At 38.3% G+C, this 72,089-nt stretch overlaps 2 protein-coding genes across 21 annotated transcripts; one reads left to right on the top strand and one right to left on the bottom strand.

Annotated features, from left to right (window-relative positions):
* Positions 1 to 36,149: 36,149 nt before the first annotated feature.
* On the bottom strand, positions 36,150 to 47,817 carry LOC107786332 (uncharacterized). Of its 20 annotated transcripts, none has more exons than XR_012707918.1 (13): positions 47,615 to 47,817; positions 46,217 to 46,489; positions 46,024 to 46,107; positions 45,885 to 45,947; positions 40,912 to 45,804; positions 40,725 to 40,782; positions 40,523 to 40,605; positions 40,249 to 40,399; positions 40,051 to 40,162; positions 39,444 to 39,526; positions 39,150 to 39,300; positions 38,795 to 38,914; positions 36,150 to 36,565 (listed from the first exon to the last, which is right to left on the bottom strand). XR_012707918.1 is itself a non-coding variant. In XM_075250043.1 (7 exons), the coding sequence occupies exons 5-6, from the start codon at positions 43,753 to 43,755 to the stop codon at positions 40,739 to 40,741; spliced, it is 924 nt and encodes a 307-aa protein (XP_075106144.1). In that variant the 5' UTR covers positions 43,756 to 45,804; positions 45,885 to 45,947; positions 46,024 to 46,107; positions 46,217 to 46,489; positions 47,615 to 47,813; the 3' UTR covers positions 40,522 to 40,603; positions 40,725 to 40,738. The 20 variants fall into 20 exon arrangements, 1 of the variants encoding a protein (XP_075106144.1); XR_012707919.1 differs by having other exon boundaries at positions 42,774 to 45,804; XR_012707921.1 differs by having other exon boundaries at positions 42,876 to 45,804.
* A 289-nt stretch (positions 47,818 to 48,106) lies between these two features.
* On the top strand, positions 48,107 to 59,317 carry LOC107786333 (aberrant root formation protein 4). The gene is made up of 14 exons (XM_016607799.2): positions 48,107 to 48,363; positions 48,460 to 48,636; positions 48,750 to 48,899; positions 49,566 to 49,638; positions 51,342 to 51,517; positions 51,586 to 51,645; positions 51,745 to 51,892; positions 52,165 to 52,224; positions 52,317 to 52,588; positions 52,664 to 52,735; positions 54,911 to 54,988; positions 55,089 to 55,292; positions 56,808 to 56,859; positions 58,921 to 59,317. The coding sequence occupies exons 1-14, from the start codon at positions 48,247 to 48,249 to the stop codon at positions 59,136 to 59,138; spliced, it is 1,857 nt and encodes a 618-aa protein (XP_016463285.2). The 5' UTR covers positions 48,107 to 48,246; the 3' UTR covers positions 59,139 to 59,317.
* The last annotated feature ends 12,772 nt before the right edge of the window (positions 59,318 to 72,089 follow it).

Genomic DNA, 72,089 nt, shown 5'->3' with positions numbered 1-72,089 from the left:
CAATCATTACTGTAACTTGCATCCTCATCGAGCACAATGCCATCAACTTGAAAATCTCTAAATCTGCCATAGCTATCCCAATTCCCATTTAATTGTAGCATGATTGGGATTTTGGACATGATTGCGTGTCGTTGTTGAGGTATTGTTCAATATTTTGTTGTTTTTTTTGATTTATTGGATTAAGAAAAAAAGACGAAGAACAGAGTATCGGCAGAATTGAATTCTACAATTTGACTTGAATTTGTTGAATATTTTGTCGCTTTTTTGATCAGTGGATTGAGAAAAAAAGTCGACGAACTGAGCTTTTGCATAACTGATTTCTACAATTTGATTCGAATTTGTTGACGATTTTGTCTTTTTTTGATTTGTGGTTTAAGAAAAAATATCGAAGAATAGAGTTTTTGAAGAAAAGAGTCTATGTAATTTGATTTTAAATTGAAGATAAAGGATTTCCGTTTCAAATTTGATCTGAAGGTCTAAATCAATTAGAATATTCTATTCCTGATTTGTAGCGCGCCTAATTAGGAAGATTCAGCTACTAATAATTAGTATTTAATAAATGGCATAATAATTGTAGAAAAAGTGTGAACATGGCAGGTAAATTAGAAACTATGCACATATTTGGTAATAAAATTTCATATATGGTATATGAAGGAAAAAATCTCATGAAGAATTAAGAGAAAATGGCATGGTATAACAACCTGTGAAGAGAATTGGTATACAAAAATCCTATTTTTGGATATTGGCACCCTACAACCCAACATTAATTTTTCATATTTAATTTGTATTTAGCAATATTTTTATGCAAAATCAAAAGAAACGTATAGCACTCTCCCATCTCTCCCTCTTTAATGCTCTTGTTCTCTTTCTTCCCCTATTGTCACTCCACATTTTCCAATTCTCCCAAATCTCTCTCTTCTTCTCTGATAATTAGTTTGTTGGGTTTCCTCTTAATCTTTTTTTGGGTAATTTTCTACATCTAGAATCTTTTGTAGAATTTCCCATAGCATATCAGCATTCTTTTCAACTTAAAAGATGGGTAAAAATTTAACCTTTAAGAAATTAAAATCTAAAGCTACAGTGGTCAAATATTCATCTTTTCATATAGATGATGATTCTGATTTCGAAGTTTCGATGTTAAGGGGATCGAATTTACCACATGCAATAGATGTTCGACATGACAATTAGGTTTCTTTTCCTTCAATAGTATCGAAAAATCTTTCTAGTTTTTCTAAATTATTTTTTTAGTTTCTTTATATCTGTATTTAAATATATATAGTAATAATTATATTATTTGTATATCATAATGTATAACATAATAATAATGTGTATATCAAAAAGTATACCAAAATTTTATTTTCTTTCTTTGTATAATATATGTCAGATTGAAAACTCAAGTTTTTAGATGACTTCATATGTTTATCCTCCATTGCATCCCATGTATGTCTTCATATAAATCAGTGATATCTCATGTATATCATGTTTATAAGCATATCCATGAAAATTTGTCATATACACTGTCACACCTCCTTTTTCCGCACCCGAGAGGGCGCAAGGGAGTTTTTCCAATTAAAGGACAATCGGAACGGGATTAGTTTATTTATTTTAGAGTCGCCACTTGGGAGATTTAGGGTGTCCCAAGTCACCAATTTTAATCCCGAATCGAGGAAAATAATGACTCTATATTACAGTCTGCGTACCAGAAATCCGGATAAGGAATTCTGTTAACCCGGGAGAAGGTGTTAGGCATTCCCGAGTTCCGTGGTTCTAGCACGGTCGCTCAACTGTTATATTCGGCTTATTTATCTGATTTTTAATACAATTATGAACCTATGTGCCAATTTTATCTTTTATCCGCTTTTATCGTTCACCGTTATTTTATAGGACTTGCAACGTCGTGAAAACATATCTCGAACCACGCTACATCAATGCACCCGTGGTTATTGATATATCTCGACTCGGCTGGGATTTGGATTTGGGTCACATAAATGTGCACCCGAGTTTAAGAAGGTAAGGTTTTATTAAAGCGTATCCTAAAGAGACTAACGTGTTGTTATTTAGGGAGGGTTGTGAGATTTGCTAAGCAACCCATCCCGGAAACTAAATGCTCCAACAATATACATTTAACAAGGGCCCCGCATTTGCACGTTGTGTTTATTTTTATCGAGGCTCATCTCGTTCTTATTTTAAAAGGTTATCCTATAGCAACTACGTTTCTTATCGCGTTTGTCCTTATCAATTGAAAACAGTATATAGTCCTAATTAATTAAATGCTTGCAAGCTATTTGTAATGACATTCAGAAAAGCTAAAAAAAAAATTTCAGAAATGGGGCTGTATATGCAATCAGCCGAACAAACAATTCTGGGCCCAAATCCAGCCCATGCGCGATGGACCAGACCTGGGCCTTCGCCTGTTCTACGCGGGCCTACTTAGTTTGCTTCGATTTGGGCTCGACCTTCATGAGGTCGAGGCCCTGAACTGATTCTTTATTTTGTGAAATGAGTTTATCAGTTTATGGGACAATATGGCAGAAGGAGAAAGAACTTTAACTAAAATGGATAGCTTTCCTATTTGGCCTACATTAGAGAATATACTATACCATCAGACTAAGTTTGAAATACAACTTATTACACTGGGCGTATTCTCACTTAGCAGTATACATACAAAGCTAGCATTCGTTAACCTACATTGATATACTTAGTATGTAGGCTGTTTCTATTGTCCAAACAAAAATGACAATCATTATACAATACATGATGTCTAATGTAACAATTTATGCATAAAAGTCACTCTTCAGGTCTTTTCTTTTGTATTCATGCTCAACTTTCCAATTACATTTGACAGAGTATTAGTCATGTACCTGGTATAGAGAACGAAAAGAAGAAAAGAATGATCAGTTGGGCAGTATGCCACAAACACAGCAGCAGCAGATGCACAGCAACAGCACAGCAACAAACCAAACCAAATGTTTTCCACAAACCTCAGACGACCAACAATATTTCCCAGAACAAAGAGGACCAACAAATAGTCGAGTACCAAACCAATGAACCCAGAAAAGAAGGATGAAACAAACAGCAACAACAGAGTATTCAATGCAGCAACACTACCAATTGAATAACCAGAAACAGCTCAACCAATGCAAACCAAGAACTTGGCCAAGACAGCTTGACCAATATGCACTCTTATACAACTTTTCAGGCAGTGTTTGGTTGCAGTGTTTATTGGAAGCTAACTTGTGTTTTTTCAGTTTTCTTTGAACTCACTAGACCTCTCTTTGGACTAAAAATTTTACAGCCCTTTTTTTCTCTCTGAAAGCTAAAAGTCCAGCCTCAGACCCATAAACTTCAGCCCCTGTTTTAGTTGTCCAATGGCCTATTTATAGGCCAAATGCACCATTACAGCTGAGCTGCCCTGCCTGCCAATTGGCAGAATGCCCATACCCTTTAAGCCCATCCTAAGCATGCTTGGTGTCAGCTACCTTTATTCCCCACGCCTGGTTTTTGTTTAATCCAGAATTATGGGCTCATTTGTTTATTCATTTTGAGCCCCCATACCCTTGTGTCTTGTTCCCCATTGGTATTAGTTTAATCCTAAGTTAGTACCCTACTTGTCAGCTCACTTAAACTAATTACTTCTGTTCTTTTTAGCACCCCAGATTACCCCTGTCAACCTTGATTATTACTGCCCCTGCCTATTGCAGCATTAGGGCATTTTTTGCACTGATGAAAGCTCGAGCTCAGGACTGCCTAGACTGAACCCTTTTAGTCATTTTTATAATGCCAACAGACCATTTCAAACATTACTAGGTCATCCAGCCAGTGTCCGAGTTTAATTAGTTATGTGACAATCCTAACTCCTTCGATTCATTAGTTATAGAAAACTAATCGACGACATTTATCGAGTCGACTATACTAATTATAGCAGGTAATAATCGATCGCTCACATAAACAATACGTTTAGGGACCTAAAGGGCATCAGACAATTCTATGTTCAATAACTGGGGACCTATATAAGTTTATTCATTTGACGACCAATCTAATCGAACAGGTTCATCACAGAGTACATTCAGAATACAAATAGAAGACAAACGACCAAATAAAAGGTCTTTAACAGAGATGAAAGAAATCTTGATGAAAAATAACAAAATAACAAACAAACACAAAGAGATATGCTGACAACTTATTTGGAAATAAAACAAAAGAACGGAAAACTTACCAAAACGTTTAAACCAAACAGACCCAAATCAAACTCGACTTCGAACTTTTGAGGCCGAACAAACTTTAGTCAGGGTGTTCTCACATGAGAACACCTTGACTAAGGTCTATTAGACCTCAAACCTATGTCAAAACTGGCCGGGTTCCCCAGGTGCATGTGTTTCCAGTTCTGGATTTCCAGATCTGGATTTTTAGGAGTTGTGGGTAGATTCGGACCAAACCAAGTTTGGTTTGGTCACTAGGAAGGTCAGGGGGTGTCTGGTATGAAGATGGGGTGGTTTGGTGTAGATCGAGTTTTGTCTCGAATCTTCAAATCCAGATTCGAGACGATAGGAGATGATTCGAGGTTCGTGGTTAGTGGATTCGTGTTCAGGGGAGTGAGGGGGTCTTAGGGTGTTCAGGGGGTGGTCACCGGCGTTCGTGCCGCCGGCTTTAATGGCGAAGGAGACTAGGGCGGCTGCTAGGGTTTGGGGGTTTCAGGGTTCAGGGAAGGAGACGAGTGAGGGGTGGGGTTCGGATAGGGGGCGTGGGGTGTAAGGGAAGGTTTATATATGGTGAGGTTGATCGGATCTGAGCCGTTAGATCAGATGATCTCAACGGCTTAGATCTGATGTTGAGAAATGGGACGGGGTCGTTTGGTAATTAAACGAGGTCGTTTGGTTTAAGTGGGGGATTGGATCGGATTGGTTATTGGGTCGGGTTTGAACACGGGTTGCTGAAAATGATCCTGGACCGTTGGATTGGATTGATTGGAACGGCTGAGATGGATTGGCCTGAAACGGTGTCGTTTCAGGAGGTGTCTGGGCAACCGGATTTGGACTGGGCCTGCGTGCTGGTTGGGCCAGTTATTTTGTTTAATTTTTGGCCCAAACCGATTTCCTTCTCTTTTGTTTTTCTAATTTCATTTTTTTCTTTTAAAACAAAAATAAAAATAATAAATAACAAAATAACGAAATTAAAACTAAACAACAATGCAACATTTTAACACAATTATCACAAAAATTATTTAAGTAAGTTAACTAAAAGCCTAGAACGAGCGATGCACACATATATATATATATATATTTTGAATTTTCTTTTACTGACCGAATTATGGTTTAATCATCCTAACATGCATATTTTGTATTTTTGTTTGTTAATGATTAAATGCAAAAATGGACAGACTCACAAACGATTAACAAAACATGTCACGGAAAGACCGAAAAATTGTACAGCGAAGCCCTTTGCCGCTATTTTTATTTTCTTTTGGAGCAATTGTCCGTGAAGCAAAAATCACGTGCTTACAGCTGCCCCTCTTTGCACGAAGACACGAAGGGTTTTCGCGCAAAGATAAAGCGAGCGATTTTTGCCCGTCCGAATACTCCGTGGGAAGCATTTTTTGAAAAAGATTTGACCGAACCTTTGCTTCAGGGGTTTCCTACATATCCTGGGCTGAACAGGAATCAGGTCAATGTAGTTCGGGAAATTTTGGTAGCTGGGACTACCGTGCGACTGTATTACTTGCTGCTGTTGTGCGCTGTTGCATGCTGCTGTAGGATGCTACTGCTCAACCGATCTCCCTGTTACATTGCTCTAAAAGGAAAAACAAGAAGTTAAGCTAGAGTATGAGATCTCATCCATCTTCGACTTGTTCTTGTTGCCTTGCTTTCTTGTCGGCTAACGTTTTCCTCTGACGCCTTTATTTTGTGAACTTGGAGATGATGCTGGTCCTTCACCTTTTCTGACTGTCAGTTCTCATCACTTTGCTTGATTTGCTGGGGATACGGCTTTCTTCTTTAAATCTTCCAATGGTTTCTTCAGTGGTATGGCTTTTCATCAGAATTGTTATACTAGGCATGCTACAACGTTCCCAAACTGTTCCTTTTTCCTTTTGAATGGCGCGCTTGCCTCTGCAGTTGTCTGCTTCTTGGTGCTGGGGATTTCATTGTTTCCCGTTTGGGGATCTCTGTTGTACCCTTCCGTCTTCAGGTGGGGCGACTGATTCCAAAATCTAGAGCTGAATGTATTCCCGCATTATACTGGTGGGCGACCTAGAACTTAAGAGTATTCCCGCGTTATACTGGTGGGCGACCTAGAACTTAAAAGTATTCCCGCATTATACTGGTGGGCGACCTAGAACTTAAAAGTATTCCCGCATTATACTGGTGGGCGACCTAGAACTTAAAAGTATTCCCGCATTATACTGGTGGGCGACCTAGAACTTAAAGGTATTCCCGCATTATACTGGTGGGCGACCTAGAACTTAAATGTATTCCCGCATTATACTGGTGGGCGACCTAGAACTTAAATGTATTCCCGCATTATACTGGTGGGCGACCTAGAACTTAAATGTATTCCCACATTATACTGGTGGGCGACCTAGAACTTAAAAGTATTCCCGCATTATACTGGTGGGCGACCTAGAACTTAAAAGTATTCCCGCATTATACTGGTGGGCGACCTAGAACTTAAATGTATTCCCGCATTATACTGGTGGGCGACCTAGAACTTAAAAGTATTCCCGCATTATACTGGTGGGCGACCTAGAACTTAAATGTATTCCCGCATTATACTGGTGGGCGACCTAGAACTTAAAAGTATTCCCGCATTATACTGGTGGGCGACCTAGAACTTAAAAGTATTCCCGCATTATACTGGTGGGCGACCTAGAACTTAAATGTATTCCCGCATTATACTGGTGGGCGACCTAGAACTTAAAAGTATTCCCGCATTATACTGGTGGGCGACCTAGAACTTAAAAGTATTCCCGCATTATACTGGTGGGCGACCTAGAACTTAAAAGTATTCCCGCATTATACTGGTGGGCGACCTAGAACTTAAATGTATTCCCGCATTATACTGGTGGGCGACCTAGAACTTAAAAGTATTCCCGCATTATACTGGTGGGCGACCTAGAACTTAAATGTATTCCCGCATTATACTGGTGGGCGACCTAGAACTTAAAAGTATTCCCGCATTATACTGGTGGGCGACCTAGAACTTAAAAGTATTCCCGCATTATACTGGTGGGCGACCTAGAACTTAAAAGTATTCCCGCATTATACTGGTGGGCGACCTAGAACTTAAATGTATTCCCGCATTATACTGGTGGGCGACCTAGAACTTAAATGTATTCCCGCATTATACTGGTGGGCGACCTAGAACTTAAATGTATTCCCGCATTATACTGGTGGGCGACCTAGAACTTAAAAGTATTCCCGCATTATACTGGTGGGCGACCTAGAACTTAAAAGTATTCCCGCATTATACTGGTGGGCGACCTAGAACTTAAAAGTATTCCCGCATTATACTGGTGGGCGACCTAGAACTTAAATGTATTCCCGCATTATACTGGTGGGCGACCTAGAACTTAAAAGTATTCCCGCATTATACTGGTGGGCGACCTAGAACTTAAAAGTATTCCCGCATTATACTGGTGGGCGACCTAGAACTTAAAAGTATTCCCGCATTATACTGGTGGGCGACCTAGAACTTAAATGTATTCCCGCATTATACTGGTGGGCGACCTAGAACTTAAAAGTATTCCCGCATTATACTGGTGGGCGACCTAGAACTTAAATGTATTAAAATTGCTTCCTCGTTCTTCCGAGAAAATTTTCGACAACCGGCAGAAAATTTTCTGCCCCGGTCTTGGTGACTCCCTTGGCGTTGCTGTTCTCGTCAATCCTTTGCTTTCCTGCAGCAGACAGAAGGATTTAATTAGTTTTTATCGTGGTGGTAGAGGGTGCCTTTCTGGCGGATGGTCTTCCTTTCTTCCCCTTTTCTTGCTCTTTGTCCCCATAATTGGTTGGCGGGCAAAGTTGCCTGTTGGGGGTCTCTCGCCTGCTGGGGATCGGTTTTCAATTTATCCCCTTTTCTTCTTTCTCTTTAAACACATGATGTGGGGGTCTGCTTCTAACTCCCGAAACCACTCCCTTTTGGAGCTTACTTCTTCCAAAATTTCCGGGCACAATCCCTGCATTGCCTGGGACCGGCCTTTACGACTGTTTGTATCATCCGGCATTTGGATGAATTCTCCTTTGGTTTCTGGTAGTAAGCTTTGAAAAATCCTTTCAAGACACATTTTAGGAAAAGAAATAAAGATATGGAAAAAAGAAAAACTTTCTGAACCAATATTTTTGTGGGAGGAGACAATCCAAAGAACTTATCTGGAGGACACAATTGGTCCCCGTGATCATGACGTGCACCATAGATTCCCGACCCAGTCTATTTGTATCAATCAATTTGTCCGACGGTCTGACTTGCTGGGGATGATAAATGGATGTTCATCTTGTTGCAAATGTGGTAGCTTCGCTGATCTGTCTCGTCGCCTCATAGTGCCCTTCGAGGGGTTTTCACTAATGAGACTCTCTCTTTTCTCTCATCTCCCGGCGCCTTATGGTGCCTGTGAAGGTTTTCACCAATAAGACTCTCTCATTTTATATCCCTCATCTTACATCGCCTCTCGGTGCCTGCGAAGGTTTTCACCGATGAGACTCTCTCATTTTATTTCTTTCGAGGAATCGGGGTGTTGTAGATACGACCCTCTTTTCTGGAGATTCCTTTGACTATCAATTCGTTCCCAATCTTACGATCCTCTTCTTTGCTGGGGCTTGGTGTATTATTCTCGGCCTTATTTTCCGGATTTGGCATCTCTCGAACATTGATCGGGAGGTCTTTTGGATGTTGACGTTGGTTTTGGTGTGGGATTGAAGAAAGGCTACAAAAATGAAAACAATTTGAAGGGTGATGTGCTACAACTTTTGGAATCTAACCTTTGTTGGAACTTAAAACATAACCTCTGCCCCAGTTTTCTTGCTTGGGGAATTTTATTTTTTATGCTTATGTTGAGTTACGTGCGTTACGCACATTGTGCTATATTGTGCACACTATGTACATTATGCATCCTATATTTGCTATGATGCATACTATGACCGAGCCGTGAGGCGCCTACGTATCCTCTTTGAGGAATCAGGTCAAACGTAGTTCCCACGGTTTTATATTCCTTGATTTTTCTTTTCTTTCTTTTCATTTTCTTTTCCTTTTCTTTTTCTTTTTCTTTTCTTTTCCTTTCTTTTCTTTTTTTTTTTTTATATATATCTTTCCCATTAGTGATTCCAAAAGAGGGGTATCGAAAGAATTTGCTCAAGGCTCAAAGGGGAAAGCGAAGGTTAAAAGTGTTTGGATAGGAGAAAGAATTGCCTCCGTCATCTCATTATTCAGCAAATGCCAAATACAAACAAATAAACCAAAATTGCCATAATTTAAAGAAATTACGCATAATATCTCTTGACTGCATCTGAATTGATAGCCATGTCGACACATCCACCTTCGACATCTGTCAAACACAAGGCACCATTGGCCAAGACTCTGGTCACAATATAAGGCCCTTGCCAATTTGGGGCGAATTTGCCTTTCGCCTCGACCTGATGTGGGAGGATCTTCTTCAATACCTGCTGCCCTACTTCAAACTTCCTGGGGCGCACCTTTTTATTATACGTTCTTGCCATTCTCTTCTGGTACAGCTGACCATGGCACACTGCTGCCAATCTTTTCTCATCTATCAGGCTCAACTGTTCCAATCGAGCTTTGACCCATTCATCATCATCAATCCCGGCTTCAGCGACAATTCGGAGGGACGGAATTTCGACCTCCGCTGGTATCACGGCCTCAGTCCCATACACCAACAAATAAGGAGTTGTGCCTATGGAAGTCCGGACGGTAGTGCGGTAGCCCAACAAAGCAAAGGGCAATTTCTCGTGCCACTGTCTGGACCCTTCCACCATTTTTCGCAGTATCTTCTTGATATTCTTATTGGCTGCTTCGACTGCTCCATTTGCCTTAGGACGATATGGGGTGGAATTGCGGTGTGTAATCTTGAATTGTTGGCATACCTCTCTCATCAAGCTGCTATTAAGATTCGCACCGTTATCCGTGATGATCACTTTTGGGATCCCAAATCTGCAGATGATATGGGAGTGAATAAAGTCCACCACTGCCTTCTTGGTTACCGACTTGAAGGTTTTAGCCTCAACCCATTTGGTGAAGTAATCAATGGTCACTAGAATGAACCTGTGACCGTTGGATGCTGCTGGCTCGATGGGCCCGATGACATCCATGCCCCAGGCCACAAACGGCCAAGGTGCTGACATCGTATGTAACTCTGTTGGCGGAGAATGAATCAAATCTCCATGTATCTGGCACTGATGGCATTTCCTCACAAAAGTGATACAGTCGCGTTCCATGGTGAGCCAATAACACCCTGTTCGAAGGATCTTTCTTGCCAATACATATCCGCTCATGTGTGGTCCGCAAACTCCCGCATGTACCTCTTCCATAACCGTCATTGCTTGACTGGCATCTACGCATCTCAACAATCCCAAATCCGGGGTTCTTTTGTACAACACTCCTCCACTGAGGAAGAAACCATTCGACAAACGCCGAAGGGCTCTTTTTGGTCTCCCGAGGCATGTTCTGGATATATCCCCATTCTGAGGTATTCCTTGATATCATGAAACCAGGGTTCGCCATCTGCTTCTTCTTCTATGGTATTGCAGTAGGCGTGCTGATCACGGACTTGGATATGCAGAGGATCAACATACATTTTGTCAGGGTGGTGCAGCATTGATGCTAAGGTGGCTAAGGCATCTGCAACCTCATTGTGAACTCTCGGGATGTGTTTGAACTTCACCGATCGAAATTGCTTGCTCAGATCATGCAAGCATTGTCGGTATGGTATGAGCTTTAGATCTCGTGTTTCCCATTCCCCCTGAATTTGATGTACCAAGAGGTCCGAGTCTCCCAAGACCAAGACGTCTTGGACATCCATGTCAGCAGCCAAGCGCAGACCCAGAATGCAAGCCTCATATTCGGCCATATTGTTAGTGCAGTAGAAGCGCAGTTGGGCCGTAACAGGATAATGCCGTCCTGTTTCAGAAATGAGTACTGCCCCTATTCCAACCCCTTTTGCGTTTGCAGCTCCATCGAAGAAAAGCTTCCAACCTGATTCCTCGGGTAATTCCAACTCATTCGTATGCATCACCTCTTCATCAGGAAAATACGTTCTTAAGGGCTCGTATTTTTCATCAACGGGATTTTCTGCCAAATGGTCTGCCAGTGCCTGGGCTTTCATGGCCGTCCTTGTCACGTAGATGATATCAAATTCTGTGAGCAGAATTTGCCATTTTGCCAACCTCCCCGTGGGCATAGGTTTCTGAAAGATATACTTCAATGGGTCCAAGCGGGATATGAGATAAGTAGTATATGAAGACAGGTAGTGCTTCAACTTCTGAGCTACCCAAGTCAGGGCGCAACATGTTTTCTCGAGTTGAGTGTACTTGACCTCATGCACTGTGAATTTCTTGCTAAGATAGTAGATGGCCTGCTCCTTCCTCCCTGTGTCATCATGTTGCCCCAGTACACAACCAAATGAATTTTCCAAGACCGTCAGGTAAAGGATTAGGGGTTTCCCGGGCTTAGGCGGGACCAATACGGGTGGATTAGACAGATACCCTTTGATTTGGTCGAAAGCCTCCTGGCACTCTGCCGTCCAACCTACTGCAGCATCCTTTCTCAGTAGCCGAAATATGGGCTCACAAGTTGCTGTGAGTTGAGCGATGAACCTGCTGATATAATTGAGTCTACCCAGCAAGCTCATTACCTCTGTTTTGTTCCTTGGCGGTGGCAAATCTCGGATGGATTCAATTTTGGATGGGTCCAACTCAATCCCCCGTCGACTGACGATGAATCCTAGCAACTTCCCTGATGGAACCCCGAATGCGCATTTGGCCGGGTTAAGCTTGATATCATACCTCCGGAGTCTTTGGAAAAATCTCCTTAGGTCTGCTACATGGTCCTCCTGACGCCAAGATTTGATGATCACATCATCGACGTACACCTCAATTTCCTTGTGTATCATGTCATGAAACACCGCAGTCATTGCTCGCATGTACGTTGCCCCGGCGTTCTTTAACCCGAACGGCATTACCCGATAGCAGTAGGTTCCCCATGGCGTAATAAACGCTGTCTTCTCAGCATCCTCTTCGTCCATTAGGATCTGATGATAACCCGCATAGCAATCCACAAAGGATCCGATCTCGCGCCCAGCGCAATTATCGATCAGGATATGAATGTTGGGTAACGGGAAATTGTCCTTGGGACTTGCTTTGTTGAGATTGCGGTAGTCGACGCACACCCTGATTTTTCCATCCTTCTTTGGGACTGGTACCACATTGGCCAGCCACTCGGGATACCGAGTGACCCGAATGACCTTAGATTGTAATTGCTTAATCACCTCTTCTTTGATCTTTACACTCATTTCTGTTTTAAATTTCCTTAGTTTTTGCTTGACCGGAGGGTATGCCGGGTCAGTGGGCAATTTGTGAACCACTAAATCGGTGCTCAATCCAGGCATATCATCATATGACCATGCAAAAACATCTTTGAATTCCCTGAGAGTTTCGATCAATTCTGCTTTGACATTCGGCTCAATGTGGATGCTAATTTTGGTCTCTTGGATGTTATCAGCGTTTCCTAGGTTCACAGCCTCAGTGTCATTTAGGTTAGGCTTGGGTTTCTCTTCAAATTGGCATAGTTCTCGATTTATTTCTTCGAAGGCTTCCCTTTCGTCACATTCGGATTCATTATCACAAACGACCTCTTGCATCATTGAGTCAGATTCAGATTGATTTATTAGACTAGGTCGAAGATCCGTTGTGCATGCCATGTCATTAGGACCAGTAAAAAGAGAACTGTTCAGAAAGAAAACAAAACCAGAAATTAAAATGGGACAAAAGAAAAGAACTTTATTAAATTTGCAGGATAAAAAGGGTTCACACTTTTACAAAACGAAAGTAAAATTGGGATTACACCCTTGGATAATCCGATCAAACAAACAAACAAACAAAACATTAATCAAAGCCTACTACCAAGACTCCCCTCGGACAGGGAGAGGAGTAATCGTCCAATTGTTGGTCTTGGCCTCAGGCCCCACAAATTGTATCTCTGCCCTGCTGGAACCCTCTCCAGCTTCCACCATACTGACATCTGCGAATAGTCTCTCAAAACTCTGATTCAGGTCTTCATTTACACCGATCAAAGGTCCTCGAATCTTTGGGATCGCTGACCCCTTGGCACTTGCTTTAACAAAAGACCTTGAGAGGCGTGGCACTGGTTTAGGCAGAAACCAGACCTTCTTCTTCATTCTTCGCGCCTCCTTCCTGTCTGCTGCGGTTGGTTTGAACCCCAACCCGAAGGTTTCCAGATTCTTAGGAAGGGAAACAGGTTGGACTATCCCTTGAAGTTCAACTCCCAGGCCTTTTCCCGGCACAAATCCGTTACCCAGCATCTCCGATACCATCATGACTGTTGCGGCAGCTACCCTAGGGTGCGGGATGATTTCTCCTTCAGAGATTTTGTTGGCCGACCCTGTATCGAGAATCTGGTAGACCCAAGGACCCTTGTCATCACTGGTCTCTATGAAAGGCACAATGATTCCGCCCATGGTGTATGTTGTATCCTCACCGTGCAACACGACCTCTTGTCTTTCCCACTCGAACTTCACTGTCTGATGTAGGGTGGAAGGCACCGCTTTAGCTGCGTGAATCCAGGGTCGTCCTAACAGCAAGTTGTAAGATACCGTGGCGTCCAATACCTGGAATTCCATGGTAAACAGGACCGGGCCAATGGTTAGTTCAAGTACAACATCCCCCACAGTGGCTGTTCCGTTTCCGTCAAACCCTCGGACACAGATGCTATTCTCCCGGATTCTTCCACGGTCAATCTTTAACTGGTCCAGGGTGGACAATGGACAAATATTGGCGCTTGAGCCGTTATCCACCAATACTCGGGTTACCACCGAGTCTTCACATTTGACAGCTAGGTATAGAGCTTTGTTATGCTCCGTACCTTCCACCGGCAGGTCATCATCTGAGAATGTCACTCTGTTCACCTCGAAAATCTTGCTAGCAATGGTTTCCAGGTGGTTTACAGAAATCTCACTGGGTACATGAGCCTCGTTCAATATCTTTAACAGGGCCCGACGATGTTCCTCGGAATGGAGGAGTAATGACAATAGTGAGATCTGGGCAGGTGTTTTTCTCAGCTGCTCAACCACAGAATAGTCTTGTACTTTCATCTTCCTCAGGAAGTCTTCAGCCTCTTCTTCTGACACTGGCTTCTTGGTTGCCACTGGGTTGGTTTTTCTTAACTCCGCCGGAGCAAAACATCGACCTGATCGAGTCAAACCTTGCGCTTCACAACTGACTTCTTCCACCTGTTTTCCTTGGTACGTTACCACTGCTTTTTCATATTTCCAGGGCACAGCCCTGCTGTCAAGCACAGGCAGTTGGACCACCGGCTTTATGGTCACCCGTTCTCTACATACCCCTTTCAACATGACTGCCGGTGTGGGCAGGATCCCTGGTATTACCAATTTGCTTGGCTCGGGTTTGCTTGTTATGACGGACGAGTTCTTCCCCCATATTACTACCGGCTTGACACCTTCTCCCTGCGACTGTACATTTGTTCCTCCCCTGGTTAAGACTTCTTTTGGGGCAGCTTGGATCATCATCACTGTTTGTGAGGGTTTTCTTAATTCACCTCCCTCACACACCAACTCAATCATGTGAGCTTCGTGGTGCGCTGGCAGCGGGTTTTGGTTGATGTTAGGAGCCTCCGGTGTCTGGACCTCGATCTTATTGGTGTCAATAAGATCCTGTATGGCATGCCTTAACTTCCAACACTTCTCGGTATCGTGCCCGAGCATCCCTGAACAGTATTCACAACTGATTGAACGGTCCAAATTCTGAGGCGGGGGATTTGGTTCCCGAGTATGGACGGGACTAACCAAACCCAATTGTCGCAGCTTGTGGAACACAGCGGTGTAGGTTTCTCCCAGTTCGGTGAAGGTTCTTTGCTTCCGCAACCTGTCATTTCTGGCATCTGGATTTCCCCGGAAACCTGCCCCTGAAGGATTTCTATATGCCCTTGGTGGAGGGTAAGTGTTTTGTGGTGGTGCATATATGTTCTGGGGAGCCGGTGCGCGCCATTGTGGGCGAACCGGGGGCTGAGTGTATATCTGGGCTTGGTGTACGGAACAATGCGGTTCTCGAGGTGGATAGAAATTTTGTGGTGGGTTGTATGGATAGTTTGACCTGTGAGGCCTGGGTTGGTTGTAGTGTGGCCTGCCAGCCCTGGGCCAACTGCCTGCCTCGATCGTGGCAACCTCTTCTTTCTTTCTTCTTAGCGCACCTCCCGTGCCGCTTTGAATAGCCTGGGTTGTGGCCTTAAGTGCCGAATAGTTTAAGATCTTGTCCGACCTCAAACCTTCTTCTATCATGACCCCTATTTTGACCACCTCGTTGAAAGATTTTCCAACCGTTGTCACCAAGTGACCAAAGTAGGTTGGATCCAATGTCTGCAAAAAGTAGTCTACCATCTCTCCCTCTCTCATGGGAGGATCGACCCTAGCTGCTTGTTCTCTCCAGCGGAACCCGAACTCGCGAAAACTTTCCCCGGGTTTCTTCCCAGTTCTCAATAATGTGAGACGGTCGGGGACTATCTCTAGATTGTACTGGAAATGACCTGCAAAAGCCTGTGCCAGATCATCCCACGTGTACCACCTGCTGAAATCCTGCCTGGTATACCATTCCAGTGCAGATCCGCTCAGACTTTGGCCGAAGTAAGCTATCAAAAGCTCATCCTTGCCTCCTGCCCCTCTCATCTTGCTACAGAATCCCCGCAAATGTGCCATGGGATCACCGTGCCCTTCATATAAATCAAACTTGGGCATCTTGAACCCAGCCGGGAGTTGGACATCTGGGAAAGGGCACAGATCTTTGTATGCCACGCTGACTTGATTGCCCAGCCCGTGCAAGTTTCTGAAGGATTGCTCCAGGCTTTTGAACTTTCTTAACACTTCATCCTGTTCAGGGGCCTTAACAGGCTTCTCAACCTCTGCCGGTACTTCCAAATGGGGATTGTAAACCTGTGGTTCCGGTGCGTGGAATGTAGGCTCAGGGGGATAGTATTGTGTATCGTGAGCCTGAAACAATGGCTCACTGGTCGTTCGCTGCAAAGGGGCTGATGCAGGTCCCACAAAAATGGGAATGTTGGATGTTGGGAGAGGTTGGTGGGGTGGTGGAGCTTGGGAATCATGAGGGCTTCTCTCCTGATGATAGAGGGGGTTTGGGCGGCTTGTGGAAGGGCCAGAGTGAGGGTACTCCGGTACGTGTCCCAGTGTCTCAGGGCTCTTTTGTGTTTTGGCCAGGGCTAGCTGCATTGCATGCATCTCTAGTCCCATCCTTTCAATCTTTTCCATTGCCTCTTTTAGCAACTGGCTCATCGGCCTTTCTTCCTCATTACTATTCTCTGAAGTAGTCATGCTTGTTGCTACCGGTCCTTTGGATCTGGTTTGGTATGAATGTGTTGCCAGAATTCTTTAACAACTAACTGTCTGGTTATCAGACAACAACAAACTTTGTTAGTGTTAGAGCTTAACAGATTTGATCATAACACATAGAGGATGCAATGCACCTAGGCAGTTAACCGTTTCTACATGCTTTGCTTCAAACCACATGCGTCATCCCGGTTTGTTCATTTGTCTCTTTTAGAGTATTCTGCGAAACCCCGCGTCTTATTTTATTTACATTTTCTTTTCTTTATTTATTAAAAGCGGTCGAATCTTATGGGGATTGCCTACGTATCACGTCCCCGCGTGAATCAGACCAGGCGTAGTTCTGCCTTAAAGTAAAAACACACAATTTTTGTGAAATCATTGAATTCATTCTCAAAGTTTTGCTATTACAAATTACATCAAGCAAGGAATAGCAATAGTACAAACTCGACGGTTTCAAACTCGGTTTAACGAAAAAGAAAACAACATATGGAAAAACAACCAAAGCCAAATAAACAGGACTTGACCAAAACTAATTCTCCAATTTAAGGGGCCGTGAGGCATCATCCGGCCTTTTTGCGGCTCTAGGTGTAAGGTCTCTTTGCAAGCTCTTCAATTCGTTCATAATCCGGCGGACGCAACCCATGATGGAAACAAGGAGGGTCTTCCGAGGTGTTCGCTCATATGCCGAGCATTTCATGTAGATGTAATGCCCTATTTCATCAATCCTTCCCCGGATGTTGTCCCTTTCTGTGAACAAATGCCTTATCTGTTGGTTCTTCAATCCCAGTGTTTGCGCATTGTTGGCAAGCTGATCCTGGAACATCTCCATTTGCCTTTCCATTCTGGTCATTGCATCGTAATAATGCCTTCTGTCGTCTTGGGCATTTCGTGTTTGCTTGAGGATCCTTTCTCGAAGAGAGGCATTCGTTTCCCTTAATGTCCCGATGCTCAGTTCATACTCCCTTATGACTTGTTGCAGGTGCTGCCTCCGAGCCATCGCACCCTTTGCCCACTTGGTTCGCAATTTTGCTGTGCTGGCCCTGGCTTTTTCCAAATCTTCCTGGCATTCCGCAACCTGATCTTTTAACCCTGCTATCAATCTTTTATCTGCCTGGCTTCTTAGCTGGCTATTAGCCTCTTTTTTCATTCTCCGGATCTGAGCTTTGAGGATCTCGCTTTCTCTGATTAACTGGTTCTTTTCTCCCTTGTGGGCAGCAGACTGTAATTGGCACTCAAACTTCATATCCTGGATTTGTTGCTTCAGTTTGCCTGCTTTGACAAGATATTCTTGCTCTTTGGCCAACCAGTCCCACTGTTCTTGTGAAGATTTGGCAAATTCTTGCAGGTGAGGTCTTTTGGTCGGTCTTCCAGGTGATGTCTCCCTTTTGTACCAGGCTTGATACCCGGGCGAAACTTCCCCTTTTGCCCGATTCATTACACAAGTATTTGCTTCTAAGTATTGACATTGGCTCCAAATTTGACGAACCCTTGCTTCAGGAAACTGGCCGTCGGGACTGATCTCGATTACCTGGATGCTCAAATCCTCGTCTTTCGGCACTATCTGATACCTCCCAAGTTGCCTTAAAACCCGATGCGGCGCGTATGGTTGAATGCTCTTAAGTCCCATTAAAAGAAAATGGGGCCTGGCTGCTGGCATGTATATGACTTCGTCGATCGGTAACCATCCTAGCGCCCACTGTATTTGACTGGCGTTGAGGGTTTGGAAATATGAGGTCCATGCTACAACTCCTTCTGGTAGGTAGGTTTCATCAACTCTGGTATAGAACTCCTCTATGCAGGTCTTTCCAGCGGATCCATGGCTCAGAAACTGGGCTCGGTGACATAGGTGTTCGATCATCCACATTTGCAACAACAAATTGCAACCCTCGAAAAAGCTTCCTCCGGCTTTGCAAGAAGTGAGTGCCCGGAATATATCAGATACTATCATGGGCGCCAACGTACTATCACTCTGTGTGAGCAACGTACTGACGACCCCTGCTATCTTTATGTCAATATTCCCATCTTTTCTTGGGAATATTAGTAGTCCTAAGAAAGTTATCATGAAAGCAATTCGTCTATGTTCTTCCCACTTCTGGTGATTACCTTTGCTGCACAACTGGTTTTCTGGCTTGTCGAATCCTCCTATGTGACCATATCTTTGATATATGAAACTCGTGCTGCAAAAACCTTTTGCCAAGTCAGGGTTATGAACTGTTCTGACTATCTTTAAGGAGTCCAGGAACCGGTGTACTGCTACAGCTCTTGGAGCAATCAGATATTTGTGCCTCAAAGGAGTCTCAGTGCTGCCGATATACCCTGCTATTTCTTCTAAAGTTGGGGTAAGTTCGAAATCTGAGAAGCGGAAGACATTGTGCGCAGGATCCCAGTGGGGGACTAGTGCCCTTATGATATCTCCTCGTGGCCTGATATCCAACAAACTCGTGAGGCCTTTCAGATACTTCTTGATTTCGTCATGCCCCTCTTTGCCCAAATCATTCCACCAGAGCCGCAATTGGAGGGGAATTTTATTCATGATTGAAAAGGGTTCATTCGGAATCGTGCTCATTCTGCACATTTATTAACAAGATTTTAACAAACGACACTTATCCTGCTAAAAACAAAAATATATGCGATTTTTTGTGAATTTTGAATTTTCATATATATATATATATATAAAACTTTCTAAAGAAGTCAATAACGGAAAATATTTTGGATTTTTTTTTTTTTTTTTTTTTTTCGAAAAACTGGGAGCCTGAAAGGACTTTTCTAGACCTTTAACAAGATAAATACTTTTGCCATAAATAAAGATATATACATTTTGAAATAAAGCAAAACTTTTGAATTTTTCATATATATATATATATATATACATATATTTGTAACAAATAATAAAAGTAAAGACCACACAAGACTTTTTTTATTATATAAAAAAAAATTTTAAAATAAGATTTTTTTTTTATTTTTATGACAAGACAACTCTATATTTCTATTGATATATTTTTTATTATGAAAGGCAGAACAACGACTTTTCAAAATTTGGCAGAGTTTTGACAGTATTTGTTTTTTTTTTCAACAATAAACAATCAATTCCTAACCGTTATTTCCCTTTTTTTTTCACAATATTCCAAATATTCAAACACCGGTCAGCATGCGGGCATGAGACAAATAAATGCACGGAAAACAGTGGGATGCACCAGAATGGTCTTTTCATATCAGGTTGCTAGTCCTAGACGGACCCAACCCCTGTGTTGAGTCCCCTAAGTCATATGCAACGTGATGCAAATAAGCGTTCCTACTAGGGATCCGGCATGAAGTCACGTTATTCTATGTTCAAAACCTGGGTCGGTGTTCTAGACAGTGTACCCGAGCGGACAACTCGAGTTGAGGAAGGAGCTCCTTTCCGGGAACCAAAAGGCCAGCCGGCTTAGAAACTTTCCGAACCTCTTTTATTTAGGGTATGACACTAACAGAATAAGGAGTCTCAACCAGTGAGCACATCCCCGGAGGTGAGAAGAGAAAGGTTTCGGCACAGTTTATATACAGTTCAAATAATATCAAAGCGGTAACAACAACATTTAGCACATTAGTCTCAAAAACATGTAATAATCAGATAATAAATAAAGCCAAATAATAACAATTATTCTAAGCTCGACTTCTTAACCCTGAACTATTGGTTCTGGGTTTTATGATCCCCAGCAGAGTCGCCAGAGCTGTCACACCTCCTTTTTCCGCACCCGAGAGGGCGCAAGGGAGTTTTTCCAATTAAAGGACAATCGGAACGGGATTAGTTTATTTATTTTAGAGTCGCCACTTGGGAGATTTAGGGTGTCCCAAGTCACCAATTTTAATCCCGAATCGAGGAAAATAATGACTCTATATTACAGTCTGCGTACCAGAAATCCGGATAAGGAATTCTGTTAACCCGGGAGAAGGTGTTAGGCATTCCCGAGTTCCGTGGTTCTAGCACGGTCGCTCAACTGTTATATTCGGCTTATTTATCTGATTTTTAATACAATTATGAACCTATGTGCCAATTTTATCTTTTATCCGCTTTTATCGTTCACCGTTATTTTATAGGACTTGCAACGTCGTGAAAACATATCTCGAACCACGCTACATCAATGCACCCGTGGTTATTGATATATCTCGACTCGGCTGGGATTTGGATTTGGGTCACATAAATGTGCACCCGAGTTTAAGAAGGTAAGGTTTTATTAAAGCGTATCCTAAAGAGACTAACGTGTTGTTATTTAGGGAGGGTTGTGAGATTTGCTAAGCAACCCATCCCGGAAACTAAATGCTCCAACAATATACATTTAACAAGGGCCCCGCATTTGCACGTTGTGTTTATTTTTATCGAGGCTCATCTCGTTCTTATTTTAAAAGGTTATCCTATAGCAACTACGTTTCTTATCGCGTTTGTCCTTATCAATTGAAAACAGTATATAGTCCTAATTAATTAAATGCTTGCAAGCTATTTGTAATGACATTCAGAAAAGCTAAAAAAAAAAATTTCAGAAATGGGGCTGTATATGCAATCAGCCGAACAAACAATTCTGGGCCCAAATCCAGCCCATGCGCGATGGACCAGACCTGGGCCTTCGCCTGTTCTACGCGGGCCTACTTAGTTTGCTTCGATTTGGGCTCGACCTTCATGAGGTCGAGGCCCTGAACTGATTCTTTATTTTGTGAAATGAGTTTATCAGTTTATGGGACAATATGGCAGAAGGAGAAAGAACTTTAACTAAAATGGATAGCTTTCCTATTTGGCCTACATTAGAGAATATACTATACCATCAGACTAAGTTTGAAATACAACTTATTACACTGGGCGTATTCTCACTTAGCAGTATACATACAAAGCTAGCATTCGTTAACCTACATTGATATACTTAGTATGTAGGCTGTTTCTATTGTCCAAACAAAAATGACAATCATTATACAATACATGATGTCTAATGTAACAATTTATGCATAAAAGTCACTCTTCAGGTCTTTTCTTTTGTATTCATGCTCAACTTTCCAATTACATTTGACAGAGTATTAGTCATGTACCTGGTATAGAGAACGAAAAGAAGAAAAGAATGATCAGTTGGGCAGTATGCCACAAACACAGCAGCAGCAGATGCACAGCAACAGCACAGCAACAAACCAAACCAAATGTTTTCCACAAACCTCAGACGACCAACAATATTTCCCAGAACAAAGAGGACCAACAAATAGTCGAGTACCAAACCAATGAACCCAGAAAAGAAGGATGAAACAAACAGCAACAACAGAGTATTCAATGCAGCAACACTACCAATTGAATAACCAGAAACAGCTCAACCAATGCAAACCAAGAACTTGGCCAAGACAGCTTGACCAATATGCACTCTTATACAACTTTTCAGGCAGTGTTTGGTTGCAGTGTTTATTGGAAGCTAACTTGTGTTTTTTCAGTTTTCTTTGAACTCACTAGACCTCTCTTTGGACTAAAAATTTTACAGCCCTTTTTTTCTCTCTGAAAGCTAAAAGTCCAGCCTCAGACCCATAAACTTCAGCCCCTGTTTTAGTTGTCCAATGGCCTATTTATAGGCCAAATGCACCATTACAGCTGAGCTGCCCTGCCTGCCAATTGGCAGAATGCCCATACCCTTTAAGCCCATCCTAAGCATGCTTGGTGTCAGCTACCTTTATTCCCCACGCCTGGTTTTTGTTTAATCCAGAATTATGGGCTCATTTGTTTATTCATTTTGAGCCCCCATACCCTTGTGTCTTGTTCCCCATTGGTATTAGTTTAATCCTAAGTTAGTACCCTACTTGTCAGCTCACTTAAACTAATTACTTCTGTTCTTTTTTAGCACCCCAGATTACCCCTGTCAACCTTGATTATTACTGCCCCTGCCTATTGCAGCATTAGGGCATTTCTTGCACTGATGAAAGCTCGAGCTCAGGACTGCCTAGACTGAACCCTTTTAGTCATTTTTATAATGCCAACAGACCATTTCAAACATTACTAGGTCATCCAGCCAGTGTCCGAGTTTAATTAGTTATGTGACAATCCTAACTCCTTCGATTCATTAGTTATAGAAAACTAATCGACGACATTTATCGAGTCGACTATACTAATTATAGCAGGTAATAATCGATCGCTCACATAAACAATACGTTTAGGGACCTAAAGGGCATCAGACAATTCTATGTTCAATAACTGGGGACCTATATAAGTTTATTCATTTGACGACCAATCTAATCGAACAGGTTCATCACAGAGTACATTCAGAATACAAATAGAAGACAAACGACCAAATAAAAGGTCTTTAACAGAGATGAAAGAAATCTGGATGAAAAATAACAAAATAACAAACAAACACAAAGAGATATGCTGACAACTTATTTGGAAATAAAACAAAAGAACGGAAAACTTACCAAAACGTTTAAACCAAACAGACCCAAATCAAACTCGACTTCGAACTTTTGAGGCCGAACAAACTTTAGTCAGGGTGTTCTCACATGAGAACACCTTGACTAAGGTCTATTAGACCTCAAACCTATGTCAAAACTGGCCGGGTTCCCCAGGTGCATGTGTTTCCAGTTCTGGATTTCCAGATCTGGATTTTTAGGAGTTGTGGGTAGATTCGGACCAAACCAAGTTTGGTTTGGTCACTAGGAAGGTCAGGGGGTGTCTGGTATGAAGATGGGGTGGTTTGGTGTAGATCGAGTTTTGTCTCGAATCTTCAAATCCAGATTCGAGACGATAGGAGATGATTCGAGGTTCGTGGTTAGTGGATTCGTGTTCAGGGGAGTGAGGGGGTCTTAGGGTGTTCAGGGGGTGGTCACCGGCGTTCGTGCCGCCGGCTTTAATGGCGAAGGAGACTAGGGCGGCTGCTAGGGTTTGGGGGTTTCAGGGTTCAGGGAAGGAGACGAGTGAGGGGTGGGGTTCGGATAGGGGGCGTGGAGTGTAAGGGAAGGTTTATATATGGTGAGGTTGATCGGATCTGAGCCGTTAGATCAGATGATCTCAACGGCTTAGATCTGATGTTGAGAAATGGGACGGGGTCGTTTGGTAATTAAACGAGGTCGTTTGGTTTAAGTGGGGGATTGGATCGGATTGGTTATTGGGTCGGGTTTGAACACGGGTTGCTGAAAATGATCCTGGACCGTTGGATTGGATTGATTGGAACGGCTGAGATGGATTGGCCTGAAACGGTGTCGTTTCAGGAGGTGTCTGGGCAACCGGATTTGGACTGGGCCTGCGTGCTGGTTGGGCCAGTTATTTTGTTTAATTTTTGGCCCAAACCGATTTCCTTCTCTTTTGTTTTTCTAATTTCATTTTTTTCTTTTAAAACAAAAATAAAAATAATAAATAACAAAATAACGAAATTAAAACTAAACAACAATGCAACATTTTAACACAATTATCACAAAAATTATTTAAGTAAGTTAACTAAAAGCCTAGAACGAGCGATGCACACATATATATATATATATATTTTGAATTTTCTTTTACTGACCGAATTATGGTTTAATCATCCTAACATGCATATTTTGTATTTTTGTTTGTTAATGATTAAATGCAAAAATGGACAGACTCACAAACGATTAACAAAACATGTCACGGAAAGACCGAAAAATTGTACAGCGAAGCCCTTTGCCGCTATTTTTATTTTCTTTTGGAGCAATTGTCCGTGAAGCAAAAATCACGTGCTTACATACACGATATACAATGTAGTATATACATACCGTATTTGTTTATATCCATAAAAATTTATGTATATACATGAAAATTTGTGTTATGTACATGATATATAATGTGATATACACAATCATCTACAAAATATTTGTGTTATATATACGATATACAAAGTGATATACACAGACGTCCATAAAAATTTGTATATGATATACACTGATGTAAACGATATACAACGTGATATACATATGTCGCAGTTGAATTTTCAGGTCTGTTTTTTTTTTTGCCTCAACCCAGTCTAAATCACTTCTAATCTTGCTCAAAGTTTGTATATAGCCACGTCTAGGTGTTTTCAACCAATTTCAATCACACCCACTAGTTCAATCCAACCAAAAGAGAGAGAGAGAGAGAGAGAGAGAGAGAGAGAGAGAGAGAGAGAGAGAGAGAGAGAAGAAAAACAAAGTCGAACTCTATTTTTTCCTATTTTTTCTCTTAGTGTTTGCTTCTGATTTTCTCTGATGTGAGATCAACCTTACCTTTTTATCCCATTGATTTTTTTTGCACAATTTGCAATAATTTTTGCTAAACCATGAGAGTGAAAGAGGAGAGATAGAAGAAGAAATATAAGAAGAGTAAAGGAGAGGGACAAGAAAAAAAATAAGTAGGTTATAGGGGGAAATAAAGAGAAAATAAATAGGAAGTAGGTTTTTCAAAATTTGGCTATAGAATGCCAAAATTTTTGGCTTCTGCTGCCAAACTAAATTTAAGGTTGTTTACCCTAAAAATAGATAACAATTGAATTTATACGTGATTTTAAGGCCACCTGATCTTACTTGGCACAAACTGAGAAAATATGCAAATTGATATTGAAATTAACTGCCAATAGAGATAAAAACAAACCAAAACAAACATATATCTTTAGCCCTCGAGCTAGTTCGCCCTCGAACCGACGAATATTATACTGAAAACTGTGAACTGAGCAGCAGAGTATTGAGAACTTAAGAAGAAGATAGTATATTGCTTCATATAGCGTGAATATGGTGTCTGTTACAAATGATCAGACCCTTTTTATATAGTAGGGGAATCCTATCTTTAATACAATTCTAATTACAGTAATAAATCCTATGATTATCTAATTAATCGGCCTCTTCTTGATAGGTGCCGAGATTTCTGTCGTGATCTTTGCCCGATTGCGGATATTTTGGTCTTTCATTATTTGGCTCGGTAAGCTTCTCTCGATCTTGCTCGATCTCTATCCTACCTAGCTTCAATCTTGGCCGACCTCGATCTCGATCGGTCTCTAGGTCTCGAACTCGACAATCTAACTTTACATCGTGGTCCGATATAACATAGGGTCGAACCTTGGCCTGCCTCGTTTTAGGACAAGCCCGATTTTTGACGTATACTGATAGTCCCCTCATTTCTCGAAGAGAAAGTGATGAGAAACGATATGTTCTTTTCCAATCCCATCTCTATAGGTCATGACATAAGCGACGAACCCGACCATGACGTCAGCGACAAGTGGATACTAAAACATCCCGTCAGTTCAGGTATCAATGCATTAAAGGCTTGTCAGTTGTTGTCGGCCACTACCGGTTCTGAATTGTCATCTTCAACCTATAAGTATATCTTTCTTCTTTTGCCCAAACTTTATTTTCAAATCTTCTTCAATCTTATCTTTTAATCCTCCGCTTTCCTCAGAGCTTTGCTTTTTCAGACCTTGGTTTTCTTTGCTTTGTTCTATCCCAAAATACCAAGCATTCCTTTTCAAATTATATTCTCCTTCATCCACAACAATTAAATGGCTAAAACTTTAAAAATTGTTCCACAAAAGGAGACTACTTCATCTTCACGGTCGGCCGGTGAAGAACCGGAGGCGGAGCCACGCCCTAAAGAGTTTTTTCACGGAGGGTGTGTCATCGATTCTGATTTCAAGGTTGAAAAGTCTTCCTCGGTGCAGGCCGATGCGAGCCGGTATCGAAGTATATATATGCTTGATAACCGATAAACTCCTCTCCCAGGTTAAAAAAGATTGCAACTGAGGTAAGAAACATGTAGTGGTGCCTGCTCCAGAAGAATCAATCACCACCCATGTGGAAGGGTTCTTAAGTGTTTACACTTACCCCTTTACGTTGGGTTCCTTGGATTCGATTATCATAGATATCTGCAAGAAATACGAGGTGACGTTCGATCAGATTCATCCCTCTTTCTTGAGGATATTGATACTACTTCGTTTCTTCATAAGACAAGTCGATGGACTTCCCTTCACCCTCGACCACTTCATACGCCTATATAGCCCCCGACTCTATCGAGGAGGACTAATAAAGCTTCACTGTCGGGCCACCAGGGCACCTTTCTCGAGCACAGATGAGGACAAAGACCGGGGCTGAATGGGCCTATTTTTCCGAGTGAAGACCTCAGACTTGATCTCGACCGAGAGTATGACATTTTCTAAGAAATGGAATATGAAACGTAAATATAATTTTGTCCTTAATTTCTGTTTATTATCTTAATTTTTTCACCCATTCTTATCAGTATTTTACTTGATGCAGCCGTTGTCTGGATGTCGGGTGCGGTTCCCTAACTCGAGAACTGGGTCAGGAGCCTAATATCGAAGTCAACACATGCTGAGCATGCATGGCGCAATTTGGTGAAGGGTCGATGGGAGGCTAGTAGTCATGGTAAATTTTCTTCCTGACATAATGATTTGACAACTGTCCGAATATTTCCCCAAGCTTACTCATTTCTCTTCTTTTGTAGGTCTCAAGAAGGATGTGATGATGAGGCCCCCATCTGGTGATGAAAAAATCCTTCCCCAACCATCTATTCCGAAGCAAAACAAAGAGAGAAAGAGGAGAGGGGCTCCGAGTTCCACGAAATCGGATGAAAAGAAGCCCAAAAAGAGGCAAGCCTGTAAATCCAAGGGGATTATCATCCCTTTAACTTTGGAGTTAGTTCAGCGGCTAAGGGATGAGGCTGAAGAAGATGAAGAAGAAGAAGACTTCAGGCTGATGGCCCGTGTGCGAGCTGACACCGAGGTTCGAGGAACTACTGAACCGGTGGGAGCTGAAATTGCTCTACCTTGACTTGATGAGGTTGAGGGGGAAGCCTCGGTCGAAGTTCCCAAGCCAGAAAAAAATGAAGACGCTTCACCTCGAGGTGAGAAGGCTATCGAGGAGGCGGTCGATGCTGGGGTAGAAACAATGTTCGAGGCCCCCCGAGATGAAAATGGCGCCCCAAAAGATTTACTTGGGGTGATAGAGATTGGAGATTCCCCCTTGTTGCCTCCGTTCTCTGATTCGATGATCAAGGATGCTATAAAATAAAAAATAGCCGGTGGATGTATAATATAATTATAATTCATATATAATATGTGTATAACTATATATTATTAGTATATAATCTATATATGTTGGCTAGTAAAAGTGAATAATGAATTCATTCGACTATTTTAGATCGGGATATTTGAACTAAAGGAATACTTTCACGCTGCTATCTAAATTTTATTCCCGGTTTAGACATCTGCTCGGAACTGATCTATTAACTTTAATGAAATAAATTGCACTAAAATATCTTCCAACCTAAAATAAGAAGGGAAACTTACACAAATGTCTCAAATAAGTCTCAATTTACCAACCTCTAGCCATTAGTAATAGACTTACCAAAACTAGCCAATAAAAATTAAAAAATCAAATAAATAGGGTTGTTTCTCTTAAAGAGTCACATGCAAAAATCACCTTTCATATTTTTAAGCATGATTAGCAATATTAGATGCAAGACGGAAAGTCGGAAAGGAAATTTCATGGATCTTTCATGGATGAGGTAGCAAATAAGGTGATGAAATACAAAAAATATATATATACAATATTCCAAAAATCTAAGCAAAAGAAAAGAAGAACTTTTTCAATGGGTATAGTTGAAATTCATTGAAAATATATAGATAAGTTAATATACAAAATTTGAGGAAGATTGTAGGTGATTTGGACTGATTTTGTATCAAAATTCGTAATTAAATCGAGTTCAAAAAATTCTTCTGCGACACATGTATCAAACATGTATCACGCATGTATATCACACACAGGTATACATGGATATACATGTGATACACAATTAATATAAATATAATACATATGTGATACACAAATGATATGGTGTGACACACATATTATTTTTCTAATGTTCAGTTTTACTTCGAATTTTCAATTCAAACTACCTCAAAACTTCACCAAATCATCCCAAAACTGAGATTCAAGCTTATTAAGTTGTACCCAATCTATTCTAATTACACCCACTCAAAACAAAGCAAAAAATTTAATATTTTTTTGCTACAAATAGCTAATTGGCTAATATTAGTAATATTTTATGAATTGACCAATTTTTGTAATGAGCTACTTATAAATGGACATAGCTGGTAGTTTCCCAAATAAGAAAACTGGTTTATAAAATAAGAAAAACGTTTAATTTCTTATTTCTTTATGGAATGTGATATTACCAAAATTTGGGCATGGGCCTGGACGAAAGAGAATCTGGGCATCCACAAATCTACGGGCTTTTATCAAATTTAGTCGGTCATAAAACAAAGATCTATGATTATTTTATGTATTAATTAAAAGTTAGTGATCTTCCTCTTTGACTTTTGTAGACATATAAATTTTATTGGAATTAAATCCGTAAAATAATTTGGACTATATTTTAAATTCAAGGTATATTAGTTCAAATAAATTTATTGGGCTAGTATAATTGAGTTAATTTATAAGTCTAACATATATGGATTAAATAATTAAGTATCCAGGCTAGCCCACTTAATTGGGCTACAAATGATGAGCCAATTTTATTAGGCCTAAGATATCATCTTCCTAGAGGCCCAATTTAGTGTCACACGTGAAATGTGTGGCACGCCAAGTCAAGCGGAAGAGCCAATAGGATCATGTCACGTGTTAAAATGACAAAGCATGCCAAATCACATTAAAAGACCAATGAAATCGCACCACGTGTGCAAGTGACATGTTCTGGCTAATCAAATGCGGTCATGTCACACTTCAATTTGATTGGTCGGAAAGAGTTTGTTCTTATCATAACTCATCCCTTCCACAACTATAAATAGGGGTCTTCATAACCCAGAAAAGACACTAGAAGTTATAACAAGAAGCAAGAGAGAGCTCATGGATCAAACGCCGCAAATTCTTCTACAAATTTCAAGCTTCAAGCAATCAAGTTCAAGCTCAAGAACGAAGAACAAACCAAGATTCAAGAAGTACGAGTTCAAATCAAAGTTCGTACTAGTTGAATTCAAGTTCATCGTTCGTGACAAAAATATAGATTCGAGATCAAGCTCAAAGGCCCTTGAATTTATTTACTATTGAAAAGAAGAATCAGAGGAACAATAGAGATTGTAACATTCAAATATTCGAAATCAAATACTACGATCGTTACAATATTTTTCGGTCTTAATTTTTTCGACGCAAATTTATTGTCTATATATATAATAAGTAGCATTATTTGAGGAGAGACTACAATGTACAAATCTCCCAATCTAATATACTTTGACTGTCTAATCACACAGTTGCTTAATGAATTGGAACTTCTGAACATGGGCCAAGCACAAAGGACTCAAGAAATGATATTCTTTTTGTATTTGGAATGGTCGTCATCCATTTAATCCCTTTTTGAGTTCAATTCAACAAGTCAAATTCATTAAATGTATGCTTTCATTTTGCTTAAAAACTTTTATTTGTTGTAAAACCTATAGTTAATATGGATGTCCACTATTTCCATTATTTTCACCCATGATATAAATAACCTCTTATTATTCATCACTATTATGATTGTAACTCTCACACCTCCATAACCTCTCCCCATGATCTCAATTGTTAATGTCATGTTTAAGATAATCATTTTGTAACCTTTATATATAATAGTATAAATAGAGGCATGAAATGTGAGATGAAACAGACTTGAACACTTGATGAAATAAGAAAGTTATATCTTCTTGTTTTATATTGTTATTTTGAGCTACAATTCTTAACACGTTGTCAGCACGAAGTCTCTAACCTCAAGGTTGAACTCCACTTCTTGCGAGGTATATCTCTATAATTTACTGTCAAAATTATCAAGCCTAATAATTCTTTAATTTTTTTATATCAGATATACATATGAGTATATTCCGCTGAATGAATGCTGGTTCCTTTATTTTCATTTTTCTTGTGATGTTTCATCATAATATAAACTTGAAAATCATTTTTTATTCATGAATATAGTACTGTCAAAGTTCGATGAACAAAAAGTGTAAATCTTTTGGAAAACAGAAATAATCCTTCTAACACTATGGAAAACAGAAATAATCATGATGTACTCTTATTTTTATTTTTTTATGAAGAAATTAAAATTCTCTAGTCTTCAATTAGATCCAAGATGAGTAATGAAGATTTATGTCTTTTGGATAGTGCTACAACTCACACAATATTAAGAGAATTTTTTTCTCCTATTTGGTTATGAAAAAGGCCTATGTTAATACAATATTCGGTAGTACAAAGTTGATTGAAGGCTCTGGAAGAGCGGCCTTATTACTACCTGGAGGAACGATATTAACTATTGATAATGCATTGTATTGTAGTAAGTCTCAAAGAAACTTGTTGAGTTTCAAAGCTATTCGCCAAAATGGCTATCATGTTGAGACATCAAACAAAGGAAAGGTTGAATACCTTTATATTACGACAATAAAAGCGGGAAAAAAATATGTGCACGAAAAATTACCCGCATTTTCTTCTGGGTTGTACCACACAAATATTGGTATGGTTGAATCACATGCCATAGTAAACAAAAGGTTTACTATTTCGAATGATTTTATTATTTGGCATGACCGGTTAGGCCATCCCGGTTCTAACATGATGCGCAGAATAATAGAGAATTCAAATGGGCATACATTGAAGAATAATAAGATTCTTCAATTTAAGGAATTCTCTTGTGCTGCTTGTTCTCAAGGAAAATTAGTTACCATCAACAGCTAAAGTTGGGATTGAATCCCCTACATTTCTGGAACGTATACAGGGTGATATAGTGGACTTATACACCCTCAATGTGGACCATTCAAGTATTTTATGGTCTTGATAGACACATCTACAAGATAGTCACATATGTGCTTATTGTCAACGCGTAATATGGCATTTGCGAGATTGTTGGCCCAAATAATATGGTTAAGAGCACAATTTTCAGATTATGAAATTAATACAATTCATCTTGATAATGCTGGTGAATTTACATCTCAGGTCTTTATTGATTATTGTATGGCCACTGGAATAAAAGTTGAGCATCCGGTTGCTCAAGTTCATATGCAAAATGGTCTAGCAGAATCATTGATTAAACGCCTCCAATTAATAGCTAGACCATTGCTAATTGGGACAAAACTTTCCCTTTCAGTGTGGGGGCATGCTATTTTGCATGCAGCAGCACTTGTGCGCATAAGGCCAACCAGTTATCATAAAGTCTCCCAATTACAGTTGGCTTTTGGTCAGGAGCCAAATATTTCCCATCTAAGAATTTTTGGATGTGCGGTTTATGTTTCAATTGCTCCACCACAATGCATAAAGATGGGTTCCCAAAGAAGGTTGGGAGTAAATGTTGGTTATGAATCTCCTTCTATTATTAAATATCTGGAGCCTATGACAGGAGATTTGTTTACAACCAGATCTGCTGATTGTCATTTTGATGAATCAGTTTTTCCAATATTAGGGGGAGAAAATAAATAGCTGGAAAAAGAGATATATTGAAACGTATTATCTCTATCTCATTTGGATCCTCGTACAAATCAATGTGAATAAGAAGTTTAAAAGATCATTTATATGCAGAATGTTGCAAATCAATTGCCAGATGCATTTACTAACCTTCCACGGGTTACTAAATCACATATTCCAACAGTAAATGCTCCAATTCGAGTTGATGTCCCAACTGGACAGTATGATAATGCAAATGAGTCTAGGCCACGCCTTAAACGTGGTAGACCAATAGGTTGCAAGGATAAGAATCCCCGAAAAAGGAAAGAAGCAAATGATCAAGTTGATCATAACATGGAGGCAATTGCTCAAGAGGAGCATAAAGACATAATAATCGATAAGACCTCACAGGAGGTTCTAGTACCTAGAAATGATGAAAATGAAGAGATTTCAATAAGTTATATCTCTACGGGAAAAAGGTGGAACCGGAATAATGTTGTTGTTGACAATAATTTTGCATATAACGTTACAGTTGAAGTAATGCAACAAGATGAGGATCTTGAGCCAAAATCTGTCGATGAATGTAGACAGAGAAATGATTGGCCAAAATGGGAAAATGCAATTTAAGCGGAATTATCTTTACTCAAAAAACGTGAAGTTTTTGGACCAATAGTCTGAACGCCTAAAGGTGTCAAGCCAGTGGGGTACAAGTGGGTTTTTGTGCGAAAACGAAATGAGAAAGGTGAAGTCGTAAGATATAAAGCATGACTTGTGGCACAAGGGTTTTCGCAAAGGCCTAACATTGATTATATGGAGACATATTCTTCTGTGGTCGATGCAATTACCTTCAGGCATCTAATAAATTTGGTAGTCCATGAAAAGCTTGAAATGCGGTTGATGGATGTTGTCACAACCTACTTAGATGGCTCACTGGACAATGAAATTTTTATGAAAATCCCTGAAGGATTTAAAGTTCCCGAAGCACAAAAAAGTTCAAGAGAAACTTGTTCAATAAAGCTTCAAAAATTCTTATACGGATTGAAGCAATCAGGGAGGATGTGGTACAATCGCCTTAGCGAGTATTTGCTAAAGGAAAGGTACAAAGATGACCCTATTTGCCCCTGTGTCTTTATTAAGAGATCTGGATCTGAATTTGTCATCATAGCTGTGTATGTTGATGACTTGAATATCATTGGCACTTCTAAAGAGCTTCTAAAGGATGTAGAATGTTTGAAGAAAGAATTTGAAATGAACGGTAAGACAAAATTTTGTCTTGGCCTACAAATTGAGCATGTACCAAATGGAATTTTTGTCCATCAATCAACATACACTGAAAAGGTTTTAAAGTGATTTTACATGAATAATTCACATCCATTGAGTATTCCAGAGATTGTGAGATCGCTTGACATAAATAAAGATCCATTTTGGCCTCAAGAAAATGATGGAGAGCTCGTTAGGGGTGTGCATTCGATTTATCAATTCGATTTTGACCCTTATCGATAATTACTTATCGATTATTGATTTGTACATATGCTTATCGTTATCGTTTCAATAAGGTTTCGATTTTTTCGATTTTGATTTATCGATTTGGGGCTTATCGATTCGGTTATCGATTACACCAATAAGAAAATTTGCGGGATTCCACGAAAAGTATATTGCTATAAACACGCCTAACTAATATGGACAAAAAGAAGCTAAAATAAGACGAACACCGTTTATAACATAAAAATTTTGTCAACAAGCACATGCAACGAAACTAAAGTAAGGGATCAAATGTATGCCACCAACACTCCAACGGTATAAAAAAAATACATCATCACAGCTAATTCTGTTTTTCATTAATTTGAACTACATTCCCTTGAGCTTTAAATATGATCACTCCTTAAATGTGGTAGAGGAAATAATAGGGTTAGGGACTTAGGGTAAATGGAAGAGTATTATAGAATAAGGGTAAAAAAAAAATTTATTTTTTTATTTTTTGTCTTTTTAGTATATCTTATCGGTTTATCGATAAATCGATAACCGAAGAGGACAAAATCGAAATAGAAATCGATAACTCGATAAGGAAAATTTCGAAATCGAAATCGATAAATCGATAAACCGATAACAAATAATCGATTCGATTTATCGATAAACCGATTCGAATGCACACCCCTAGAGCTCGTTGGTGATGAAACTCCATATCTTAGTGCAATTGGGGCACTGATGTATCTTGTTAACAATACCCAACCAGATATTACTTTTGCAGTAAGCTTATTTGCAAGATTCAGCTCCTCCCCAACAAGAAGACATTGGAATAGTGTTAAGCATATTTTAGATATCTTCGGGGAACTATAGATATGAGATTGTTTTATTCTAATGAATTCAAGTCAGATGTTTGGCTATGCCGATGCAGATTATTTGTCTGATCCCCATAAAGCCCGATCTCAAACAGGCTATTTGTTTACATATGGAGGTACTACTATATCATGGCGTTCAATGAAACAAACAATAGCTGTCACATCTTCAAATCATGCTGAGATAATAGCCATTCATGAAGCTAGTCGGGAATGTGTTTGGTTGAGATCAATGATTCAGCATATTCAGGAAATATGTGGTTTTCTTATGAAAAAAAATAATCCAACAACACTATAGGAAGACAATGCTGCTTGTATTGCTCAACTGAAAGGAGGATACATCAAAGGAGACAGAACAAAGCACATTTCATCAAAGTTCTTTTTCACGCATGATCTTCAACAAAATGGTGAAATTAATGTTCAACAGATTCGTTCCTATAAAAATTTGGCTGATCTGTTCACTAAGGCATTACCAACCTCAACATTTGAGAAGTTAATACGGAAGATTGGAATGCGCCGTCTTCGAGAAATAAAGTGATATTTTCATAAGGGGAGTAAGATACACGCTGTACTCTTTTTCCCTTAGCCTAGGTTTTGTCCCACTGGGTTTTCCTGGTAAGGTTTTTAACGAGGCAGCAAATAAAGCGTATTATAGATATGCGTACTCTTTTTCCTTCACTAAGCTTCTTTTTCCCACAGGGTTTTTTCTTAGTAAGGTTTTAACGAGGTGTATTATCTATTTTTGGACATCCAAGGGGGAGTGTTGTAAAACCTATAGTTAATATGGATGTCCACTATTCCCATTATTTTCACCCATGATTGTAAATAACCTCCCACTACTCATCACTATTATGATTGTAACTCCCACACCTCCATAACCTCTTCCCATGATCTTCCCCCATGATCTCAATTGTTAATGTCATGTTTAAGACAATCATTTTGTAACCTTCATATGTAATAGTATAAATAGAGGCATGAAATGTGAGATGAAACAGACTTGAACACTTGATGAGATAAGAAAGTTATATCTTCTTCTCTTATTCTACTTATCTTCTTGTTTTATATTGTTATTTTGAGCTACAATTCTTAACATTATTTGCCTTTTTATTTGCTTGAATTTTATTGCTTTCATCTTCAAGTTTCTTTAAAGTTCATGCCTACAATAATCATAGTCGTATAGTTTCATTTTCAAAATTTTGGTAGTTTTAATTGATAATTTGGCTATTTCAACTAAAGAAGCTGACGACCAAAAATTTCACCAACAATAACATTATTAATCTTTTCCTTTTAGATGTTAAGAAATAACTGAAAAGTACAATATTTTGTGTAACGAAGGGGAATAGTATTGATAGGGAGAATTGAAATCGTGTACATTAATATAAGAGTTCATCTTCAAACTATTACAATTATTCCAAATTAGTAACCAAATCTTCCAAGGGAAGAAGAAACAGAAAAGGAAGAAGGGAGGGAGGTTCCAGAGTTAATCTAACCAACTAAGAAAATAAAGAGAAGACTTCATAGCATGAGCCATAATAGATTTATGTTTCTCTTCTATACTAGTGGGTGTAGCCTGTGCTAAGCACAGGCCCAATAGTTATTTAGCGTTAATTTTTTTTGCAGTTGTTTCCCATAATACTTGGTGATACTTTATTCATTCCATGAAAGTTTGTTAATATATTATCAATTTCCAATGCTTTTTAACTGCTCTGACAATTGATATATTAAACTTCACGTGAACTGCAATGGTTAAACATTATAGTTACACAATCAATTTTGGTGCTTAACATGAACATCAACTCCATGGTGGAGTACCTAGTATTGGAATTGCTAATCAAGGATAAAATTCAATCACCTTGTAATTTGTTGACATATGTGAATCATAGATATAGAGTCGAGCAGATACAAAGTTGGACAGAGCCTTCTATCTTGGCGGTTAATGGTCTCTGTCAATACAGGTTACTAATTTAAAGCACAAATGCTTTACACTTGCTAAATTTCATACTGTAGAATGAAAATAATGATGAAAATGATTCACTTTTTAAAGTGCAACTGAGCAGCCAGTGGAAATATTCAGAGCTTTTAACTTAACCAGAAAAGTTGTACTCTTCCATTCAGGCTGAGAGCTTTTGTTTGCCGATGGAGGCCGACTCCTTCCATGGTCACTGCCCTTTTTACTTCTTGTAGCTTTGGCAGCACCCTTTCCTTGACCTTTGCAGTAATGGCAAATGATAGTCCTCGTGCTAGTTGAATTTCTCTAACAAAAGAAACAGGAATTAGCATGTAAAGAAGTTGCATTGATCCAGTACTCATTCCAAGTTCAGCTTAAAGATGCTTAAGACCAAGTTAAACTTGAAAATAGTAGACCAATACAACAAATGAAACTAATAATTAACTAAAGATTAATTTTTTTTTAAACTCATTAATTAAAGTTTCATTTTTCAGAATCAGAAAAAGCAGTAAACTAAAACCTAGGAATATGAACTAAACACTAACTAAAAATTCAATCTTTTCGTAAAGGTAAACTAAAAATCCAGCAATTAAAGATTCAATAGAATCAGACTAACTATAAAACTAATATCCAGCAATTAAAGTTCAATAGAACAAGAAAGAATGTTCACCAATAAAAGACACTTGAATCTGACAGTTGTCATTTCTCATAAAAGAAAGAATCTCATAGATTGGGAGCAAAAAAACTCAAAAAGTAATGGGTGTGAATAATATATGGAATACAGGATAAACAACAATCTGAATCAAAAAATACTCCAACAGAAACTACAAATTGCAGAAACTATAGAAGAAGCAACCATAACATGACAACAATGGAAACATAATCAAACCAAGAAGGACCCAAATAAAAACAAATTAAATTATTTTTCATAGTCGTCACTCTCCTCACCACTATTTAGCTCCTCGTCTTTAGATTCAGATGATGTATCTTTTTTCTTCCTCTTATTTGAATTTGCAGGTACCTTACAAGACCCTTTTTTGGAAGCCTTGTGAGAAATTGGAGATTCACTCACAGGCTCTGCATTAACTGCCGCAAAGATGCATTTGCAACTATAGTAAGAAAAGACATCGAATGACTTTAAAAATAAATAGGACTTCCATGACAACTATTTCCTCGGTTCAACAAGTGAATATTGATCTTTCATATGGCTTGTCTGTCTAATGTAACTTAATAATCAACCAAGGAGAGAATCTTATACCAGCTGAGAAATTCAGCAATACAATCTGGAGGTCCACACAAGACATGCCAACCATCTCAAGTGAGCTCTGAGTTTATCTTCCAGTGTTAATCATTTATTAACTTTCGTGTTCAACTGCCCTCACATAAGAATGGTAAAGGACAGGTATTGAGCAAGTCTACTACTCCAGCAACGAAAAATGTTACCTTATTGTTATTCATTGAAAGTCCATTGTAGTAAAGAGTAGTAACCATACCATCAAAATTGAAAATTGACAAGCTATATATCAATGGCTTTATTAATAATACACAGCCTTAACAAAATAATCACAGCAATTCAATTTTCCTTTCGGTCTCAGAATAACGTGCATTCTAGAGTTTTATTGTTTAAAACTTATCAGTACATAAGCTACAAATCCCATGCATTACCACTAACATATGAAGATATAAAGAAAGAATTAAAATTCAGTACTGAAATAAGGATTCTTAAGGAAACGGATAACAGGATAAACTTTTGATGTTCTACCAAGAAAAAACTTTGAAAGAAAAAATTAGTAATCAAAAGCATAAGAAGATCCAATAGTGGTCAGGATAGCATTGTGAGGTAGTCAAAGGAGGGCTGAAACATAGAAAAAACCAACAATAGTGCGAATGGCATAACAAAAATGGTTAAAGAGGAGAAATACATCAGAAGAATTTAAATGGGAAAACTGTGCTACCTGTAGCAAAAAAGCAGATAACAACAGGACAGGGCCAACTACCATATGTAGACATCAAAGATAACATAATTCATTTTATCACAGAGAATCATATTGTACCACCAATTGGAGTTATAATTCTTTAGATTGTAACCATATTGAAACCCTTAAGCTATTTGACATAATTGCTATGACTTAACAAACCAAAGAACTGAAATAAGAAATATTTTCAGCATCGAAAATTCAAGCACTGAGAATTTTTTCTTTTTCAGGATACATTCACAAAAATATCTCGCAAAATGATATAAAGCCACTGGACTAACTGAACGATTCACATTTGCAGACCAGAAAAGAATAAAACTTAATGTGATTTATTTAAATTAATAAACTATAGTATTAAGTCTTTCCAATTACAGTTACATGCTCCACCTTATTTATTTGAATATAAGACCGTAATAGCAAAAGGCGTTAATGACATGCAGGCAAATAATGAACATATCGAAGAGAAAAGTAGAGCAAGTCTTGGCAGATTAAATGAAAGTGAAATAGCTTGCGTTAAACAAACTCTACAAAAGCATTAAGGAGCAAGGAAATACTTTACATGATTTTGGTCTTTAAGTTATCCGCATTATCTTCATCTCCCAGATAGTCACGCCTTTCATCCTCATCATTTTTTGGGTCAGCATATTCATCTCGAGGAAATTTCTCTGTTGCACTTTCTCTATTTTACACAGAATAGCAAAAAAATCAATAGATAAAATGAAGTAGATGGGGCTTCTTCTTTATCTTCTATAATTGTAATATCTGGTTGTGTTCTGTGATCACGTCAAAATCAGATATAATAAAAATAATAATTTAATACACTGAAAATCTTGTCAACAGAAAATAAAACAGATACTCAGGAGAATAACAGGGTAATAAAATAAATGAAGAGAACTTAAAATTTCTTTCAGTACCTTGGATGAAATTTGCAGGGGGATTTCAGTAACTTGAAGGAATACGTTTATTTGGTAGTTGACGCTACCGTCATGTCTGGAATCAGGCTGCAGACGGAAGCTTTTAGATGTGGCTTCAACCAGTTTTACTGCTGTTGTAAGCTTTTGTAGCCTGAAGAGCACAGGAAATTATGTACTTTGAACTCCCTATAATCAGCCCTCTAAAATGAAACTCGAGTTACAAAGAATTGCATAAATTGAAATAAATACAGTAACACATATTGGCGAAAAATGCTATGACGAATTCGGACTTACCATGTGTCACAGAGGCTGAGATACTAATTGAACTTCTTTAGCTAAGCAGCGATAGATTGCTTGTTGTCTCTTCAAGTCCACCGCTATTCATGACAAACATCTTACCCTTTATATGAAAACTCCAACCACGCTAAATATGGAAACTCCGATCACACTATTTTTAATCCACATATCTCAGTAATTTCAAGATCCATTTCTTTACCTTTACCAAAAAACTCAAGATCCATGAAAATGTGCAACATCAAAAAAAGGAAAAAATATATCAATAAATTTTTGACAATGCCATTCCAAGGGGAAAAAAATTAGTTGTTTAATCCTTTATAACTTACCTATAATAGCTGATGAGTAAATCACAAGTTAAATCTTAAATATGCGAAGCTATGATTTTGATGAGGGAAAACACAAGGCTACAAACTTCTATAAGATCACTTTTTTCTCATTTGACGAAAAAGTAAATAAGCAGAATTCAACATGTCAAAACTATTATATACTTGGTAACAACCAATAAGCACTTCAAACACAAATGCGATTAAATTTTATCCATTCAGCCACTAATAACCGTAAAAACTAAAGGCGCTCATGATGACAAAGTGGTGCTATAAATTACCTCTGCTGAAATGTGACGTGGTTGATGCTTGAATTCCATAGAGTCTGAAATAAATCTCAAATCTAATTGGTTTGATGTTCTTTCGGAAGCCTCGTCGCAAGTTTTTTAAAATCTGCATAATACAAAAGAATCTGTTGATATTTCTTTCAATACCTTGGATGGAATTTGCAAGTGGATTTCAGTAGCTCGAAGGAATACATTTATTTGGTAGTTGACGCTACTGTCATGTCTGAAATCAGGCTGCAGATAGAAGCTTTTAGACGTGACTTCAATCAGTTTTACTGCTGTCGTAAGCCTTTGTAGCCTGAGTATTTTGCCTGGAGTATTTAAATGATTACGCTTTGAAGACCTGCACAGGAAATTATGTACTTTGAACTCACTATAATCAGCCCTCTAAAATGAGACTCAAGTTAATTGAAATAAATACAGTAACACACATTAGCGAAAAATGCTATGACGAATTCGGACTTACCATGTGTCCCAGAGGCTGAGATACTAACTGAATTTCTTTAGCCAAGCAGCGATAGATTGCTTGTTGTCTCTTCAAGTCCACCTCTATTCATGACAAACATCTTACGCTTTATATGAAAACTCCGATCACACTAAATATGGAAACTCCGATCACACTATTTTTAATCCACATATCTCAGTAATTTCAAGATCCATTTCTTTACCTTTACAAAAAAACTCAAGATCCATGAAAATGTGCAACATCAGAACATGTGCGCAGGACTGGGCAACAAAATGGGAAAAAATATATCAATACACTCACAAGAAGAGACAACCAAAACAGAAGAAAATAATAACAATAATTTGCGAGGAAAAAATAACATGTTTCACATTACTTGGCAAAAAACTCACATATATGCATGCCGAAGAAGGAAGAACAGTAAGCTTCAAAATGGTAAATAAAAACAAAAGAAACAAAAAAAACATTATTTAGTTATCTCAATTTTCAGCCATATATCAAACACATTGCGTAAATTAGTGTGCACATGCTGTAATGATAACCAATCCATTAGAACCTCATATCTTCTAGTGCTTCTCAAATGTTCTTCTTCAACATTTTTTATTAAAGAGTTTCCAGTGCTTGTAAAATACTCATTTTCAACCTTTCTTGAATATTGAAGTTCGCATTTTTTTTTTAGTATTAAAGTTGTTGAAATATGATTGAACCCTTCAATAACAGACCTAACGATTACCCTACCACCTCCTCTGCTTTGTCGGATTATAAGGATACCCAAAATCACAGACAACAAAACGAATATAACCAAAAAAAATATACATAGATAAAACAAACAAATATGCACATCAGATCAAAATGAAGCATTAAGATATAAGAAACAAAATATAAAAAATAAATGATATAAAAAATAAATGAGAGACCCAAATGGAGAAATAGAAGCACAACCTAACCTTTTAAGTACATGTTCCACAAACAAGACGTGTGTTCATGTGTTTAAACTGTATGTTCAACTTTCTTTAGTTCAACAGACGTTATACAGTAACATGTAAAAGATTCACAAAAAAGCCTTTTGAATAATTTCATCATAAACTATATTGTATGTAGAATGATCGTCATCACTATCTGGGTTTGGAGGCCGAATTAATATCTTGAGACAATTGGAAGCTTTTGCTCTCGACAATGCAACGTAAAGCTGGCCATGCGAAAATACTGGTTCTCGTAAATATATACCAACAAAATCTAATGTTTGACCTTGTGATTTATTTATAGTCATAGTAAAATAAAGTCTTACTGGAAATTGTGTTCTTTTAAACTGCACTGGGGATTTTTCATCTTCTGATGACATCAATGGTATTCTCGGAATAAACACATGTGTATTTTTAAAGTCACCGCTTGCAATTTTTGCACTTATAACATGTGTTTTAAAATCACAACATGTCAATCTTGTGCCATTGCACAAACCTTCACAAGGATTCAAATTTCGTAATAATATAATTGGACAATTTTCTTTCAAAGTTAATCTATAAGGAGGTAAACCAGCAGGATTTAAAGAATGCAAAAAATCTTCATATTGACTTTGATCATTCGATTCACATGTGTTCATCAATTGCAACGAATGTTTTAGCTTCTTTTGGAAATTTGTCTATAAGCATATCATTTATTTCATTTACAAAATCATTTTTCGTCGTCAAAATAACGCGGGAAGTTACAGAAGATGCATCACAGAAGAAAGCATGCATGTTAGGAAATGTTGTTTCAGATAATGCATTCAAAGATTCCGGTTCCGTAGTATAAGGGATAATAAATGATTTTGGAATTTCAATTTTGTTTTCAGAAGTAAGAGGTTCTTTTCCATTTCCTATTCTCATCAAATATTCACAAAAGGCCGGATCAGTTTTTGCACGCATGTTTTCTGACAGATGCAATTTTTCAAGTCGGGGCCAAATGTCAGAATATAATAAACTCTCATGAATAAAATCCTCTCTTTTTCCGTTTCGAACTACTGGTAAAGTTTGTCTAAAATCACCACCAAAGACAACAACTTTACCACCAAAAAGCACATTAGTATTCAAGAGATCTTTCAAAAGTAGATCAAAAGTTTCAATCATTTTCTTTTTTGCCATCGATACTTCATCCCATACAATTAATTTTGCATCTCGAATCAAACAGGAAAGTGAACTTTGTTTGCTAATATTGCAACTAAAATTTTCATCAATGTCAATGGGAATTTTAAAACAGGAATGAGCGGTACGACCACCTGGAAGAATCGAAGCCGCAACTCCAGAGGTTGCTGTTGCTAGAGCAATAAATCCTTTAGATCGCACAGTAGCTAATAAGGCACGCTATAAAAAAGTTTTACCTGTTCCTCCAGGACCGTCAACAAAAAAAGCTCCCGGTCTGTTCGAAGATATTCTGTCTATAATCACATTGTACGCCACCTGTTGTTCACGGTTCAACTTTTGTCGCAGTAATAGCTCTTCTTCAGTAACGATTATGTTTCTTTCGAAAAATATTTCTCTTCCTTCTTTGGCAGCCTTTGAAGCCTTGAAATTTTCAGCGATAAGTTTATACTCATTAATGTTATGTCCCATCGAATGTAAGATGTCATTGAGACAATCTAAAACTTTATATCGAACACTTTTTGTTCCGATATCTGGTAAAACTTTGAAGTCTTCCGACATAGAGTTCTCGAATTTCTCCCATAATTCTCTTGGATTAGCAGGATCACAATATACCAACAATGTAGCAAACAAACGTCTCAAGCTACATGGCATTTGATAACTCTCAGCTTCTAGCATACATTCAGCTAAGTTATTGTCACAATGAAGTAGTCCTCTTTTTTGAGCTGATTCTCTGAATGTATCGCAACGTACTTCATTTACAGTTAGTAGGTCTTCATATGATTTTTGTCCTCTTATATTCATTAATAATAATCTCAGATAATATCTTTCACCTTCTGTTGGATGACATGTTACAACACGTCCAATGACATTACCCTTTGTTCGACGGGTCCACATTTTATATTGTACTGACCATACAAAATATTGTGGAAATTCTTTATACAGTAGATTGAGCTTTATTGCATCTTTATTTGTTTTGTTCATAGCGAAAAATTCTGTTAACATTGTTTTTCTAATCATAGGATTATTCATAATTGAGTTTATACTCGATGCACTCTTAAAAGAAACAAATTGTTGTCCTTCAAGATGTAACTGAAGATGATAAACAGATGGTGTCATTTCATTAATAGGAAAACCAAATAAATGGTGATACCCATCGAGCAGACTGATATTCTTTTATTTCATCTACTTCAACATTTGCGTCATTGTCATGTATGTGAAATGCGATTTTATCATGTCCTTTACAGATGTATTTATAAATATATTTAACAGCTTTAATATCTGAACAAATTTCAACATTTATGTGGCAATTGAATTTTCCAAGTAAGAATGGATTATAAGGGACAACCCATGAGTTATCGAAATAGTGATCTTTGACTTTCACAAGTCCTGTATTCCGTCTTCTATAAATTGGGTAAGAATTTTTCCCTTTTGATGTTTGATCAGCAAAGCTTCTTGGATATTTGAATTTGCAACCACCTTTTTTCTTTTGCATACATGAATTTGTAGGATTTAATTTACCACAAGGTCCATGCATCATATGTTGAAGAACAAGTTTATATAAGGTTTCTTCAGCTTTACAATCAGGCAATTCAGCACGAACAATATTATCATAAGATTTAAGATTCTGGAGTGAGTAGTTTGTATTCATTAGTAAGTATAATAAGGAAATGAGCATGTGGTAAACCACGTTTTTGAAATTCTATAGTATACATAAAAGCTGCAACTTTTCCAAAGATATTTCTTTTTAATATATCGGTTTTTAGTTCTTCTATCTTTACCTTAAAAACTCGACTAATTAAATCAGGTCTGTTCTGTGCTTCGTCAGTTGGTAGCAAGTGCTCTTTTATCTCGGGCCAAGATGGGTTACAAGTTATCATTATGAATAGATCAGGTTTTCCAAATTGTTGTACCAAAGAAATAGCATCCATGTAGCGTCGACGCATGTCTCTTGGTCCGCCTATAAAAGTAACGGGAAGGAATGTTTGTTTTCCTATATTTGAAGAGTCTCTTTCTCCAAGTCTTAAAATATCAATGAGTCCTTGTAGCATTTCTATCCTAAAGAGATCTGGGTTGAATGAAAAAAATCTAATCTCTATGTTTCAAGTTTTATGTGTTCATCTACTGAATATTGTTGAAATAATTTTCCAGAATGCAAAGTTTCATTTGTTTCATCTTCTCTCATTTGGAATTTATATTAGTAATATTCACGAACAGAGATATTATCTCTTTTCCGTTTTCCTTTTTCAAGATTTTGAGCTTCCATGTCAAGATATCCATCAACAGAACACATATTTCTAATACTTGGTAATTCTTCGTGTTCACAAAAGGCTCGACGTTTAGAAGTATCTTTTGGTTGTATAATTTTTTTAATGCCACAGTGCCATCCACTTTGACCATATGGAAATAATAGTGGATATTGTAGCGGATCATAACATCCGCAATAGTAGTTCACTATTTGAGATCTGTTACTATGAGTGTAGATTCGAATATGAGGTGCAGAACTAACTTCGGTGATTTCTTTTTCAACCCATATCCCTGCAACTTCTGATGTAGTAGGAAGATTGTATACACGTTGATCCAAACCTGAGTCAGATTTAAGTGCAATATTGTAGTTCGATAGATTTGGAACATCTATTAGGGATTTTAAGAAAATAGAGTATGGATTAATTCTCAGTATGTTCATTAGCTTTTTGACTATTGATTCATGCATTTTCTCAGAGCAAGCCATTCTGTTAGCTAATTCGTTATCGTTGTCATAGAAGTATAGTTGTAGATTTTTTGCTATTCCACTCGGAGGCAGCAAATCATTTATAAAATGGTACATCTTTCCCTGAACTCTAAATGTATAAATACCACGATTTCTTTTTGCTAATTCTTTATCATAATTTACACCAAGTGATGTGAATGCAAACATATTATTGTATGTTCTGATATATGTTCGAAAATGTTTACATTCTTCAGTAGTCCCTAAATATAAATTTTGTAGTTCAGCATGCATCTCATGTGAAACTAACTTGATCGAACCATTGTTACAGCAGAATCCAGGTGGTTCATATTCAAATTTTTTTGCACCACAAAATTTACAGTTAGGAACAGTCTTCAAGGGAACATAATCAGATTGTAACTGACCTACGTATGTATAACTCTTTTTTTTTGAGTTATAACCTGTATATTTAAGTATTATTAGCATAAAATTACCAATTAAGTAATATACAACAGTATCATAATAAAAGATTGGTGCAAACCTTTTTTCCCAACCATTGTTGAGCTCATACTACTACTTTCATTAGATGCATGTGACGTTGACCCTAACGCCAAAAAGTAATAAATTATGAATAAATAAAGACATTATGTAAAAGTTAACATTGCATCCTTGATACTTACCTACTTCAAATGAGTAGAAGGGATAATTTATAATCTTTCGCTTGTCAAATGTAACTTCCAAAGCATCAACGTGACGCTCGTTGGCTAATAGGGAAAACACAACACACATTTACCGTCATTCAATTATACTCACATGCAAAAAGCGTGAAGGGACATTTCTAAAAAAATAAAATAACAAAGGATGTATTCTAACCTGTTTTTAAAACAGAAGAAGAGCTCCTAAGAGGAATATTTTGTTACTGAAACTCAATTGCAGCTGGAGTAGCGACAGGAAAAGCAACATTCTCAGAAAGACTACTTCTTTTTAACTCTTGTCTTTTTGTTCGTCGTTGTAGTAACAATGCTTCTTTTTTTTCCCGCAGATATTATTTTGTACGTTTCATGTCGCCTAAGTTTCATCTCAGCTTCTGATTTTGCGAAGCAAACATGTTTGTTTTTTTGTTTAGAACCCATTATTCCTACAAAACTGCAATTATAGAAATTAAAACACACGAAGTAAATAGAAATAGTTTGCTGGCAGAGGTAACATCTGAAGCGAATAACATCAGATTAATAAAAAGTACTACTGAGACTCAAATATATGTGACTTTTATTTTCTGACCACTACATACAAGAAAAATTGTAACAACATCTAATGGTTGTTTAATTGAACATGTAGATGCTCCTCAATCACGAGAACTACAATAGCTATAAATGGAGCAACTTATACAACTCAACTGCAAGAGTATATTCACTATGTTTCTTTAAAAGGAAAATGATATTAATCAATTCTTGTACAAAGTATTCACTATGTTTCTTTAAGAGGGAAATGATATTAATCAATTCATCTACAAAGTGAATCTTCAATGTCAATTTTACTGGTAATAAGATTGTTGTCACCATTTAAAATAATAACTCTGCCTAAATTATTTTTGACTTATTCCTGATATCTTGGAAATATACTTGTCAAGAGAAGCTGAATCAAGAACTTCCAAGTCAATTTTCTGTCCTACTTTTGCAACATAACTTAGCAGAGCACATAAACTGAAGAAAATAAATATTACAAACCTTTTAATACGCCCCATCTCAAATTACTACTCTGCACTCTTAGTTATCCCAAACAGCGTTCACTTTCTTTTAAGAAGTTCTCCTACTCAAGAAAATGAAAGTACAAAGCAGTTGAATGGGACCCATTTGCTCTATGCAGTACAAGACATTTTCAGAAATCAAAACCAAACGAAGTTATTTGGTTTCAAAATCAATTTTTGGGTTTTGGAAACACAAAGATACAAAAATAAATTTGTTCTTCTCTGAACCAAAACCAAGAAATAACCCTTTTCTTGATCAATTTAGCATAAACTTCAGCCATTGCCCCTTGGTACATCTCAGGCACTAAAGAAGTACATGAAAGCCCTAACTCAAAATGCAACTAAAGAAAATAACAGACAGGAACATGTATAACAAATCTAGTAAAAATCCTGATTGAAGAATTTTGTCAAACACCTTGAGAACAGAATTTATTCTCTATTCAGGGGAAAACACAAATACCTACAATATTATCAAGGATTGAAACAAAATCAATACAAAAAACACAAGCTGAGAAGAAGATTACCCAGTAGAAAATAGCAATAGATCAGAGGGGAGGAGCAAGAGAGCACAAATATGAAGCAAAGAGGCGTTTGAAGAAGAGGGCTTCGCAGATAAACTTGGAAAGTGTCGGATATAGCAAGAGAAATCAAATGGTGAATTGATAGCTATTAAAATTGGGCTACACGTGTTGGGCTGCAAATACAACCATGAAATAATTTTGGGCCAGGCAGACATGTTGACCATGAGCTGCCTGGTTATCCCCATTTATAATATAGGAATAAATATAGGCAATCTTTCCGGGGTGGGTCCCAAAGTTAATTTGCCTACTCTCCAAATGTGTCTTCCATCGTAGCCACATTTGTTACATTTTCATACCATCATCAAGGTAGCTAATTATTTATGTCAAATTATATTAATTTATCATGATTAAAACGGGTAAAAATATACATTAATTGATAATAATTAAGTTATCTATGTACAAACACAGTCAAATACAACATTAGTTTGACTTAGCCGCAGTAAGTTTGCAGTTTTGCACTAAGCACTTGGAACAACACGTAAGTTTCCCGCGAAGTCGCTCGAAACGGAGACTGCGAAATCGCGCCGCAGAACATCAGCAGCATCACCGGTGAAGAGAGAGAGAGAACGATCAGAATGTCGGAAGAGAAACTCCGTCAGGATTCGCATCTCGCCGATTCACTTAACGCAGATGCATCTTCTCCCAATTCTATCATTCCTCGCCTCCAACAGGCCCTAGCTACATGCTGTCAAGTAAGCCACAACACTTACACACACTCCATGTCCACATTAACATATATGGCGATATCCTTAAGCGCGAATAATTGCTGAATTTACTTATACCTTTAGTTGATTGAAGCCGGTGACATTAGCAAATCCAATGAATTAGTCGTCGAGCTCGTCGATTTCCTTAATCCGTTCTCAGTCTCAGTAGTAGAAGATGCATCAAATTTGGAGTTGGAGACAACAGCATTCGAGATTCTTACTGAAATTGATCGTTTCATAAGTTCACCATCCAGAAACCAGGTAATTTTGTGAAAATTAGTTTTTCTTTTCTCGTTTCGTGAAGTAATGAAATTGAAGAAAAAGTGATTTACTGTGTGGAAAAGGATTATTATGATATTTGTACTTTATTGCAGGAAGTTATTGATGCTCTATCCTTTGAGTTGCCGAAGGTTGTTTGTAAATTTGCTTGTGCATCCAAAAGATGCTCGGAGATTGCTGAACTCATTGTTGGTCATCTAGTTAGTACGTGTTCTCCGCGTGACATGCTATCAATTCTTTGCGCGGTATGTACTTGTTCTATTTCTAGTTCTCTGAAGCTGGTTTTACCAGTTCCTTTCCCATCAGTAACACGTGCGAGGAAAATTGTCCAAAGTTGAAGTTCTTTGTAAAATTCTGTACAAGATTGTTCAGAGTTGGAATACTGTGTGATTTCATGTACAGCCTTTTCATCATGAAGGTTTTGAACTTTTTGTTCATCTTAAGTAAATAAATGAGGGATTATACGTATTAAACATTTCGTTTATAAAGAGCTTTGATTGGAAGAATACTGTTGCTTCTTTGACTATTTTACTCTATAGCTTGTAATATTCTGCCTAACTTCGGTGATAAATGCTTAGCAGTCGTTTTATTGAGTGTTGAATGCCAACTGTTCAAGTTGGTTGTGTAACAATCTCCATTTTACCTCATCAGATTGCTATTGCTTAGATAGGAGAAATTCTTATGCGAGATACCAGTTGAATGATAAGGATTAGAGTTTCAAGTAACTGCCGTGTAGATTCTAACTTTAATATAGTGTCTGTATTAGTGAGACAGGTGCACATAGTGCATTTTTTCCCCGGGCTTACATGCTGTAGTTTAGAAGATAGTATACCGTGCTGACTCTCTCTAGGTTTGTGCTTGTAAGAATTTTGTTCGTCGTCTTTTATGATGGTTTATGTTGGAATTTTCAGGCGTTAAGTTCCCCAAGTGAAACATTCAAGATTCCTTGCTATTTTGCTCCTCTTATTGGCGGCCTTACCGAAGGTAATCCAGAAATTGCCAATGATATTTTTCATTGATTGGCATTTTATGAATAGACTAGAGAAAATAGGTTTAAACTGTGTAGTGATATTTCTTAAGGTGGTAGAAGGCTGAAATCTCATAATGTTATTGCTGAGTTCACACAGGGGTATTGGAACTTATTCTCACGGCAGAAATTAGAACTTATGTTTGGATGAAGTTGTGTATGGTGTCACCTTTTATGAACTCGCAAATGATTTAGGAGTTCCTAATGGCTAGGCCTCCGCCCTCCCCACCAATTCATTAGGACATGTTCAAATTTAAGATGGTTGATATTTACTCCCCCCCCAAATGCTAAACCTCCTCACTTGGCTCATATCCAGACTTATGAAGGTACCCCTTTCCTTTTTACTTTTTGCTTTTCCTGACGAAGAAAACTTGGCTTTTAAAAGCTAACTTATGATCTTTTTCCCCCTTCAATGTTTGACTTCCACGGGAGATAGCTTTGTCTCCATTGACTCCTTGTTCATCTTTTTTGAGATTCCTTTTACCAGCCGAAAGTTCAAGAGAGACTCTCCTCACTTAAAATCAATTTTAGCCTTCTTGCTGCTTCTAAATATGACTTTTGCCTATGTTGTGATCATAACTGTGAGCTGGACCGTACTAGAAATAGTTTACCGTATTGCTAACTTCGTACTGCTAAGCATTTTCTGTTGCTACATGAGTAATATGAGACTGCAAAGTAGTTAAGAAACACAAGATTTTCTTGTGCCATTATGTTTATTAGAGATGCCAATTGAAGTGAATAGTTAAAACACATCTCATATGGGCCAAAGCCATGAAAAGAAATCCTAGATCCATTTATAGAGTCAGAGACAATGTTAAAGAAGGCCATCTTTAGATTGCGAAAAATGGAAAACTTCTTTGGTTAATTAACAATGTACAAGAGGAGTAGCTCCAGTCGCTTGAGATGGAGGATGGTGTCGTATGCCGTATAGAGGAGTGAATCTGGTCGTTGGAAAAGGGATGGTGCCAAAAGGAGGAAAGGAAAGAAGAAAAATGTTGGCCGAATGTTCCCTCCAGGTTGGCAACCGATGTTGTCCTCTCTCAAGCGGCTATAGCTACTCCTCAGCAGAAGCTACTTACAATTCTACTAGCGGCTATGTAGAAATTGAAAAAATTAAAAGAAATTCCTTTGTCTTGCATTAAGTGAGTAAGAATACACACAAAGAGCTCCTTATACAAGGTTCATAGGCTGCTCCACAAGTGGTTATTCTCTGTATCTAACGAGATACCTAACAATTAAGTTTTCTTGATATCCTATGTAACTATACTACAATTAAATGCAAAATATTCTACACATCCTATATAATAACCTTCATAATATTCTCTACTCACAGTTCAATGAATCTAGACATATTTTAGGATATAATTTATTTGATTATTTGACTTTCAACACGCACTCTCAAACTCAAGTTGGTGAGACTATTTAAGTTTGCAAATCAAAACTGAGAAATGAAAGTTTGATATGCCTGATTTACTTTTATCTTCTCGTCGCCCCCATGAGTAAATTTGAAGTTAAATTCGTTGGTGTCAAATTTTGGGGAATTTAGTACTAAAATAGTTCGTGAAGGTTTAATCCTCTAAATCGAACTTAATTCTTCTATCAGCATTCTTTTGTTGTCAATGACGTGATTCGATTGCTTTACCTTATTCATTGATTTCAGTTATAATACTCATCCAAAGACGGCAATTTGAGCAAGTGAAAACTGTGATTCCTGTTATTCTTGGTGTTTTGAAGTCTGTGTCCTTAGAGGCAGATGTTGAAGACAAAGACACTGAGGAGTTATTCCACAAAGCAATTGGCCTTGCAGAATCAATACAAGCTGTTTGCAAAAAGTTGGTCCGTGATATTCTCGTATGCACCATCTTGTTTTCTTAGGATTACTCTGATTGATCTTTACTTCACAGGAACAGAAAGATAAGAAAAAACTTTGTGCTTTACTGGGCCTGTTTGTCTTGCAACTCATGGTCAGTGTTCCTGAGACTCAATTCAAAATCTAGCTTGAGCTCTTCTGGTTCCTGTTTGAGGCCATTATTTTTGCGATAAAATTCCATTCTTGCATGCAGGCTCTTGCTTCAATTGCAATGAGGCGTAACATTTCAAGCCTTCTTTCCATTGTGCTATACCTGTCACGCTTTCTTCCATTGTGTGGTATTTCATATGAGGGATTAATTACTGGACCAGATATTGATAAGTTCAAATCCATATGTGGAGGTAAATACGCGCATCCTATTTTCTTCTTTATGTTTATGGTACTAATCCTTTTTTATCTAGTGGTGGATACTGGATTTCTCCCCTTTTGTTAGATACTTTTTTTTAAAGGCCTTGGAGGTTGGTACTTATTCCTATATTGTTCACTATCATCAGTTACAAAATGTTTTGCTAATTTCCATGTATGTCAATTAGAGAATAATGTCGTACCTTGATTAGAAAGTGAGAAATCGTCCATGCATAGGTGTCATCTAATATCCTAGTGAAATTGCCAGATGACAGGGATGATGACATGGCTTGCTTTTCTCATGTCAAGCATGGTGGATCACTTGCAGGTCACTTATTTTGTGGATTTAATTAATTATTCTTCCTCTCACCAGATGTTGGATACCTTCCCACTCACCTGTCTATACTTCTCCTGGTGCAGTAATCTGGGGTTACAAATCCAATGAGGCATCAATGGCTGCTGATGAAGATTTTGAAGCAGTGAAAAATGAACTTCAAATGAACCAGACTAAAAGATGGCAGGCAATAGGCATGTTAAAGCATGTCTTCTCAAGTATCGACCTATCATGGGAATTGAAAACACATGCTCTTGATTTCCTGTTTTGTATAATGGATGGAGGTGCAACCGTAGAAATTCAAAATGACAATATGGACTACTACACATATATGCCTACTCTATATACAGCATTGCAGGTGAATTATTACGACATCTTCAGTTCTTTTGAACTGCTTTGTCCTAGTGCCCTAAAGTTGAAGTGCACTGTGTAGGCAATTGAAATGGTCATTATATATGCACCAAATGCTGTTTTGCGGAAGAAATCATTTGATGCCTTGAAGAAGGTAAAGCATTTTTCCTGTGCTTTGAAATTTTTGCTTGCAGAAGCTCTTTTTCAATGTTATTATCATACCAGAATTGCATGACTCCCGTCTGGAGCAAAATGAGGAGTCTACTGATGCTTTTCTTTTAATACTCAGAAAGATGATATTTCTTGCAAATTGTAGTATCAGCGTATGTTGCATTTGTAATTTTTTTGATCAAGGTTGCAATTGTAATTTATTCCTCTGATAATTTATCAATGATCTCTTACTCTTACATGAGGGGTATGGATGAAAGTGAATTGATGATGTTCTTTAAATAGACTGTACTTCTTACAGGTTGTAGGATCCTTCATGTTTCCTATATTATAAGTAATTTGGAAAGTTTGCCTAACAGTCAAAATGACAATATTGCATAATAGCAGTTCAGTTGCTCTGTCCCTAATGCTAGAGAGTAAAACATGACTTGTTCTCTGTTTTGCGTTTTAAACTACTTAGGCCTAGATTCAGTCTGGTTAAATCTCTGTCGAAGGAAGAAAGATGAGTGTCTTGGGGTTTTTACCCCAAAATGGTAGAGAGATAAAAGAGTACTGCCACTTTAACCCCTTTTTTCTTTACCCTTTCTTCTTTTCTTCTCTTCATTCTGGTATTTCCCTATTAATGGTACACTTGCTAGAGATTGCAAATGGCCAATTTGTCAAGAGATGCCTATGAACTTTACTCTCTAGTGGAGTATCTAAAAGTGCACATGAAAAACATTATGACTAGTTGTCAAGAAATTAATCCGAGTTGTTACAACAACAACAACTATGCCTCAGTTCCAAGCAAGTAGTTGTCGGTGTATGAATCCTCACTGCTTATGTCGCTGCATTTAAGCCCGTATTAGTCCAATATATAACGATTTAATTTCTCTACCGCTAGAAGTTCTCTACATGTTTTACTGGCATATAAATCTCTACCAAGACTAAAAGAATTTTTGCTAACATTGGACCTAAAATTAACTTACTAATATGACTAAAAACTAATGCCCACTGATTATTAGATCTTTTTCTTTCATATGGATTCCAAGAGATTTTAGATCTTTCGAGGCAATTCCTTCCATGTGAATTTTGGTATACCTCGTCTTTTAACACCTTCAATCAACATGGTTTCACACATAAAGACGATGCATCTAAAGTCGACATAAGCATGACCAAACCATCTCAAGCGACCTTCTCTCATTTTATCCTCATGCGTGCTATTTGCACCTTCTGCCAAAACGATCATTTTTTAATTTTGTCTACTCTTGTTTGACAAATTATCTATCTTAACATCTGGAACTCTCAGACACTAAACCATTCGATAGAACTGGCCTCACCTTGAAACATATCCATCTCAAACATAACACTCCAATGGGACTTTTCCATTTCAACCGTCCTATTCTGATTCTATGCGTGACATCTTCATCTATAATACCTGTCCTTGAACATCGGGCTTAGTTATCTAAATCATTGCTTTTAGGTCCCACATTCCGTCCGATACTTCTTATGTTGGTTAAACTTGCCGTATGTACTTAGTCTCACTTCTAGTAATCCTAAAACCCTTCCTCTAAAGTGTTTCTACATGGTTCAAGCTTTTTCATTTTCAGTCTTAAATTTATTCTAATCATTGCGAGGTCAAAATATTGATGTTGGCGTTATTTTACTGAAAGTTACTGCTTGGATTGTATTCTTTCACAGTTGTCTAAGAGGCATAAAAAAGGAACACCAATTCCTTCTAAATTCGCCACTAGTGATACAGGCACCGTGGACTAGCTGAATGGAAATCTTAATATTAGCTTGAGTGGACGTTGAACCTTGTGCGGACTTTGACTTCTTATTATGCCATTAAGTGTTTGGAGAAACGTGGCCTATTATAGACCTTTAGAAAAGAGTGCTAAAAGTAGAAGAATTTGAGTGAAAAGGAGAAAAACTAACAAAAAGGGGTGAATGCTGATAAAACCCTTGAGGATACTTTGAACTTCCAAGTTACTTTGGCTTTGTGTTTAGTTCTTAAACGCTTCACGGGGTTCTTTGTTTTAAATGCGCATTATTGGCTATATTTTGTGATAAAGAATGTATATACGTGGGAATTGAATCGTTTGTTTTTGTTTACTTGTTTATAGAGAATTTGCGGTTAGACTTGCATGTGACCATTTGATGATTGGTTTTACATTATCAGGTGCTTGCAGATGTTCCAAGTTCTTTAAGGTTTGACATCCTAAAGGCTTTGATACAGAATAACGAGTGTTCTTCTATGGTATGTCCTCCTTCTGTTGCTAGAGAAGTCGCAGCTACAATAATTGTTCTGGGACTACACTTAATTGAATTTATTCATAACTAAATATTTTTATGTACAGATTGCAATCCTTTTAGATTGTTTTAAAAGGGAAATGCTTGAGGAACATAGTAGAAGCATCTCGGTAACAAGTGGAGTCTCAGAGGCAGAGGTGAAAGATCCTCCATGTGCCTCGTTTTGGAGTGCTGGTGCTCTCGAACTAGTGGAGCTGGTTTTAAAGCCTCCAAAGGGTGGCCCTCCATCCCTTCCTGAATACAGTGATGCAGTAATTAACTCTCCTTTTCCCACTCCACAATGTGTGACTTATATTAGCATCTATAGTTTTGTATTAGACTTGCCTGGCATGATGTTTTCTTCTTCTGTTGAGTTCTATTTGGATTCTTTTTCCGGATATAGAGAGAATGAGATGTTATTTCTTCCAGTGGCATTAACGGCAGTTGATTTATAAGCTAGCTTATTGTATGACTCCATAAAGAGAACTGGCTGCTTTTTCTTCATTTATCTATCACATGATGGGTAAGCTATTTGACCATAGGATTTGGGGCACAAATAAACTCCGTGTTGGGTGATAACCGTATGATCGTTCCTCTTCCACTTTGCACTGAGCAGCATGAGTGAACTTACATAGCGAGCTGCCAGTTAGATGTATCTGTGAAATTATAATGATGAGAAAAGGCTAGGATTTATAAATTTTATATTTTAATCATTATAAAGGATAAATGTGGTGATGCTGTGCTTAATATTCTTGGGGATTTGCATCTGATGTTGAAGTTACTTGGTCTCATACAGTGGACCATCTTTGATCAAGTCTTTCTCCCTCTCTCCTTCTTGAGGTAATGTTGTGCTAATATCTTCATCAAAACTTCAGAGTAGTGAAAAGGAATTAAGTTTTAATCAACTCCTCCTGCCCACCTTCATTATCGACTCCAAGACATGCATTAAATACAAAATAGTCGACATACAGTTGTCAACTTGTGTCTGCTCAGCATTTGCTTAGAAGTACGACAAGGATGCTGCTGGGACTCGACTCTCAGTTTAAAGTGGTGTAAATTTTGTTTGAAATGAAGTAACTGGGGCATATTGATATTAGTATGTTGAGAAAATACATGTTGAGCCGCTGAGGCTTTGGTCTAGTAGTAAGAGCGCCGCGCGTGATGCACATCGCAGGTTCAAACCTTGCCGCATATTTGGTATTTAAGTGGGTAGAGGAGGGGGCCGTTATCCACCAAGTTTCGAACCATGCGCCGCCAGTAGGCCCTTGGGGATTTCTCGATTATTAAAAAAAAATACATGTTAAAGATTCTAACAATGTTTACCTAATTTGTTCACAAAGAGCAAGTATTGAAAAGTTTAGTTTTGCCTGAAATTCTCGGTTAAACATTTTAGCTACATAGATTTCTTATGGTGTCTTTGACATTTATGTTGATTTCAAAGCCCGATGGTGCCACCTCTAAAGTTATTGTCGCTGTTCACTTAAGAAGTTCTTGTACTTTTTCTTTTTTCTCCCGTCTCTATAATGTTTCTTGTCTGGTGAAAAATAAGGAGGATTGATGGCTCTTTGCCTCTTTGCCTCTTTGAGTCATATTAATGCCACACTTGTTTGATCGTGTGTGTTAGTTTATGACTTTATGATTTTCCCTTGAAAAAGTACATATTGTTCACCTGATACCCTCATAACATACCGAATTTGGAATAATGAACGAACTCCTTTCTGCTTTTTTAACTACATACGCTGATCAAATTTATGGGTTCTTACTGTAATTCTTGCCATAATCTACAGGTTCTATCAGCTCTCAATTTATATCGGTTTGTACTGATCAGAGAGTCAACTGGTAAGTGTAGTCTAACTATGAAAAAATCTCTATTGGATTAGTGTCTTTAATGGTTGCTTTACTTTTCCACTTTATCATTGAGTAGAATAATACGCTCCTGGTACCAGTTACATGGTACTTCTATTTGTGGCTTCTCTATAATGTTTGAGGGATTGGATACAAATTTTAAGATGCTATTTTGACTTGTGTATATTAGTGGCAGATGAAAGAAAAATCACAGTGATGTTGAAAAATTAGTTTAGCGAAGAAAACATTACATCAAGACTTAATGTTGAAAAGACGTCGCTTTTTGTCGAAGTGGCCAGCAAGTTTTTACCAACATTTTAGGCACACGATTAGCAAGATTATTGTCTGAGGCATTTTTTTTGAAGTGTCACATGTCCCATACCTCCTCCATCTTCCACCTTCCACACCCACAGGCTCCAACAGCCACCTTAACGTCTCCACCCAACAGCCACCACCTTCAAGCTACTGCCCCAACCAACCTTCAAAAGAATCACACATGCATCCACTCCTCCTCCTGTATCACCACCTAAAAACCTTCTTCATCAGAAAACCCATCAGATCACCCCTACCATTTTTCATACACTAACCCATTTTCCTAAACCTTCCTTCGGCTAATAGACCCCCTTTACCACTCCACAAAGCAAGATTCCACAGACCGAACTCAGCTTCTAAATCCTTTTGGAAGCAGAACTAAAAATACAGATGGAGAGATTGAGATTGTGGGAGTTGTCAAGAGATATTAGAGCCGTATAACTTGGTGAAACTCAAACAAAAATGGAGAGAGATTGGTGATTTCCTGGTGGTGTAGGAGTGGTGTCGATTGAGTGATTTTTGGTGGAGTGTTGGGGTCAAAGAGAGGTGTTGGCCGGCGTTTTTGTCTTTATGGCGGTCGTTGTTTGGGATATTTTTTGGTGATTCTGGCATGAGGCGGTAGAATTATTTGGTGGTCATGATGAGCGTGAAAGGAGGTTGAAGGGGTACGATGGGTCTTTTGGAGATGGAGGAGGCGCCTGGGGCAGGGCTAGTGTTTTGTGACGTCACAGTTGTGGTCTTTATTGATGAAAGACGAGGTGACACTGGTATTAGAGAGAATGACTGTTGGTTTTGGGACGGTGGTGTTGGCGGTTACCATGAAGGTGGTGTTGGTAGCAGCCACGGAGGAAGATGAAGACCGAAAAAATTGGAATTTTTTTGTTCAATTGGATATAGCTGTAATTTTTAAGTATTCTCCTTTTTTTCCTTGACTGGTAAAACGTGTCTTGCACCGATAGGCGCGCGTAATGCAACCTCCAGGAATAAGTGGCCAAACATGAAGAGGTGTAATAGCTATGTTTCGGACAACTTTTGGTAGGTAAAGGTTACCCGTGTATTTAGCGCGTAAAAGGGAAATCGGGGCAAGTTGAAGGATGTAAGTGTGTATTAGCCTATAAATTATTATGTCAAAACGTTTTGAGCTACATTTTGTACAACTTTAATTCATTCAATTATTCATATCTAAACTTTGACTATCTTTTCGATAGCTATTTCAATCTGGTTCTTTCACCACTACTAATTTTATACAAAAATCCTGTAAAATGAAACTCAGGAAAATTGTATGTCAGGTGGTATATCCAGAATGAATGTTCTCTGTACACATGGAACTCTTCATTTAAGTTTCACTTGCTTACTAATTGGAAAAAAAGGTTTCGCTCATTTTCTGGAAGCATTTTCTCCTCTCCATAGTCCATTCTTTTGCATGGCATGTAAGGGATCGAAGAAACATTCTGAAGAATATAAATACTTTACGAAGTGCCTAGTTGAATTGTTCAGTGTCTTGTGTATAAAGCTAGTGACAGAACCATGGGTGTATTTCTTTGGAAGATCTTCTGCTGTCTCAAGTCTCGTCCTTTCTGGTAAAAGACACGACTAATGAATTATTGTCAGTGGATACTCTTGTCTTTTTCGTTGTCTAATATCTGTCGGCTAAACTAATTTATCCTCTACATGAATTTTGGAGTCAACAGAAGGTGACACTAACTTTTACTAGTCATCTGACTTCCATAACACATGCAACAGGGAAAACCAACTATACTGGAGTGCTCTCTAAGGACATGTTACAGAAGGCTTACAATGAATGGCTTCTACCTTTGCGCACGTTAGTGACGGGAGTCGTAGCAGAAAACCAGAATGATCATGACCAACTAGCATCAGATGCAATATGTGCCTTGAACCCCATTGAGTTAGTTTTATATCGTTGTATTGAACTCGTTGAAGATAATCTGAAACATGCATAGCTTTTTCACCAATCTATTAGTGTCATCTGGTAATTTTTTCTATAGGAACAATAGAAGGAAAACTGTAATTACTCATATTCTGTTATTGTCTTGTTATTTTTTGTTTTCCCCCTTCAGACACTGTAAATCCCAGTTTTGCAATGTTGTAGTTCAATGAGATGGAAGCTATGTACAGACAAGCTGGATTCTTTCTTGGCAAGAGAAAATTAGCTTTGGAGTTCATTCTTCTTAATGTAAGAAAATTTCACCTACATGCAATTTATATCTCGATGGGATGAAAAACTGTGACCTAAAAGGTATGTGCTTCGGTTCATGGTTTGGAGCTCATCATCTTGAGTCCACCTTTTCTTGAAAGGTATATTAGCATATTTTATTTGCTAAACTTGGTCTTGTAGAAACTGTCTAGGTGTGTCATTTGATGTGAAAACAACTGTTAAGGTAAAGTTTGAGATATATTGTATCAGTGATTTTGATGGTGGACTTGAGATTTATTATATCGAATGATTTAAATATTGGTTAGAATAGAAAGACGATTAATAGTATAAGGAAAAAAAATTACTCCATTAAAGAAGAAAAGCGAAAGGTAAAAGGTCAGATATTAGGTCCTTTTTAGACAAGCGAAGTAGACAAGCGAAGAAGCATCTTTTTCTCGAGTCCGGAACCAAAATGTGTTTTTTTTTTACTCAAAATACGCAAATAAGTGTTAAAAAAAAGTTATCAAACTATATATAACGCCACAAAAAGTGGCGCTATACAGTAACGGTAACTGCACCGTTACTGTATAGCGCCACTTTTTGTGGCGTTATATATAGTAAAACTGACACATCTTACATAGCGCCACTATTAATGGCGCTATACCCCTTATTACCTGACCCCACCAATAATTTCTGGGTTCAATAATTCAAAAGCGTATAAAGCCACTTTTTGTGGCGCTATATACAAAAAAAAAAACCTCTCCGGCTAGCCATTTCCTATATAAACATCGTAGAATCGCCACAACTTCATTCAAATTTTTTTTAACTCTTGTTGGTTTCTATTGTTGTTAAATTCTCCAGCATTTTTTCATTATGTCTGAAGAACGTAGAATAAGAGTATCATTATATTGGGGGGAGGGGGTGAGGTTGTGATGGAGAATAACTCTGTGGGCTACAGTTTACCTGCTAAGTGTAATGTTAAATTGCCACTTTCAATGGAGTACGAAACATTGATATCGTTGTTATGCAAAAAAATGAGTGTGAGAAAACGTTCAGTGATACTCAAAGTAACCGGAAGATATCCGTATTCCGTTACGCCGCAAGGGGTTGCTTTTTACTCAGAGTTTAACATCGACGATGATGACACTTTGAGTGATTTCCTGAGGACTCCGGACGAATGCCGGGAATTTCTTGTAATCACAATGTTGGAGATGTACGTGAAGGTCGAAGACGTTCCAAAAAACGAGGTTGTGCGTAGTAGAGATAACCCCCAGTCATCGGGTGGTTATTCTGGATCAGTTTTTGCCGGACATGTTTCGGATGAAAGATTTTTTCTTGATTTAACTTTATCACCGTCGGCGAATGAGCAGCGATAAAATAATTTATACCCTGCTTTCCATAATTCACAAGAAGAGTGGTAAACTTCAATTTTCATTTGTGTTAATTATGTATATTTTTGGCGTATTGAATTAATTTTAACGCTCATTTATTTAATAGGGGATACCAGCCGGATATGAATTTTACAAGTGGCCCATCCGGTAGTCATCACCTAACTGAAAACGTCCATCATGGAATGTCATCACATTACGACTTGTAAGTGAAATGATATAGCCATGTATGAAGCATTTATTAATTTAGTAGCTTATATTTTTGTTAAAATGTGCAGTGAAAACGAGCAAGTTGAACTACCCGTACTCACTCAATTGCCCGAAAACGATGTATTACATCAGGATCTGGCAAATGCACAGAGTGAGAAAGAGAACAACGATTACGATAACAATGTCGATGAATCGGGAGACGAGACACCATTTGCTCGTGAGGATGGTGATGAAGAGGACGAGAAGGAAGGACCCGATTTGAAGAGAGCCCCCCATAGACGAAAAGTGTACGAGTCTGAAGTGTCGTTTCATTCAAGGGAGATTCCTTATATTGATAACTTGCCAGCCGTGCCGGATGTGGAAGCTCTCACAAGGGATTTTGATGAAATCCGGACAACAATGTGGGATGAGTCTAGACCAACGGTGCTTGCAAAGGGGATGCTTTTTCCTGATAAAGCACGTGTAAGCAGGGCTTGTAAATGCACAATGTTAAAGAGTGTCGTGAGATGCAGGTATCGGAGTCAAGTCCGACGGTATACAAGGCTATTTGCCGCAGGTGGTTTTGGCCATGTAATTGGATGTTGCGTGCGTCGAAGAAGAAGACAGGTATGTGGAAAGTGGGTAAATACATTCCCACCCACACATGCGAAATGGACACTTTCAACGGGAATCACTTCAACTTGGATATTGACTTGATATCTCTTGTACTTATTCCGCACATCGAAGCGTCCATAAGGTATAAAATCAAAGAGTGCATTACAGCAGTCCACCAGGAATATGGCCACACTATTACTAAAATAAAGGCATATCTTGGGCGCAAAAGAGCGTTTGAAATAGTCTATGGTAACTGGGATAAGTCATTTGCGGATCTGCCTAGGTACATGGCTGCACTGCAGCACTTTAACCCCGGAACAGTTGTTGAATGGAAGCTTGAGCGGAGTCCGGGTAAACCAGAATATATATTCAATTACGTGTTCTGGGCGTTTAAGCCAGCAATTAATGGTTTTCCGTATTGCCGGCCCGTAATATCCATAGACGAAACTCATGTCTATGGAAAGTACGATATCAAGCTATTGATAGTCGTGGCAGTGGATGCTAATGGACAGATATTTCCTCTAGCCTTTGCTATTTGTGCCAATGAAAGCACAGAGACATGGACAATGTTTTTGAACCACCTGAAAGAGCACGTTGTCAAATAACGTTCAGGTATTTGTCTAATATCTGATCGGCACGGGGGTATATTAAGTTCTGTGGAGAACCTTCCTGCCTGGCAAGAACCTTATGCATACCACCGTTACTGTGTGAGGCACTTTAAGGCCAATTTCAAGAAGGCACATCCCAAAAAGGATCTACATGATTTGATGTGGATGGCAGCAACAGGCCACCAACAACATAAATTCCGGAGGCATATGGATTCTATCAGGCAAGAAGACGAGGCAGCATATCGTTGGTTAATGCGACATGACCCTGAAAAGTGGACGTTACATGCAGATGGTGGCAGACGCTGGGGAATTCTTACTACAAACGTGTCAGAATCCTTCAACGGGTTATTAAAGTCGGCAAGAGGATTGCCCGTCACAACCATGGTGCGTATGTCGTTCAAGCAGATGGCGGATGTGAGCACGTGAAAAGAGTTATAATCATCTCTTGCTGGAATCTTAATACTTTTGCTGTGACTCATGCAGATCTTGCACCAAGTCGCCCTAGTACCAATTTAGGTAGCAAAATGGGTGCATTTCTTATGGTCTTGTCAATACTTCTTGGCCTCTGCTTCATTCTCTCCCTCATTGCCGAAGCCACGCATTCTCAAGTAGGTTTCTTTTTCGTATTTAACTTATATACGCAGATGGTGTAAAAGAACTGTATACTATAAGTATGTCTTAACATATTGCAACATGTAATTTACTTTATGTTTCAAATTTACTTTATCGTTATCTTTTAGGTAACCTGATTTTTGTAAGAAGTTAAATTATGCTACATAGTTTCTCTAAAAAAGATGTACCACAATTTCTGTTGAAAACAGGGAAAGGTTCATGAAAGAAGGCCAATTTTAGTTAAAAACATCTTTTAGAACAGTGAATTGTTGCATATTGGGATTGAAAAATACTTATGTTAAATGGAAATTGCAGGTGATATTGAGTGGGAAAGGAGGAGGGAGAAATGAATGCACATATAGTGGTAGTGGGAAAACACCTCTACTGTGTGCTTCTGCTGCATTTTTGGCTCTGGCTATTGCCATGGTGATTGAACACACATATTTGTTGATTGTTGTGAGCAAAGCAACTCCTCCTCATATACTTTATTGGGATCCTCATTCTGATTCTCTCAACACTCTTGTTTGGCAAGCTGAGGGTTTCTTTTGCTGTTGCGGAGATATTGTTACTAATAGGGCTAAGTGTAGAGTCTGGACATCTAAAAAATTGGGAAATAGCAAAGGAAAGTTGTTTAGTAGTAGGACAAGGATTATTCTCAGCTGCTGGAGGTTTTGGTCTACTGAGTACTGACAGTTTTCTTGGCGGCTGGTTTATACATGATAGCACTAAGAGCACAAAGACTATTGCTTCATCAAGAAAGTATAAGTGCTAATTTTGTTAAGACTGCTGCATGCCTGCATCTGTTGCACCTTGATAATTTATTGTTTTTATTGTTAATTTTGTTAAGTTGCTGCATCTGTTGGTTAAGATTGCTGCATCTGCATCTGTTAATTGGTAATGCAGCCAGTAGATGAGCTATTTAGGTGCTGCATCTGTTGCCTCTTTGAGACTTTGAATTGTGCATACTGCTGCTGCATGTGTTGTTGCCTTTTGAATTTTTAGCTTTTGCTTAGTTGCAGTTACATTAGACTGCTGCTGCATCTGTTGGAAAGATATTGTTAAGCTGATGCATCTGTTGGTTAGACTGTTGCTGCATCTGTTGGTTAAGACTGCTGCATCTGCATCTGTTAATTGGTAATGCAGCCAGTAGATGAGCTATTTAGGTGCTGCATCTGTTGCATCTTTGAGCCTTTGAATTTTGAAATTTGAATTGTGCATACTGCTGCTGCATGTGTTGTTGCCTTTTGAATTTTTAGCTTTTGCTTAGCTGCAGTTACATTAGACTGTTGCTGCATCTGTTGGAAAGATATTGTTAAGTTGTTGCATCTGTTGGTTAGACTGTTGCTGCATCTGTTGGTTAAGACTATTGCATCTGCATCTGTTAATTGGTAATGCAGCCCGTAGATGAGCTATTTAGGTGTTGCATTTGTTGCATCTTTGAGACTTTGAATTGTGCATATTGCTGCTTCTTGGAATATTTGATACATAATATTGTCATGGCCATGGTATTCCTTGCTTATTGACATGATATTGTTCAACCCACTTTCCCAATGGCACTGACACGTAAAATATTTAAGGGTTTGTCAAACTATCAACCATTGTCTACTTGTCTCTGGTGTGTGGTAGCTGAAGAGCTAGCTACTTTCACTTGAATCAATTTACATGGACTCGTTTACGGGCAGATATTACTCCCATTGTTCTAATTTTTTTGGTTAAATTACTGAAATGCAACAATCTGAATGGGTCTTGGTTAAACCGAAACCGTACCGAACCAAAATAAGAAATACCGAACTGTACCGAAATAATTTGGTACGGTATTTGGTATACACAATCGATAAACCGAATACCGAAATACTGAACCGAAATTCTTAAATACCGAACCGAAACACCGAATGCCCACCCCTAGAGAGCACCCCTACTATATAAAGGAGTCCGGTACCAAAATGTGGTTCTTTTGGACTCAAACTACACAAATAGGTGATAAAAAAATGACCTTTTTATATATAGCGCCATAATACCTGGCGCTATATACTAACAGTAACGGCACCGTTAAAGTATAGTGTCAGGTATTGTGCCCGAACACTTCGGGGAACCTAGTGAGCCTCCGTTTTCTGCATCATATTGCCCGGTTCGAGGATACATCTTTGTACAGCTGGGGTGGTGCTGTCATCTCATATCTGTACAGGCAGATGTGCCGGGCTTGCATCGGCACACAGAGAGACGTTGGTGGCTTTCTGCCGCTTCTACAGGTGACAACATATTCAAATAATATGTCCATTAGTTACAATTCTACCTAGTTATAGTTAATCTTATACTTTACGTCAACTTTGTATGTTAGGTTTGGGTCTGGGAGCGATTTCTGCAGTTTCAGCCACCTCTACCACAGCTACCGGCTAATGTAGAAATTTCGCAACTCCCTCTAGCCTGTAGGTGGGTTATGCGTCGTACTCTTGCACGAGAGTATGATGCCAATCATAATCTCCCCCTCTGCAGGGATGTGTTGGATCTGCTGGAAGGCGCATATGTGAATATCTAACTAAACTTACTTGTTATAGATTAACTTAGTGTTGTGCATACTAACGGTTTGTGTTCTTATTTGATAGTTCATCTGAACGCCGTACAATGATGAGGTGATAGGTACCCTACCAGCGTATTGCATGTTCGGCCGACATATTTTGAGGGATTTTGTCCCGCTCATATGCCTCGATATTGTCGAGCACCATGCCTCCGAGCGGGTATTTTGTCAGTTTGGCCTGCCGCAACCTATACCGACTCCGCCTGCATGGCATGCTTTACATTATGAGAGGGATGATCGGTCCAGGGCGGACGACACATTTATGGCATGGCTTAACGAGCAAATGGGTACCTGGGACAGGCGAGGGGACTTGACCCCACCTCCGCAGCACTTTCCCATTCCACGTTATATGGCATGGTACCGCACTGTTTCCCGACTTTTTATCGGGAACCCAGTTCATCAGGCACACGGTCGGTACGTCCCATACACCGGGAGACACGAGGCCCTGGCATGTTTTCTGTTATTATTAGTTATATAGCTATAATTTAGTGCCAAATATGTAGTTTATATTTTTTACTTTGTGCAGGCGATTGGATTGCATACCGTCTATCATATGGGGCAGCAGATGCAGAGTTATGTCCACGATCATGTGGCCATGCAGGAGTATAGTCGTCGATTCATGGATGTGGCTGTCCAGACACTGCAGTGAGCCCGATCGGATCAGCATTTGGCATACGAGGCTGATTATATGGACCCAGCGCAGTACCATCGCGGTCGTGGTATCCCACGAGCTGGTGGTGGCCGACGAGCTGGTGGTGTCGGACGACGTGGTCGTGGGCGGAGAGGAGGTGGTCCCCAGCAAGGGGGCGTTGAGGCTCTTGCTGATGATGTTGCTGCTGATATGGCAGGTGACATGCATGAGACGGACATGCCGTCTTACAGCCTTGGAATTTATCGCACTCCAGTGCCATTGCAGGTGACCCCATCGGGTCAATTATTGATCACGGGCTTGGATATTCAAGGAGTGGATTGGGGTAGATACTTCCCAGGCCCGTCTACCACCGTTGAGGATCGACCGATCCGAGATTTTTATAGTGGGCATCGATTGAGTTATGGCTCCACATCATATGCGCAGGTATGAATTTATTAGTATTGAATTTGAATTTGTGTTAACTGTAACTTATTTATTTTCTTTAACTTTATTAATTTCCTTTTTAAGGCTTCATGCGATGCAGCGACAGATGACTACATTCAGGATCTAGAGACGATGATGGTAAGACAATATAAATTGTTGTGAATTGTTATGTAGTTTTCTATACTCAGTTTCATATTATTATGTAGCCTTCTACTGGAGCTGACAGCACCACCGATACATGTCATCTTGCACCGCATCCAGCTATAAGGAGACGACTTGATGATGATGATCCTGATAGCGTACCCGGACGGGAGGGGATGCGCCTCAGGCCAGCGGCTGCATTGAGACACACCGGATGCGGGACTCATTGACATGGTGTAAATAATATTTTTGTATAGATTAGCAATATTATTTAATCGAATATGCGCATTACTTTTTTTAGTTCTCCATTCGTTTGATAGTTTCATAAAATAAAATTTAGTATAACACAAGCACTTAAACTTAACTTCCATTTCAATTAAAATAAAATGTAGTACAACACAAGCACTTAAACTTAACTTCTACTTCAATTAAAATAAAATTTAGTACAACAAACAAGGAAAACATTACTACAGCACAAACACAATCACAAACACAAACATAGCAGGCCAACATAATAAAAATACATGAAATATGAAAAATACACTAAACACATACATGCCAATGTTTAGCCCCGGTTGCTATTTATTCTCCGCTCCAACCACTTAAATCGTTCTTCCACTTGTTCTTTTTCTTCTTCTACCTCTTTCAGTTTCGCCTTCACCTCCGCAAGTTCCAGTTTATATTTTTTTTTCCGATTCTTTTGTGCTTCACAATTCCATTGTGTTTTCCATTTTTCTTCTCCCGCCTCCTTCAGGTTCGCTCTCAAGTCTGCAATAATTCTATTGCTTTCTTTTTCATGTTCCAGTTGTCTTAAACACATATTATGAAGAAATTGTAGTTGTTCTCTGTAACATTCCTGATAACATGGTTCATCAACCCATTCTTGAAAATCACAAATAGGTTCGCCGGGAACCTTGTAAAACTGGTTCATACAGTGCCAGTAGCGGCGTCCAACTTCACCATCGTCCCAACAATTTTGCATCAAGCATGCTTTTCCACAGTTTCACTTTGGTGGACGAAGAGGTTGAGCCATTTGTGTAATATTTGTTTTTTGTAAAAAAAACCTTACTTTTAATAAAATATTTGCTTTTAGTAAATTTTGAGCACACAACATAACTACAATGAGCCCGTTATTTATAGGCGAGACAACACACACATAACGTACTATCTAATGGCGCTATACTTTGCGTGTTAAATATCATGATGTTGACAAAACAACTTTATGTCAGCTGGTCAGCTTTTTCAGTTCGACAAGACAACGCACACATAACGGACTATCTAATGGCGCTATACTTTGCGTGTTAAATATCATGATGTTGACAAGACAACTTTATGTCAGCTGGTCAGCTTTTTCAGTTCGACAAGACAACGCACACATAACAGACTATCTAATGGCGCTATACTTTGCGTGTTAAATATCATGATGTTGACAAGACAACTTTATGTCAGCTGGTCAGCTTTTTTAGTTCGACAACCACACACATAACGGACTATCTAATGGCGCTATACTTTGCGTGTTAAATATCATGATGTTGACAAGACAACTTTATGTCAGCTGGTCAGCTTTTTCAGTTCGACAAGACAATGCACACATAATAAATATACAGATAATTTTATTAAATTATTATTTAAATAGGTAAAATGGGAAAGTACAAATAATAGTTAACAAGCATAATTTTATTTCATAAATCTTGCAACATAGATATAACAACTAATTATTACAACATCAACTCATGGGTAGTTAGGTACACTAGAAGAACACCCACCACGAGCTTGATTAGTTTTGCCACCCAAACCAGCTGAAGGACATTTACGACGGTCATGTCCTGTTTGCGAGCATATACCACATTTGCGTGCATAAACGGTGTCACTAACATCCATTTGGTTCCGTATACGTGTTCTCTTCTGCACCTGTCTTTTACGCAAATAGGACTTGTTACACACCATTTTAAATGGTTCCGGAGGCCAATAATGCTCAGCACCCACTGGCTGCAACTGACCACTATATGTGTTTAGGTACTTGGAAACACTATATTGTTGATCAACATAGTTGGTCTCCGCATAACCAACACGTTGAAAACACTTGATGGCATGTGAGCAAGGCATGTGGTAGATGGACCATTTCCCACAGGAGCATAACCTTACAGATTCATTTACAGTATGTACATTATTACCCCGATTATTATGGATAGCGGTGCGAACTTCAAAAACACCTCTTTCGTTATCATACTGCAAAAATGAATGTCAATGTGCTCGCCGTCTGTATTTCTCAAATCTATTCATAGGAACTGGCATAAATTCAACACCCCTCTCCATCAATTCCGTTGCAGCTGCAGACCGTTGAACAAACCTCTCTGCTGTCACACCTCCCTTTTTCCGTCCCGCGAGGGGTGAAGGAGTTTTTTCCAATTAAAGGACAATCGAAACGGGATTTGTTTGTTTATTTCAGAGTCGCCACTTGGGAGATTTAGGGTGTCCCAAGTCACCGATTTTAATCCCGAATCGAGGAAAAGAATGACTCTGTATTACAGTCCGCAAACCAGAAATCCGGATAAGGAATTCTGTTAACCCGGGAGAAGGTGTTAGGCATTCCCGAGTTCCGTGGTTCTAACACGGTCGCTCAACTATTATATTCGTCATATTCGGCTTGATTGTCTGATATAATACATGTTGAACATATGTGCGAATTTTAACTTTTAACCGCTTTTATCATTATTATTATTTTAACAGAGAATTGCAACATTGTGAAAATATATCTCGAACCACGTCACATCAATGTACCCATGGTTATCAACATATTTCGACTCTGTTGAGATTTGAATTTGGGTCACATAAATGTACACCCGAGGTTTAAAGAAAATTAAATTATTAAAGGCGCGCCTAAAGCGACTAGCGTATCCTTTACTTTGGGTAGGGCCGTGAAAATTTGCTACACGGTCCATTCTGAAGTCTAAGCAATTTTTAAAATACATATTTACCGAGGGCCCCGCACTTTTTATATTTTTATTCGGCGAGGCTCATCTCATTCTTTTTAAAAGAACGGTCCTAAAGTGACTACATTTCTATTTAGGTTGGTCTCTAAAATAAAAGAAAATAATCCTAGTTAATTACATGGTAAAAAAACGTAACATATTAATTGCTAGATTAAGACAAATGTTATTGGATGAGAAGATTACTAAAATTAAAATTATAAATAAAATACGACATCTACAAATAACATATTCAAAAGAAACTAATTAACCTATAGCTAGATTAAACTCGCATTGTTAGACGAATTGATTCATTGGGACTAAATGCTTTTCAACTATTTGAAACTAAACCCACCTTAATTACTGGTGCTTACAAAAGTTTGTTGAAGCTAACTCGTTAACTTGGATAACCTATCGGATTAAGGTTCTTATTCTTTCTACATTGAATCGAGCTTCAAATATGTCAAGCCTACGGATTCTATAAAATTAATGGCCTTTTTATTTCTGCCTAAAACTGGCAGAACTAAACCTATTCAAACACTTACCCCTTCAAACCAAACAAATCCCCTTTTTAAACAAACGAGCTGCCTGAACCAAACCTTAATACCTAATTCACACAATTAGTCCAAATTTATGCCTTAACTACGTTTATCAGCAGGTTCACGATTAACTTGTTATTTCAGACCGATGCCGGCTCCAATTAGGATTACCTAAACTTGTTTAATTCCAACAACTCAATATACTTAATTCGAAATGAAATAGAATTCTAACTAACATACACTGGAAAACTATTAATAGTTTACAAATTACAGTTTATAATCAAAAGCAAATAATTCTAGCCGAATATAAATTCCATCGTCCATATTCTTAATTTGAATTACAAAGGTAGATTATACATCTGCCTATCATTTGACTATTAAACATGCAAATACAAATTAAATACTTGACTACTTGAGTATTTCTTTTCACTACAACAGCCGCATCACAATGATTCGAAAGTGTACCTGATAGTAGAAACAGAAGAAGAAAGTGAAGATCAGTAGACCAGTAGCTAACAACAACGACAATCAGCACCAAGCAGTACAACAACAACGAGTAAACCCAGCTCAAACGAAACTAAAAACCCCAGCAATACCAAAATGAAACACAGACAGATGCAAGGAAATAATAGTTTCTAATTTTCAAATACTCAAGAAAAGCAGCATGATAACTCTTAGTGCAAAAGTTCAAACTCAACACTCTAACTCTTAATGTAAAAGTTCTGATTTTTACTTTCTAAATTTTTCCCTCTCTTTTCCAGTATCTTTTTTCCAGATTTCTTCTTTCTTTTTTAGTCCCGTTTTTTCTCTCTTTCAGTCTGTTTTTTTTTTTTTTAAATTCCTCCTCTTCAAATCAGATTTTCAGTTATCTTAAATAAGCCTTTCAGCTAGTGCATTGTCCACTTAGTATTCTACTTTTCATTTCTTAATTAACCCATTATACTAGTGCTGATTATTAGTGCCCCTTTCAGCCCCTTAAAATCAGCAAAAGTGTCATTCCCATTAAGAAATGTTTCCACTTAGTCTAATAGAATCCTAGTTTAATTAGTGGGTATCCTAATTCCCAAACTAACCCTGCAAACCCCCTTGATATTATTGTCTGGCAGCCTTTTATTCTGCAACTTGTTCCAACTATCAAAGATGTGAACATTAACTCTGACTAACAGCTATAAACACACTTATTGACAGCTAAATGACTGAGGTCAAATCTCAGTTGAAACAAACAAACTGAATTTACAAAATTCTAATAGAATCATTTAAACTGAAATTGAAACTTGAATTAATATGCACATGAATGAAGGTAATATGAGGGCAGGTTCATTGTCAGTTCAATGACAATGCCCTGAAACCTAATGGCCCTGGATCAAACACACATAACAACATTTGACTAATCTGCTTATTGAACAAACAAAATGAATTAATCGACATGAATTAAGTAACTGATTACTTACAACAAATGTTAACGCTCAATCTAAAAATAGTAAACAAGCTGCCTAAATCAGCATTAATAGAGGCAAGGATTTATAATAAAACAACTAATCGACGAACTTATTCGAATCGATTATACGCATTATAACTCACAACAATTACAGCAAACATAAACAAATGACAGAATTGGACAAAATGAAGAGGTCTATTGAAGATGAAACAGAACTGATCTAAAAAAAAAGAGTAGAAAAATCACACAAATTAATAAAACATGCAACGAAATACACATAGAATACATGAACAAAAAGAAAGAAAGAAAGGAAAAATACCTCTGATTTTTAACAAAATGTCCCAGTCTTGAACCAGTTTTGACCTTTTTGAGGCCGAACGGACCTTAATCGAATGTTCTGACTGAGAACACTCGACTAAGGTCAGTCGAGACCTCAAGTTTTTCCCCCAATCTCGACGAACTCCGACTTCTTAGCATCTAGGGTTCTTCTTTGTTCGATTTGGGATTCGAGCAGTTCTCATGAGATTCGAACGGGATTAATGGTGGTTTAAGCATGAGGGAGGTCAGGTGGGTGGTTGGTGTGATTTTGGGACTTATTAGGTGATTTA

Source organism: Nicotiana tabacum, chromosome 1 (assembly GCF_000715075.1).
Source record: "Nicotiana tabacum cultivar K326 chromosome 1, ASM71507v2, whole genome shotgun sequence".
Classification (NCBI taxonomy): domain Eukaryota; kingdom Viridiplantae; phylum Streptophyta; class Magnoliopsida; order Solanales; family Solanaceae; genus Nicotiana; species Nicotiana tabacum.
The sequence above is the reverse complement of the archived record's forward strand: the minus strand, read 5'-3'. Positions and strand labels throughout refer to the sequence as shown.

Coding starts and splice junctions, on each gene's coding strand:
- LOC107786332 (XM_075250043.1), bottom strand. CDS start 43,755: ATGACACCATCTGTTTATCATCTTCAGTTACATCTTGAAGGACAACAA. Junction 40,783..42,875: donor TGACGGTCCTGGAGGAACAG/GTAAAACTTTTT, acceptor TTTGTTGCCCAG/TCCTGCGCACATGTTCTGAT.
- LOC107786333 (XM_016607799.2), top strand. CDS start 48,247: ATGTCGGAAGAGAAACTCCGTCAGGATTCGCATCTCGCCGATTCACTT. Junction 52,225..52,316: donor GCATGGTGGATCACTTGCAG/GTCACTTATTTT, acceptor CTCCTGGTGCAG/TAATCTGGGGTTACAAATCC. Junction 54,989..55,088: donor ATAACGAGTGTTCTTCTATG/GTATGTCCTCCT, acceptor TTTTATGTACAG/ATTGCAATCCTTTTAGATTG.